This window comes from Panicum virgatum, chromosome 4N (genome assembly GCF_016808335.1).
Source record: "Panicum virgatum strain AP13 chromosome 4N, P.virgatum_v5, whole genome shotgun sequence".
NCBI classification, from domain to species: Eukaryota; Viridiplantae; Streptophyta; class Magnoliopsida; order Poales; family Poaceae; genus Panicum; species Panicum virgatum.
The window spans coordinates 4,059,452-4,130,162 of NC_053148.1; the positions used below are offsets into that span (position 1 = coordinate 4,059,452).

At 44.8% G+C, this 70,711-nt stretch overlaps 4 protein-coding genes across 8 annotated transcripts; 2 read left to right on the forward strand and 2 right to left on the reverse strand.

Annotated features, from left to right (window-relative positions):
* The first annotated feature begins 17,752 nt into the window (after nt 1-17,752).
* LOC120669035 (putative lipase YDR444W) lies at nt 17,753-21,738 on the forward strand. Of its 2 annotated transcripts, XM_039948864.1 has the most exons (11): nt 17,753-18,040; nt 18,611-18,746; nt 18,934-19,001; nt 19,460-19,530; nt 19,688-19,957; nt 20,241-20,404; nt 20,479-20,534; nt 20,695-20,747; nt 20,840-21,008; nt 21,095-21,189; nt 21,310-21,738. In XM_039948864.1, exons 1-11 carry the CDS (start codon nt 17,914-17,916, stop codon nt 21,412-21,414), a joined length of 1,314 nt encoding a protein of 437 aa, XP_039804798.1. In that variant the 5' UTR covers nt 17,753-17,913; the 3' UTR covers nt 21,415-21,738. The 2 variants fall into 2 exon arrangements, 1 of the variants encoding a protein (XP_039804798.1); XR_005672662.1 differs by having other exon boundaries at nt 17,919-18,040; nt 19,460-19,517; nt 20,257-20,747.
* Nucleotides 21,739-21,939: 201 nt separating this feature from the next.
* LOC120669036 (mitogen-activated protein kinase 1-like) lies at nt 21,940-27,407 on the reverse strand. The gene is made up of 6 exons (XM_039948865.1): nt 27,090-27,407; nt 26,864-26,993; nt 25,207-25,344; nt 23,882-24,214; nt 22,941-23,121; nt 21,940-22,536 (listed from the first exon to the last, which is right to left on the reverse strand). The coding sequence occupies exons 1-6, from the start codon at nt 27,323-27,325 to the stop codon at nt 22,367-22,369; spliced, it is 1,188 nt and encodes a 395-aa protein (XP_039804799.1). The 5' UTR covers nt 27,326-27,407; the 3' UTR covers nt 21,940-22,366.
* Nucleotides 27,408-39,287: 11,880 nt separating this feature from the next.
* LOC120669888 (mediator of RNA polymerase II transcription subunit 13-like) lies at nt 39,288-55,269 on the reverse strand. 3 transcript variants are annotated; one of them, XM_039949773.1, is made up of 23 exons: nt 55,108-55,269; nt 54,403-54,523; nt 53,730-53,803; nt 53,473-53,612; nt 53,277-53,363; nt 53,091-53,178; nt 52,913-52,996; nt 52,363-52,440; nt 52,185-52,264; nt 50,600-50,678; nt 49,992-50,300; nt 49,837-49,923; nt 48,636-48,867; nt 47,238-47,444; nt 45,406-46,716; nt 45,043-45,295; nt 44,851-44,935; nt 44,669-44,756; nt 44,271-44,349; nt 43,530-43,828; nt 40,997-42,044; nt 40,546-40,923; nt 39,288-40,229 (listed from the first exon to the last, which is right to left on the reverse strand). In XM_039949773.1, exons 2-23 carry the CDS (start codon nt 54,424-54,426, stop codon nt 39,592-39,594), a joined length of 5,748 nt encoding a protein of 1,915 aa, XP_039805707.1. In that variant the 5' UTR covers nt 54,427-54,523; nt 55,108-55,269; the 3' UTR covers nt 39,288-39,591. The 3 variants fall into 3 exon arrangements, with proteins under 3 accessions (XP_039805707.1, XP_039805708.1, XP_039805709.1); XM_039949774.1 differs by having other exon boundaries at nt 39,592-40,229; nt 54,403-54,519; nt 55,108-55,244; XM_039949775.1 differs by having other exon boundaries at nt 39,592-40,229; nt 54,403-54,526; nt 55,107-55,230.
* Nucleotides 55,270-63,396: 8,127 nt separating this feature from the next.
* On the forward strand, nt 63,397-67,374 carry LOC120669852 (E3 ubiquitin-protein ligase GW2-like). Of its 2 annotated transcripts, XM_039949718.1 has the most exons (9): nt 63,397-63,889; nt 64,015-64,066; nt 64,142-64,187; nt 64,290-64,371; nt 64,461-64,617; nt 64,710-64,809; nt 66,001-66,067; nt 66,472-66,699; nt 66,736-67,374. In XM_039949718.1, exons 1-9 carry the CDS (start codon nt 63,692-63,694, stop codon nt 67,021-67,023), a joined length of 1,218 nt encoding a protein of 405 aa, XP_039805652.1. In that variant the 5' UTR covers nt 63,397-63,691; the 3' UTR covers nt 67,024-67,374. The 2 variants fall into 2 exon arrangements, with proteins under 2 accessions (XP_039805652.1, XP_039805651.1); XM_039949717.1 differs by having other exon boundaries at nt 63,398-63,889; nt 66,472-67,374.
* Nucleotides 67,375-70,711: the final 3,337 nt, after the last annotated feature.

The window sequence follows — 70,711 nt, forward strand, 5'->3', positions numbered from 1 at the left end:
TGGCCTCGCGCCACGTCGCGGCCTGCGGCTCGCATGATTGGGCGGGGTGACAGGGACGGGGCACGCGCATGGACGCGTCCGCCACCCCAACCATTTTCTTTCGGTGCTCGGAGGAGTTCCCGAACACTTTTCTCAGAGAACGTACGTAAATGGTAACTTCAAAAATGTTAAACATTTACCAGTCGTGAGCTCAAGGCAAGACAAGAACAAATTCCGTAAAGCCTTCGTCCAATCCGCAAAGGAGTTAGGAAGAGCCTGATTTGAAGTAGGGGCAAGGGAGAGCTTGGTTGTTTTAAGATAAACATGATGTTGACTCATTTTATAGAAATGCCACATTTCAAACCCCGCATGTTTAAAATAGATACAAACAAGCTACCTACATGTCAATCAGGTCTGAAAAAGCCACATCTATATAGCAGTGAATATTTGTTTCATTCATCTCTAGATCTCTAGGAACGAGATCCCTTCTTTCATTTTGATGAAATGCACTAAGTTGTTTTTTTTCCTACGTCTCTCTCGTCTAGGTACATCTGTAGTGTTTGTTTATGGTAAGTATGAGTTGAAAATACAGACTTGCCGTCTCCTGCATTTGTGCCGTTCCGCCTTGCCGCATCCCTGAATCACCGGCACCTGATGACCTTGGTGTGCTGAATTCTTCTTCTTCTTTTTCCTACCTGCTGATTGATGCAGATCGAGCACCGTGGAAGGTAAGCAGGCGTCAGGAGAGATGTCACGAGCAGGTGCAGACGGGTCCAATCCCTGGGGTCGCGCTTCCGTCTCCGGCGGTTCTCGGCCACCTTCAGTCTTCACGAGGAAGCCGCTCGCGTCGTGCCATGGCGTGGACCTCTACCATTGGCCGGCCTGCTCGGTTCGTACAAGTATTCGGTAAGTATTTTTCTTCGGTTGGCTTGCGTGGAAAGCTGCTCTTTCTTAGGTCAGATGCCAAGTCTCGAGAGCAAGATAATGCCGGATAGAGTGCAAACCTTTAGCTTATCTCGCGTATATAAAACAAAGAGGGTAGGGTAGCTCTCGGTACGGAGGAGCCGGATTGTCAACAAACCCAGCTGCATGCATGATCGATCCAGCGTCTGGATAGGCTGACCCTTGAGCCCGACTGACGAATCCTAAGCTAGCACGGTCACAGTCAGTCGCTCTCTCACTCAATCAGCTCCCGGTTGGAAATGACAGGCCCGTATCTAGCCACGTGCGGGCCGTGCGACCGCACAGGCCCCCAAATTTAAAGGCCCCCCAAAATATTAGATATACATTAGATATAGTCATGTAAAGACTTTAATTTAGTTGATTGTTGATCCAATTTGTGGCAAAATATGGCCCAAATTGCTCCTAAAAGATAAATCGTTATAGGCGTATCACTTGTCACTTCCTTTTACATGGGTGCTACTCGGGGTCACGTGTGTGATCTCGAGTGGACCTATTACAGCACCACAACCTCTCCAGGATTTCATGTTTTAAACCTAAAATCGGCCTAATAAATCAGACCCCTCAATGCTTTGTTGCTAGAACAAACTTTTTTTGGGAATTTTTTTTTGCTCAAACAATAACAATTGTTCCAGCAATAAAAGAAATTATTCCGGAACAAAAAATAGTTATTGGACCTTTTGTGATGATTTAACTGCCAGTCACACATGTGACTTCTAATATTTGTGCTTTCACACAGCACATCGCGCTTGCCGACTGCTATCGTTTGGTATTCGCGATCCTATACTAGACCACTAGGGCCCAGTTCATTGTTTCGCACAGGGCCCTCGAATTTGCCGGTACGGCCCTGGGAAATGGAGAGCACTAGCTGAGCACCGTATCCTAAAGAGTGACGACGAGGCCTTGGCTTGTGTTGCGTGCAGTGTGGCGGCCATCTCTGATCTAGTGGGGGCGTGACGTGGCATTTCTTCGCGCCGTTGCAGCAACAGGTTCCGAAGATGGCGAGTGCTGAAGTTCCGTGTGGTGGCGATTAATTTAACAGCGGCATACAAAAGATGACACAAGACCACGTGTGCTATTGGGTTGGGTACGTCCGGGCTCCGGAGGCGGCTGCTTATTGCGCTCGCAACTTGGCCAAGTGCACGGTTTGTTTATAAAGGGCGTCGTCACCCGTAGTGTCAGCTGTCTTTATCACACCTCCCAACTCCCAAACCCCAACTTTTATTTAGTAATTAGTACGTCCTCTAGGGCTGCATATTCTCTCCATCCTAAAATATAAATCATCTTAGAAATTCTAAGACAACTTAACAAGAAAATAAAATGACCATATTGTTTCACAAAAAAAAGAAGATAAAATGACCATATTTGCTTCTATATATTATCTATATTTAGCACTAATTAATTTTTGTATGCACATGTACTTTCTAAATAAGGAAAGATGATTTTTTAGAATAAATTTTAAATCCTAGAGTGATTTATTTTTTGGGACGAAGGGAGTATATTTCTTTAATGAATTGTTCACTAGTAGATACTTTACCTACTTATACTCGAGCTTCTTTTTTTTAACTCAAGCTTTGGAAGAAAAAAAGACTTCATGTCAAACAGAGATGTTCAGTGTAGATATACTCCTCATCACCATATTCGTATATCAGTTTACCACAGGGAATTTTAGGGAGAGAAAAAAAAAAGGAAAGAAAAGATCCAGAGGAACAGGCTCTTGGTGACCATCGGAGCTGTGGAGCATATTCAGCAGTCACGTGAGCTAAACAAGTGAGCTGGCGACGGCGAAACTCCGGGAACCCTGTGATCTCCAGAGCCGTCGCGCATCGCACTCGCTCACAGCGGGGGTCACTGTACGTGCGTGGGCCCACCACTGACAAGACCAACGAGGCAGCGACCAGCGAGAAGGCGAGAACAGTCGGTGGGGCCACGCCTCGCCAACGGATACATACAACCCCGTACCATACGCTGCAAAAGACAAGCGAGCTGCGAGCGAGCGACCTGCTTCGCAATCCTCCTCTAGCGTGTGTGCGAGGACACGCACGCGTGTGTATGCATGTGGTGTGAGTGGATTTGTGTGGTCCTAGTACTGTACGTTGTACCTTCGCTGCGACCTGTGCACGGCTAAAGATCAAGGGATGGTCGGAGACGCGAGCCGCCGTCGCCGCGTGGGCCGCGGCCGGCGTCAGCGCGGCTGGGGGGCACCTCTCGGCTACGAGTCCGGCGCTCCGCCGCCCGCGTCGGCACCGTGGTCCGTCGATCGACGCCGATCGAGGCATCGAGCCCGACTGGCAGCGGCCTCGGTCTTCTTTGTTTTTTTAGTGCAAACTACTGTAGCAAATTTATTTAATATTTAGAGGTATTAAATGAAGTCAGTTTGCAAAATTAACTCTACAGCCCCTGCGCCATTTCACGAGTCGAATCTAATGAGATATTTGAACGTACGATTAGAGAATGATTACTGTAGTATTACTATAGCCAATTATAGATTAATTACCGTCATTAGATTCGTCGCATAAAGTTACACTTATCTGTGAAAAAAATTTATAAATAAACTTCATTTAATACTATATGCATATAATATTTTTTTGTAGCGCGAGCAGCGCTACTCAAACAAACTGGTGTAGTGGTGTGGCCGCGGCGATGGTGGGCACCGGACCAGACAGCGACGGGGAACTGCGTGCGCGCGGGGACTGGTCACGGACGGTCGGGTTGGTCTTGGTCCTGCCGGTGGCGCGGCCTGCGTGGCTGCGTGCACGAACCTGGCGGCCCATGGCGTCACGGCGCACATCTGTGGTGAGCGGAGACGCGCAGAGCTGGCAGGTACAGGCAGGCGTGCAGGGGAAATTCTATATATCTTCCGGAATATTTTTTCTTTCTCATCTTCCAATATTTGAGATTCGTGTAAATCATCTTATCCGTTAGATCTCCTCAACCCTATGTTCTTTCTTCCGCTGCTCCTTTCATCACCGTGCGCTGCCGCCGCCCTCCGAGCTCGCTGCGCCGTCGCCGCTGCGCGCTGTTGCTGCTGCCGCCCTGTGCTACCGCTGCGGCCGCCGCCGCTGTTGCATGTGGCTGGTGCGCTGCTGGCCGTGCGGCTGCTGCGCTGCACGCGTGGGCCGCCGCTGCTGGCTGCCACCGCCGCTGCTGCGTGTGGCTGCTGCTGCTTATTTTGATATTCTCAATATTTTATGTTTCCAATTTCAACATTTTGTTTTTACAGTTTCACCATTTTGAAAGACAAATATTGAATATATTTAACAAAATGTTGATTTAATTCTACTAAGATGTTGAACATATTTATAATAAATAATTAGATCAAAATGAGCTTTAAAAATAAATATCTTATCTATCTTCCACAAAATAGATAGGAGCCCCCGGCGTGCAGCCCCCTGTTGATCGCTGCACCGGGCCCAGCCCTCCAGGCCTGCTTGCTGTATGGCCCGGCCTAAGCCGGTGGGCCCACACTACGATGCGCCACTCGCTCGAGCAACTGTGCCGAGATCCTCATCCGCGCCGCCGGTCGCCGTCGCCGGCGACGTGGCCGATCACGTCCCCTCCACGCCACCCGTCCGCGCGCGGCCCCACCCGATGACCCGCCAAAACAGACCGCGCCGCCCGCTCCCGTCCGTCTCCGTCTCCCTCTCCCCCGTCGCTCTCATCAGCTCGATCTCATGTGCGTGCCCGCTCCGATCCCTGCTGCTTTCCCGTGGCGCGACGCCGTCCACGGCGGCCAGCGATACAGGCGTACAGCCACCCACCGCCCACTGGCCACACCCACCCCGCGAGGCCGGCTCGACCGCGCGCGCGCGCGCGGCGGCCTCGCGCGTCCTCCTCCGGCGCGGTCGCCGTCGCGCCGTGGACAAGATTGGGGTGCGGCGAGCGCGACGGCCGGCGATGGCGCCCCATCCCACCTCGAGCTTCCCCGTCCGTCGCCAATCACGGCGGCGTTGTTATCCACACCACACGAAGGGAAAAAAAAACCATGCCATGCAATGCATCTGCTGCCGGTGGCTGGTGCACGAGAGCGACGGTGCATGCATGTGTCCCGTCGACGTCGCGTCGGTTGCCGGCGTCGCACGCAGGCAAGAGGACCTCAGATAGCCTACCCTGCCCCTGCCTGCCTTTGGCTTTGGGTTGGGTTGGGTTGCATGGATGCATGCACCTTTGCTTTTGCCAAAGGGTGCCAAAGGCCGAGAGGCCAACGAGATCGTGTGGGAGGGCGAATAACGGCGGCAGTACGAATAATCGTCATCTTGCACATTCTGTTCAACTGTTGTTTGGGAATAGGGGCGTATGAGAACATGTTGCTCCATATGCTGCCGTGTATATGCTAGGAAAAGAGGCAAGTTGCATCAAGCAACTAGTTCGTCCAACCAAGAATGTGACCATGCAAAACTTAACAAAATTAGTGCTAGTTTTAATTTCCTAGATAGTATCCCACTTATTTTGTACCTGTTTCAAGTATATTTGTTTCAACACTTCATCTGATCGAAATGTCCGTCTTTCAAGGAAAAAAAAGAGGCTAACCCTCCAAGGATCCACCTTGTTCAAGGTGCAGACTATAAGAAATTAAGTGCAACCGGGAACGAGTAGCTAGGAGTGTTAATTGGTGATCCTTAGGTACATCACCTCGGAGTGTTAACTGGTGATCTTTAGGTGCGCCTCCAACCCTTTTTAGCTCAAAATTTTATACAATTTCATCAAAATAAGATCTCATTTTTGAAAAAATAGCACAAAACTTTGAATTAAAGAGGGTTGTAGGTGCACCTAAGGGTCACCAATTAATTAACACCACTACAAGTAGTGCACATGTGTGTGTTTTTGTACTTCATCTATTGTTAAGGTACCCCTTTAACAAGCGTGTGAGAGGTTAAGGCTCTGTTTGTTTGAGCTTCTATGCAGATTTAGTGTGAAAAATGAGAAGCTCACACAAACAGCAAACTTCTCATGCAGCTCCCGGAAAACCAAAAACTCAGAAAAATTGAGTTTATATGCTTAAAAGCTATTATTAGTTTTTTAGAAGTAAAAGGTTACCAGTTTTTCAAAAAAAATCCAAAAGCAATAGATCAAACAAATGGACCCTTAACACTCTTTAAGAATCCACCTTACAAACATAGCATATGGTTTCTTTGATTTTTTATGTGGAGTTTTGATCATGCAAAACCTAGATCACCTTGTGGATAAGATCAAGATCAACCTCGCTCTCTTTTCCTCGGCACTTCTGCCCGATCAACCAACCCTAATCTCCACCATGCCCTCGTTATAGGAACCCATCACTTAGTTTGATGATATGTACACGTCTCTCTCATTGCTACTCGTACCATCTTATCTTGCCGTAACCGTAGCTTCTCCACGTACGCCAACGGACGATACATTGTAACGAACATGGCCCCATTTAAACCATTTCGAGTGATTTTGGTGATCGAGTGACAACACAATCAATGGAACTAACGAGTTTGTGAGATCATATTTGTAGGATTTTATAGGTCCCTTGGATGATGTCCAATGCACCGTCGAGACGAGATGTCCAATGCACCGTCGAGACAAGACATCCAATGCACCGTCGAGACGAGATGTCCAACCCATCGTAGAGATATCAAGTGCAACAAGAAAACAGGAAAAACAGAGTGAGCTCGGATAATCCGACACCCAAATGGTCGGACTAACCGACCAATGAAGCCGGATGATCCGACGCAAGAAAAGCACCGTCGGACTAATGGTCGAGTCATCGTCCTTCAGAGCGCTTGTTTGGCAGGGTTCAGAATTTCCTTAAGGGTCGGATTATCCGACGCATGCAAAGGCCCCGTCGGAGCAAGCCTCGGAGTATTCTGCAGAGATTATGTTTGGGGGATCAAGGTGCAGTCTTAAGGATCGGATAATCCGACGCTATCAAAATGGAGCGTCGGACTAATGTGCAGGAGTAATGATCAGAGACGTTGTATTTGAATTGGAAATCAGTCTATCCGATCCGACGCAGAAGGTCGGACAAAGACGTCGGACTAATGATGTCAGCAATTGGTTTGAAATATAACGGCTACCGTGGAAACCACAGTGGGGTCGGATGATCCGACGCCCAATTTTCAGAGCCACGTCAGATTATCTGACGCCCTACGCAGGAAAAGGATTAACGGCTCTAAACGGCTAGTTCAAGTTGGAGGGATATATATATATATATATATATATATATATATATATATATATATATATATATATATATATATATATATATATATATATATATATATATATATATATATATATATATATATTCCCCCCGGTCATTTAAAGTTGGCTGGAGTTCAGAGAGATTCTAGACACATTGAAGAACATCTCCAAGTCAACCAAAGAGCAAATTGATCATATCCTTAGATTTAGCACTAGTTTAGCTCTTGAGTGAGTGAGTGAGCAAGATTGTGTGCCTTGTGCCTTGATTCTAGGAGAGAACCATCTTGTACTCGGTGAGCCGGCCATCCTTGGAGTCTTGGTGACTCGCCGGCACGTCTTCGACCCTCCGGCTTGGTGTGGAGCGGCGACGACAAGCTTTGTGCGGGGGACGTGGAGACCCCCTTCCTTGGAGGAGAAGCTCCTTGGTGGAACCGGGGATTAAGGTGACCGTGGACTCGGTGTCCTTGGAAGAGACTTGGTTGCCGAGAAGCAATACCTTGTGTGAATGCTTTAACAACGTGGATGTATGTGTGCCTTTGTGGCTAACCGAACCACGGGATAAATCCTCATGTCACAAGAGTTTGCGTTCTCTTATCCCTTTTTAAGCTTCCGCATTTATTTATTGCAATCTTTGTATCTTTATTTACATAGAGTAGAATCTTGATATGATTGGCTATAGATTGCATAACTCTTTTGGGATGAGGATTTTCACACTAGAAGAACACTAGTTGCACATCTAGATAGTATGACTTAGTTTATTTTATGTGCAAATAGTTGGAGCTTGAGGTTAAGGTTTTTAGTTTGCCTAATTCATCATCTCCCCCTTTTAGACTACGAACACCCGATTCCTCTCATACATTCACGATACTAGATGGATCACTGCCGTCGGATCCGCAACCACTTTCGATGAGCTATGCAAATTAATTCAGACAATTCTTCCGATCCATTATCCTCAAAGAAAATTCTTGAACAAAATTCTTTTTTTTTTGAAAATTCAAGGATCCCCCCCCCCAAACTCATGCAATATACTATATTATTTTGGATCTTACTCTTGTACATCCACTGTTACAACTTTGACTATTTTGTCAACTTTTGTTTTTAAACGAAACCGGCAAGAGAGCATGCACTTTGTCGACTTTTAGTTTCTCAGTATTTTTTTTTTATAAAACAGGAGGGGTAACCCCTGCTATATTAGAAAAAAATAAAAGAAACAAAAGATTCATACAAAGAATTATGAGACAAAGAAAGAAACAAAAAAAATGAAAAAATTACACAAGAGTTTCTAGCTATAGAGATATCTGAGGTTTCTCCATATGCACGCGGAGAATCCTAGGAGCCGTACGAGTTCGTTCACGAAACCAAGTCTTTTCATATTTTTAAACAAAAAAATGGTGCCATCACTTTTCCTTTTCACACACGCCCTCTTGCTTTCTCTCAGTTTTTTTTTGTGACTTTTGCTTTATCTCAGTTTAGCACTGTTTCAGATAACATGCATGATCGTCGGAGTATCCGCTCGCCTTATCCGCAGCGCGTGGGCCGGACCCCTGGCCTACGGATAGAGATGTTCATGTGATCCATCCACCCACGTAGAAAAACTGGAGTAGCAAGTAAAGGCTAAAGCCGAGCGTGCCGGGCCCCCATGGACGGCGCCGCGCCGGCCGGCACGCGCGTCGCCGCGGCGGCGGACCCGGCGGTTCGTTGCGCATCGCGTTCGCGTGCGGCGTCAGTCACCCGAAGAGAAAAGTCGCCGTCCGTCCGTCCGTCCGATCAGGCCCCGGGGCCCGGAGCCTCTGTTCTGGATAGCGCGGCGGCGCACTGTGCGCCTCCCCCTTTCGACGTCGTCGACACGATCATGCGCGCGCACTCGCCGGCGTCCCCCGGCCGGACCCCGGGGCCGTACGGGCGCCGCGCGGCGTCAGGTCTCGGCGTCGCGCGGTGGTGGCGCTGTGGCGGTGGCATGCTTTTTTTTTTTTAGAAACCGGGCTGTATTTATTATTATAAAATATTACATTCAAAGCTTACAAATACACCTCTCAAGAAAAAAGAACTACAACCAGGTTCTTGTATCACATTCCCGATCGCCTTCGTTGCTGGTCTCCGGAGCGGCCGCCTAACGCCGCACCCTTGGAAGATAACGCCGTCAAGCTTGCGCCTTGAAGCCGAACTCCAGCTCGACGAAGAGACTTCCGAAGAAGTCACAAAGCTTTTCAGACTATCCTTGGCAACATGTGGCGCATCAAAAAAATCGATGCACACCTTGATCGCTGAACGCGCAAGCACTCTACCGTCGAGGAGAAAGAGATCTGGCGCTCCAAGAATTGCTAGCAACTCCAAAGCAACCAACAGCGAACAACTCCAACCCGATTCCTCAAGGAAGGAGTAGATAAACCTCACAGAACCAGCTCCGGCAGTCGCGCCGCCACCGACGCCATCACCGAAGATGCTCTGGAGGGACAAAATCACCAGCAGCCTCAACCGTAAGCCACCGGGAGGAACAACGCCGCCGCTGCCGACGTCGATGACCCTGCAGAACCACGTCCACACACGCCCTTCACGCCGCGAGCTGCAAGACGTCCACCCCCGCAGCGAACGCCAGAGCCAAGGCTGTTGCCGGTCCGCCCCAACGCGCTGAAGCCCGGCCAGCTCGATGCAAGCTGCAGGCCCCTGCGACGAGGTCCGCCAGGCCCGCAAGGAGGACGGCACGCAGAACGTCACCCACAGCGTCGACTCCGAGCACCGCCTTGGAGACCAGCACCGCGGCGCGGAGCCACTGGACGACCCGCACCCGCCGCATCGACGCCGACATGGCCGAGGTCTCCAGGGGAGCAAAAGAACCGACAGCCGTAAGACAAGCACCGTCAGAAAACCTAACCCTATCCTAAGCAACCCTAGACTAATAGCATAGGGTATGTACACCGGACATCGATTCCCCGTCTTCCCTCCAAATCCGACGCCGACATGGCCGTCGGAGGCGGAGAGGAGGCAGTGGAATCGACGCTGGAACCGGAATCGCCCCTCTGCCGCCCTTTTTACTGTAGCAGAAAGGGCGGAGAAGACTCGAGAGAAGACTAGCTAGCGGTGGCATGCATGTGCGGCGCCCGGCCGGCGCGGCGCGGCACGGCGCCTTTAGCCCAGGCCTGGAGCGCGCTCGTCTCGCCGGGAACATGGCAACACGCACGCGGCGGCGCGGGGTGGATCCGACGGGAGGGCCTGGGGCGCCGGACGTGCTGCCAGCTAGCCTCTTGATGTGCCCCGGGCGCGGCCTGCGGCCGGGGTGCGGTGGGGCTGGTTGGCACGTGCGTTGCATGTCTTTGCCGGCCTACCGAGTGCAGGGCGGGTGCGGTTGTCAGTTGACTGGTCGAGACTTGAGCTAGACGGCGGTGGGGCTCGCTTTTTCTCACGCGTGGAGATGTTGGTTTTTGTATACTTGGGGACGGCGTCGGCCGTCGGCCGGGGGACGGTGGTGCTCGGCATAGCAATGGCATTGGCATCCACTCGTGCTTCTTTTCCGGGGCTAGAAAACTTTTTCCATTCAAAACTCTTCCGCATACATATGCTGGTCAGAAACCACTCAGTTGTAATCTGAACCCAACAGAGACAAGTTGAATTTTTGGGTACCATTATACTAAGTACCCGTTTGTTCTTTTTTTTTTACAAAATGAACCTATAAAGTCCTACAATTTGAGATGTGCCAAAAAAAAGAAATGGTTTTGGTTTTACTCAGGTTTCTGGTTCATTAAACCGTAAATCTTAAAGATAAGATCCATTCTTTTCTCACTGCATGTAAGATGTAACCATCACACCTCTAATAACACCGCACTACTATACGGTCGACCGTCCTTGCAGCTATGATAACACTGGTGCTATTATCCCGGCCCATGTAACCATATAGTTGGCTACCGGCTACTCAAACTTTTCCATATTGGATGTAAAGTGGTTGTTAGATGAATTCCCGGAATAAGGCACATCCTTGCAACGGCCATTTCTTTTTATCAACTCTCATTAGAAATACTCACTCTGTATTTATCTAGAGATCGTATTAGATTTATCCTAAGTTAATTAGGCTAATTTTAACCAAATGTAAAGAAAAACATAGCAAATACAACGTATATTTCACGATGGATTCAATGTGATAAATCTGTTGTTGGAAAAGTTATTATTTTTTCTATAAATTTTTGTTAAAGTGTTAGAAAAATAGGCAATTTTGGGCACATTTTAATTCCAAAATTAAACACATAATTCAGCAATATTTCCATGACTATAATGAGTGAAACATAGTATGTGCAAGTGTTTAGGATTAACACAAATTTAGATAAAAACAGAATGAAATACAAGAGTTTTAGTCCGTACCCTGGGGCGGGACTAGTGCCGGAGACATCGGTTGCGCCATGACTAGCTAGAATAGATATGCTATTCGATCGAGTGGTCTTGTTCGATGTAGCCGTACGATGTCGATGCATGAAGATGTTCGTAGTGCAGTCCCTCGAATGGTCACTTGGACATAGACGAAGTAGTCGTTCTAGAGCGAGTAGTCGCGTCAAGACGCTCCCCAAAAATCTGATTGTTCGCTATCCCGAGCAGGATTTTCAATGTGCAGAGGTTCTAGAGGCCTGCTCTCGCTAGTACTGTGCGCGCAGTGCTAGCATGTGCTAGCGATGGGAATGCAAAGAGCAGCTGAGGAAGAAGATAGAGAGGTCTCCTAAGCAGGAGTATCTGAGTCGTGAGAGTTGTGTTGTGTAAGAATGAAAGAAGGCTGGTCTCGTTGATCCTAGAGCAAGAGGGGATAAACCTGAACACCTCTAGGTGCAACAATGACCATCAATTTGCACCATTAATCAGTCATCAATCCTCTAATTTAATCACCAGTTACAACCCAACCATCACTCTCCTCTAAGGATGCAAGTGGGTACCCAAAAGTATTTTTTGGGTCAGCTAATTAATTACGATGGCATGCCACTCTTGTTCATTTGTCCTCTCAAATTTTTTACGTATAATATCATTTTAGTTCATTTTATCGATTTTTTTGGATCGATCCAATGACCCAAAAATTATCTAACTTGCATCTCTACTCTCCTCGTTACCAGTATTAATCCTCATGACTCCCTAGCATTAATAGGAGGTTTTAATTTTTTCCATTGAATTATTGAATAACATAGGCCGCCTATAAATTCTAACATAAAACTGATCAAGTTTGACTTAGAATAAATATATAGAGATATTTAAATAAAAAGAATAGAGCCAGTAGCAGAACCCATGCTTCTCCAGCTTTTTTTTTTACGATAAAGTTGCCTTATTCCGGAGTACGAGTGCATTTGCGCCACCTTGCACGCACCAAGTCGACAACTCGCCGATGCTTTTATTGGCACGTACCCTGTGTATCTCCACAGCAAACTATGGCTTTTGTCCGTTCGTTAGCTTCTCTGTCAGTCGTGCGACATCTTTCACGAAAGTCAAGGTCCTTCGTGTAGTGGCATCAAGGTTAACCTAACCGGTGGTAACCGGTCCGGTTTGACCGGTTACCGGTCAAACCGGTCCGGTCCGGTTCCGGTTCCGACCGGTACCCAACCGACCAAAATTCAAATTTTAAATTTGAATTCAAAAAATGAAAAATTCCCAAAAAATTCCTAAAAATACTTCAAGGTGTGATGAATCTAATGGTGTCAAATTTTCTCAAAAATTCATTCATTTAGTATAGTTTGTGAGAATTTAAAGTTAAATCAAAAAAGAAAAAGAAAAAAAATGGGCCGGCCCATGAAGGCCCACCGATCAAACCGGTCAAACCGGCCGGTAAACCGGTCAAACCGGTCGGTAAACCGGTAAAACCGGCCGGTAAACCGGTTGCACGGGAGCGTTTGAATTTCAAACCGGTAAAACCGGTCAAACCGGCCGGTAAACCGGTCGGAACCGGTTGCACGGGAAAATTTGAATTTATTTGAATTTGGATTTGAATTCAACCGGTTTCCACCGGTTACCGGCCTAACCGGTCCGGTAAACCGGTACCGGAGGGCGGCGGTAACCGGTTTCCGGTTGGGAAATAAAACCCTGAGTGGCATAGGCCTGCTAATGGGTTGGGTTGAAATGGGTTTTATGGGGTGGGTTTTGAAATGCAGTGTGTTTGGATGATTTAAAATGGGGTGGGTCGGGCGGGTTGAGGCGGGTTGGGGTGGGTTGAAATGGATACTTTTTACAAAATAATATAACTATATATAAATGTGGGTCCCACGTGAGAGCTGGACTCTGAAATTAAAACCACGTGTTTATATCAGAAAATTTTATCGAAATTGATTGAATTTTGTTGGAGATGACTCAGTACGACTGGCAGCTATTTTGTGCAAAGCAGTGTGGCTAAAACTACCTGTGGGCCCCACATGAAAAGCCGGATCCTGGAATTAAAACCTCGCGTTCACACTATAAAATTTTATCGAAATTGACTGAAATTTGTTGGAGATGACTCAGTACGACTGGCAGCTACTCTGTGCAAAGCAGCGTGGTTAGAACTACATGTGGGCTCCACATCAAGAGCCGGACCTTAGAATTAAAACCTCACGTTCACACTATAAAATTTTATCGAAATTGACTGAAATTTGTTGGAGATGACTCAGTACGACTGGCTGCTACTCTGTGCAAAGCAGCGTGGCTAGAACTACACGTGGGCTCCACATCAAGAGCCGGACCCTAGAATTAAAATCTCGCGTTCACACTATAAAATTTTATCGAAATTGACTGAAATTTGTTGGAGATGACTCAGTACGACTGGCAGCTACTCTGTGCAAAGTAGCGTGGCTAGACATATATGTGATCCTCACATTAAGTGTAGAACCACTAAATTCATCTGCATAGTAGAACCCATCGGTTTTTATGGGTTACCCGCTTATAATGGGGCGGGTTGGTTAGAGTTGAGAAATTAACTAATTGGGTTGGGTGGAATTGGATATCTAAATATATTAATTTTGGGTGGGGTTAGATATGGTACGAGTTCCAACCCATTAGCAGGGCTATAGTGGCATGCACCATCGTCGCTTCTTCTGCTTTGGTTTTCTTTCCTCTCTCTCTTCCTTCGCCTACTATTGTTGCAGATAATGCGATGGGGTGGCATGGTATCCACTGCTGATCATCTTATCCGGATTGTGGGCCGGACCCGGGGCCGGGGATGCATGTGATCGTCGTCCATCCAATCCGACGACACAGCACGTAGAAAAACGCGACGACGAAAGCCGAGACTTTGGAATAATTGGGATGCGTCGCGTCGGCGGATCGACCGCAGTACGAGGCTAGGGATGGAACGCCCTGCCGGATGCGGCCCGCCGGGTGTGTCGCTGCGTGTGTGGCACGCGTGCACGCCAGAGCGCTTCTGTCCGTCCGCTAGCTCCGGCCCGAGCGCCGAGCGGCTCGTCGGCGAAACCGGTATTTTGTATTTTAGGCATGCTTAGATGTGCTAAAGTTGAATAGTAAATTTTAGCATCTATTAGCACTTGTGCCTCCACTAAATTTTTACTCTTAACTAAAGTTTAGCCCACTCCATTACTACTCATATTTGGATATTGGCTAGTGCTAAAGTTTAGCACTTAAATCCAAACATCTCTATACACTATCCGTTTCAAATTACATGTCGTTTGACTTTTAAATTAATGATATATAATTTGCAATGTAGATAGTAGTTTATTTTAGGAAAAAGCCAGATAACAGCATCTCCAAGAGTCTGTCTGAAATGAATTGGCTAGCTAAAGGTAGCAAAATTGTGGTAACAATAGGATCCAACAGGCTCTCCAAAATCACATCCTCGCTATCCAGCTCACTAACCAGCTCCCTCTGCTCGTTTTGTTTGCCAAGTGAGCTTGGCTCACCATCCCTCCCACGGTCCCCGTGTGCCCTCCGCGCAGCTTCTAGAGCTCGCAGATAAGAGAGGGAGGGTCGTCGGCGCGGCAGAGCGGAGCTGGAAAGGGCGTGCGACGGAGGTGGCGCGCGGCGGCGGAGCGAAGCTCCAGGACGCGACGACGGAGATGGCTCGCGGGGGCAGATATGGCGTGGCAGAAAGACCTCGAGGTCGAGGCGGGGATGGCGTGGCGGAGATGCCTCGGGGCGGCGGAGATGTGGATCGCGGTGGAGAAGAAAGAAGATAAGAGAGGAGTGTATGACATGTGGGGCCTACTGGCACTATAGCATATGGAGAGTCTAGTTTTAGACAGTTTGTGGGAAGTTTGGCAGTTTGGAAAACTTTTTATTGTTTATCTAGCTTCACATCTCTAAATTTAGCTATGTTGCTAGTCTTTTGAAGATGCTCTAATTCTAATATATGATAGGAGAAACATTTCAAATGAAGAATTTGGATATATATGAAATATCTGTAAGGGAATATAGATGCATACCAAACATGCATCAAATATATTAAGAGAATCTTTTAACTAGCACTACTTCTACAAATGTTATATGTATATATATCGATTCTAATCAATAAAAGCATTTCTCCCTCTGTTGTCTCTTCGTCCATTGTAGCTATAGTTTCTTCGATCTTGAAAACCGACTTCCTTTTGCATTTTATTGTTGTGCCCCGATGTATTGCTATGAATGTAGGGTGAGCGCGCTCTAAGTTGAGTTGGATATTTGGTCTCTACATGACATGTTATATTTGGGGTAGCTACATTCAATAGTTTGTATTTACGATTACCAAACTTATAATAACCATAATTTTAAAAAGTAAATTGTATACATTTAATAAATATATTTGATGCAGGTCTGGTTGAAGCTTTTAATTGGTTTTGAAGGCTCGATTATGAGAAAATTCATACAGGAAAACACATGACTTTCAGCTGGATTCTCGATTCTGGAAGTTATTTGACTTTTAAATTTTTTAAACCAACCTTTAAAACCGGCTAGAAACATAAACCACCACACCCATCTGCCAGAGTTATACAGTTTCGATATCATCCAAGTTTTAGCTAGGTAGCACAGAATTGGCCATTGACAGCCAGCCCGTTCGGATGCACTTATTGTTGCTAGCTGAATGAACCGGGATGGCTGAATGAACAGTGCTGGCTGATTTTTGCTGGTTGGGCTGGAAACGGCTGGTTGGCTGATTTTGGCTGGCGCAAGTGACCAGCGGCAATTTTTTTATGCGCCAAAACCCAGTACACATTCAAATTCAAATTTTTGTGCCAATGCAACACATTAAACCAACAAAATTGTGCCATTCGTGCAGATCAAATTACATTATCCATGAACCATAGGTGGTAACCCCATCACTTTAATGTAGTTGCACTTCGTTACATTACAATTGGTTCGAAACTTGCAAACAGTAACAACTTAAAAATCATGATGCAGTCCACACAGCAACAGATACCAACTCCCTAAGAGCTGAGGTACTAGTTGTAGTGTTCATCGCCACCCACTCCGACGGATTGTACATGGATCCATCTCCATACTTACGCAGCCACAAATAATTGTCCATTGCAAAGCAGGATATGATAACCCATGCTTGCTTTTCCCTGCTGAAGAATGGAACCCCTTCTAGGATATGCCACCGCTCTTTGAGATGTCCAAACCTCCGTTCAATGATATTGCGCAACTTCGCATGAATGCAATTAAATTTCTCCTGACGATCTAATGTGCGAACGTCAACGCCCTTAAAATGTGTCTTATGGTACCTAGTATCCCGGAAAGGAGTCATGTATCCTTGCTGGTCCATGTATCCCGAGTCCGCCAGGTAGTACCGTCCTACAACAATTGAACAACTTCTCTACTTTCTATTCTAGCTTTCTCACATATATTTCCCTAGTAGCACCCTATAAATCGAGAATTGGAACTCCGTATGTCCAGCTGCGCGACACCTTAATTTTGATCTGTCCTACGCCACTGGTCGTAGGGCTAAGTAGAGTGGCTAATCGGCGGACAAAAGGCGCACACCGGCTGCAAATGTTGGAAGGGAGACGAGAGCAGCGATGTCATACCGGGGGGCTCGCTAATGTCAGGGGTGGAGCCGTGGCGAGGTGATGCCGAGCTGGGCCGCGACAGTGCAGGCGGAGCTGCTACGTCGTCGTCGTCATCCGGGGCGCCGGCTTGGTGCGCGGGTTGGGCCTCGTGGACGTGCTCGACTTGCAGGCCCCCCTTCTCTCCTTTATGTGCGACGTGGAGGGCGATGGCGACTGCGATCCCCTCCACCGGGGGCGAGGCCGGGCGCCGCGATGGATCTCCAGCAGCCGGGGCGTGCGGATCCCCTGCAGCGGTCGGATGGCGCGCCTACGCGAGCGGCAGAGACATAGGGCGGCCCGGACGGCGCGATCGGCGGCGTATGGGGTCGGATGCGGCGCGGCGGCGGATGGGGTCGGATGCGGCGCGGTCGGCGGCGGTTGGGGGCGGATGCGGCGCAGCGTTCTTAACCCTAGGAGGCGCCAGCGGGGAGAGCGGATAGCCGGATGAGAACGTGCGGCGCAGCACGATTTAAGCGCCAGCCGTTCGGCTGGAGCTAGGCCGCCGAACGGCTGGGCTCAAATTCACCGCAGCCAACCAAATTAAGTGCATCCGAACGGGCCAGCATTTGTCAAAGCCCCTGAAACCTCCTGATCGGGCCATCCCCGCCGAATCCAAGGGCTGCCGTGACGTCGACGCCAACGGGCGGCCAACCTCTCTCCGCAACCCGACCACTCCGTCCGTCCCATGCCATTGCCGCCACGCCTGCGCGGCGCGCGTCAGCTGCCTCGTCCGCCGCGTTCCTCGACCCCACCGTCAATCAGCACCACGCCGCGGCACTGATTTATTTTCGGCGCGGTTTTTGTCCCGTGCCGCCGCCGCCGCTCCACACCGTGCGGAGGGATGGCGTCCACGGCTTGCTGTCTTCCCCATGGCCACTCGCCCCGCGGCTCATATAGCAGCCGCTCCCTCCGGTTCTCGCCCGTCGGCCCCGCCTGTTCTTCTTCCAGCGGAAGCGGCACCCCGTCAGGTTTCTTCTCGACCGCTTCCCCGTTCCTGAGAAATTTGCTTCCGTGATAGATTGGGGGCGCTGAAGCTGTAGGTCGTCGCAGATAATTTCGTAGTGGTACTGTAATCTGATACTTGTTCTAAGTCAGTTCAAATGTCGGGCGGTTTGTTCGATCTGATTGGGTAGTTCGGTATACGAATAAATATTCGATCAGGCAGTTTCAGTGAAGCAGCGAGATCGGGAGGTTTTAGGCTTTCAGCTAAGCTACTGGATCGACTGTCATAGCAATAGGCACGCAGCAGTTACAGTATGATAATTCTGATGGTTCTCGAACCATTTGGCATCCACGCAAAATGCATCCTCAATCGATCCGGGAAGTTAAACTCCATTTTATGAATTTGAATCGTATCAGACATCAAGAGGCTATGGTCTTTGCTCAAAACAAGAAGGTGGCTTCATTTCTGTGATTCTATCTAATTTTTGGCTCGGATTACTATCCAAATTTAAATGAAGTTGCATTGCCTTGTTTAAATATTTTTCACATGCTTTAGTTAAGAGTATTGGAACTCATCACTACATGACTTTTTTCAGGATTGAAATCTGCCAGAAACCTATATTTGCGTCCAGTATCAAGGGGAAGCCCTGTTTCATGTTCATTAATGGATACATCCAAAAGCAAGCAAGGTCCAGATCATCTCCTTGTTCTTGTCCATGGTATCATGGCAAGGTAACCGCTGTAGATCCTAGTTCTCCTGCAGTATGTTGTGAATATAATTTGCAAGAGGCGTAAGGTGTATAAATATTAGTCTGACAGATATTACCTTGTTTTCTTAACCCAAGCTGTACTTGTCTGCATTCTTTATTGGTTGTTACTGTTTTACTGATAAATTTACTTCATTCTACCTTGGTTTCAGCCCCAAAGACTGGACATATGGGGAAGCAGTACTGAAGAGGCGGCTGGGTGATAATTTTTTCATCTATGGTATGGCATGCTAGACTACTTATCACCTTATGAACTACTCCCTCCATCCATTTTTATGACATATTATAATATGGCACGGTCTTCCAAATATCACTGACTTATTCATTTATCATATATTATATTACTTATGGTTATAAACTTATAATCATGATAAAGTATATTTGATTACGAACCCAATCATATAAAGTTTACATGATAAAAATTAAAAATTAATAGTCAAATTATTGGTCAAAGATTGCAAAGTTTGAATCATGATACACCTTATAAAAGTAGGAGGGAGTAGGATTCTACTGGCTTCTGACAATACCAATTTACGAACTAAAAGTGTGTAAAAAAACGTTGCACCTACAAGGTGAATATGGGCGTACACATTGCTACTTAGCTACATAGGTTTACAGTTGAGAAATAGTTTGTTAATTGCAATGAGCCATAAATGTGCAAACATTCTTTCACTGCAGCTAGTTCATCGAACATCTACACCAAAATGTTTGATGGGATTGATATAGCTGGAAGAAGGTTAGCAGATGAAGTACGTTCTTAAAAGTTTATCCTAGCAAAGGGTTTCAATGCATTCACCTTTTTTTGAGGGAATTCAAGCATTCACCTTGTTGGGGACTTTCTATATCTTGTTCCTGGATCCTAATGAATTGCTTAGGAGGTCTGATAATTGTGCCCTATGGAAACAGGTCTTGGATGTGGTTAAGAAAATGTCCAGCTTGAGAAAGATTTCCTTCTTAGCACATTCATTGGGTGGTCTGTTTGCTAGATATGCTATTGCAATACTCTATTCACTGGAAGCAAAGAATGAAGGACAAAGTAGTGCACAAATTGTTCCTGCAGCAAGAGGATCTGCAAAATCACGATTCACTTCAGGATTAGGTGCAGTTGCTGGACTAGAGCCAATAAATTTTATTACCTTGGCTACCCCACATCTTGGGGTTAGAGGGAGAAATCAGGTGGGTCATCAAAATGTGTGATATTATTTTTTTGCAAAATATACTGTTCATTTTCCAGTAAAAAATGGGCTCCTAGGAAGCAAACTCTCTAGTTTGTTCAAATAGAAACTTTATGTAGATTTTGAAGTTGCATAGCGTGAGTTTTATGGGCTGCAATGATATGTCATGTTGTATCATCACTGGAGGAGTCAAAGCCAACTAGTATCTAAACTTTGGATAAAATGGTGAATTTATCGTGAGCAACTCCTTTACTACATGCTTATATGTTTTTCCTAATTACCTGCTTCCGTTTCTTCAAGGGCTATCAATTCTAGAAAAACTTGCTGCCCCTTTGGCTCCTTTAATTGTTGGGCGCACTGGTGCTCAACTCTTTCTCACTGATGGTGATCCTAGCAAGCCACCTCTTCTGTTACAAATGGCATCTGACTGTGAAGAAAAAAAGTTCATGTAAGTGAATAACATAAATTATTTAGATGCTAAGTTGCTCTTGTTGAAAAATATTTTTTTTCATTGTCTTACAGACTAGCATTAGCAGCTTTTAAGAACCGTGTTCTGTATGCCAATGTTTCATATCACCGTATCCTTCCTTGCCAAGTCATTTCTTGAACTTGAACTGTCTTAAAAAAATCATTTCTTGAATTTGATCTGCAGCATACTATCCAATAATGCTTATATCCCCCAAACTATTTCTGCCTCTATTCCTGTTCTATGTTTTCTTGAGCTTATGCTTATCCCAGACATGGTCGGCTGGCGAACATCTTCAGTCAGGAGAGAAAAGGATCTTGTAAAGGTTGCAGTGCTTCCAAAATCGATCGTTGGCAACTTACATGTCGCACTAAATGAATGGCATCTGAATAGATCTTACTGTGCCTCTATTTGCAGCCCTCCCATCGTTCACTGGATGGTTATAAGCACATTGTGAATGTTGAGTACTGTTCGCCTGTATCATCAGAGGGACCCCATTTTCCTTCCAAGGCTGCCAGAGCTAAAGAAGCTGCACAACGAACTCCAAACACAGAAAACACCGAGGAATACCACCAAACGATGGAGGGTAAGTATGAATTTCGGACTGCACACGTATGTGCGCTGAAGTTTCCCGTTTCTGGGATGAATTGTGAACACTGATTCTTGAAACAGAGGAGATGACCCATGGGTTGCAGAAGGTTGGTTGGAAGGTGGACGTCAACTTCCATTCATCGTTCTGGCCTTACCTTGCTCACAACAACATACATGTATGAGCGGCGCAGTTCTTTTGTGAATGCTTTCTTCTGGAGTGATATTTTCTCTCCAGTTTCATCCAAATTCATTTTTCTCTCCAAACGAACAACATCCAAATTCATGCTGTGATGCAGGTCAAGAACAAGTGGCTTCACAACGCTGGTGCTGGTGTTATCGCACACGTCCCAGACAGCATCAAGCAGCAGGAGTCACGGCCATGTCTTCCTGCGAATCTATAGCGTTAGCATTTTAGCACCCCTATTTGCTGGCATTTTCTGTGACTAGTAAACCCACGGCCAGCTTCCGGCTGGCATTTTCTGTGACTAGTAAACCCACGGCTAGCTTCCGATTCACTGAGCAGCGAGATATTTGGTACTGGGAAGATAGAATGAGCCATGTTCTGGTCGCTTCACTGAATCTTACCATGGGTAGCAGATTGTCTGGTGTGATGATATCAGATGCCATGTGCTCATATGTATTGCACACGCCAGTTGTGCTGCAGCAGATCCTCCTGAAACAGTGATGCATTCAAAGTTGGATACGTGATAACCCAAAATTTCATATGATGTCTCGTACAGTGTTCTAAATAGCGGGTCTATATCATTCAAACAAGAGCATAGAGCCGGAAGGGAAAATCCCCGTGAGCAGCTGGTAGGGTAGCCAGCGAGCTCGTTCTGAAATTCCTGGAAGGAAGAGAGATCAAATTCCTGGCTCTCAGGTTTAGCAGCCACCAGCCCGCCAACAGGGTCAGTCTCCCATCGTTCTCGCAGGCAATATGGGAATTACAGTCTCACGAAACAATAGGTAGATGTACAAGAATTCTTAAATCGACCTGAAACGGAAACTTTGATGACAGCCATTGAATTCAGGCAGCCATCGTTCATGAACTACCTCTTCTTACAGATAACATCGAAATGTTTCAAGAAGAAAAAGAAAGGGAAGTCTGATAAAACAACAACATATTGTAAGCACAAGAATGCATAGCTACGCAGAAATTTGACCTCCACAAGCTCGCCCTTTTCTACCCTTGAACGACAGCACCTCCAGCTTTAATCAAATAGGATCCTTCAGGTGAGGCAATTATTTACAGCTAACAACTGGCGGTGGTAAGACTTTTCTGTGGTGACACCAGGACGGGTAAAAAATTTCCATGTCAATGAAGCGAATTGGTGGCTGAATTTAAGTCTCCAGCTACTGGTAATCAGGGTTGAATGCAAGAGCTTCCTGGTAGATCAGATCCTTCATTTGTTCTTCGGACAATGCATGCTGCTCAAAGTCAAAGCTGAATGGCATTGAGCAGACAGGCTCATCACTTATGTCATGAAGTGAAGCCAAGTAAGGGTGTGCCAGTGCGCCTTCAACTGGAAAAAGAAAAGAAAAAAACAAAAGGCAACATTTAGGAACATGGAACTAGACAAGTCAATGAATCAGGCAGAATAATTATTCCAATAGCAGACATATTTTTAACCCTCGAAACAACAACTCTGTCTCCTACTTCAAAGTTCAGACCAATGCTCTGCAGCAATAATGATAAGTAGGTGTGCACACATTCAAACCCACTCGTCACATGCTGCCTATAACTGCTCTTCTACCATTCCTATGTCAAAACATGGTGCTATAACTCCACTTGCTATTTTCAGGGTGGAACATCACTATTTAAGGTAAAAGCAACATATTGTTTATGTAAAAGAAGATAAAAACATCTATACAAACATAAGATGGGCATATACAGAAGAGGAACATATTGTTTAAGTGTAAAACTTACCTGTTATTCTCTGTCTAGGATCAAAAGTCAGCATCTTTTCCACAAGGTCAATTGCTAAAGGTTGAACGTGCGGAAATTTTTCAGGAAAGGATTGCCTAGCATGACGGGGAAGTTGGCGGATATATCTTCTTGCATTTTCATTTACAAAGTCAAGATCGGACTCATTTGGTGTCCCGATAAGCTGCATGGAAGAAATATGATGTGGACATTAAGCATGAAACAGCATGAACAAGAAAAAAGTGATTAAATCCCCTACTGAGCCATGGATTGATAAGAAGCATCGCATATGATATGAATTCACACCAGGGACTTGATTTTCTGAACCCCATCTAGCAGACAGAAAATAGCCAGTTTCTATTGAGTTGTATTTTTTTTTACCTTTTCTGCATCTTCCTACGTTTATGTAAATGGCCTATCACAAGATAATGTCTATGATATTTGTCTAAACTAAAATAACTCAACAACCAAAATATATGTTCACAGTATAACTTGGAACCAGCCATGCAACACTAAGATGAAGAGATTGGGCATTGTCACTCCACAGGCTAGACTATTGCCTAAATCGTCTCATGCTTAAAATAGAGCACTAATGATCTTTTATTGACTGATATATGTACATAACAGTGTAACTTCTACTCACTACTCAGATCATCATTAATAGGATCACTTCTATGGTTCATTTTTCTCTCTCTGGCTAGTATCACCATTTGACAACCCACCTGTTACTGTATTTGCAGGTAGCAAGCCTTCATATAAGTTAACAGATGGGTGGGTGGATTGGTGTATCCAGTATCCAAAACAATAAAGGCCTATTAACAGCTGACTACATTATAATTGGTAAATATCAACAGAAAGCTGCGATAACGCCAAAGAAAGACAAGGTAATAAAATATCATCAATTCAATCATTCAATATGAAAGATTTGAAAGATAAGTACTAACCTCCATTAGTAACCGTAGCTGATGGACATGATCCCTTCCCGGAAACAAGGGCTTCCGGTCCATCAGTTCCATAAATATACAGCCCACAGACCACACATCAATGGCTGCAGTATATTCAGAGGAATTCAACAAAAGCTCTGGTGCTCTATACCATCTTGTGACAACATATTCAGTCATAAAATCAGTTTCTGAGGTAGTGCGAGCAAGCCCAAAATCACAAATCTTGAGGTCACAGTTTGCATTCAAAAGAAGATTGCTAGGCTTCAAGTCACGGTGAAGGACATTTGCTGAATGTATATACTTCAAACCACGAAGAATTTGATAAAGAAAATACTGCACAGGAGAAAACAGAACAGTCACACAAACATGTATAATTTCTCAGAACACAATAAAAGTTAGCAAAAAGAGCAGGTGACGTCTGATCTGGTAGCTTGGGCAAAAAGGAATAGGTTAGTGTGCTACAAATCCACTCATACTAAGGAATGTCTGTCAGTTAAAACGGATAATAAAAGCCTGGAAGGCTACAGCATGACTTCTCTTCTCGAGCACGATCCAGAATCAAACTTTCTAGGCAAGAAATTCACATGAATATGTTTAGTGTTTAGCAGGAAACCACATGTTTATCTTCACTGAAATTTTCACCAAAATAGGAACGTTTGTGTAGTTTGAAACAGGAGTCACTCTAAGCAAGATACAAACTTGTGATGCCAGATACGACTTTGATATCAGAAATAAACTTGTCATATTTAGTAGCGCCAATGCATCTGTAGCTTACAAGCATGAGAAAGAGATGGCTAGACCATCTTCCAAAAATTATTAGCTTTAACACACCTCTTTAACAGTTCTATTTGCATGAGACCACAAGGTTAATTGTATAATTATGTTGCACGTCATGCCATTTTGCCAATTGGCTATAAAAGATTCTCTTGAGGTCACACATAAAATAATCCTCGGTATCTTGAATATCTGGGCTCTAACATTGATGCCTACTTGTGGTATTTTCAAAGCACTCAACACTGAGCAATAGGAGAGACTCCACCGAATACATTAGATATGATTTGTACAAAACAAATTCTCAACAATAACTCTATGTATCAACAGTCGTCGCTTCTAAGTCAATACTGAATATCCTCAAATTTTGGGATAAATTTAATTTTAAACACAGTCCTAGGTAAATAAGGAAGTCACAGAAACACAACCTGAAAAGTGACCAACCAAAAACAGAAGAACATAATAGATTTTGAGCTAATATCAAACAATAGCTAAAGAAGCATCAAGAGAAATAATAGGCAGTATGCATTTCTTAGATTGAACTAAACAAGCACCTGGCAGTGCTCCTCTGATAAAGCTTGATTTGAACGAATAATTTGATGCAGATCAGTATCCATCAATTCATACGCAATATAAACATCATTGAATGCCTCCCTCTGTGGAGGAGGAATGATATCCCTTATTGCAACAATCTGCACAAAAAGAATGAACTTGCATCAGAAATACTAACTTTATAGCTGGAAGCCATACTCAAAACTGCTCTAAGAACTTTAACTATTGTAATAAGAGGCAACAATTCTAATGGTTTAACTTCAGTGCAGAATAAAGCTGGACCACAAGAAATGGTTTCCATGAAACTTTGTTGAGTGCTCCAAACAAATCTCAGCTTGAGTTACTTGAAATAAATCAACAGCTCAGAGCAAAACTTAAAAGCACATATTTTATTAAGCAATCCTGTAGGACAGCTAAAGGCTTACAGCTAAACCAAGTGGGTACATCTGCGACGCGGTAAAAGCTTGTATCAAGCATAAACCAGTGCCTTCTATGCCTATTCTTAGCCTGTAATGCCGTACGTTACCATATGGAAAGTAGAGAAAAATCTGCAACTATCCATTTTTAAGTAGTTTTAGCATGCTTTGTATATCATTATACTCTTTGGCCTTTTGTAGTTAGGTAGGATATTCCCCACGTGCCACAGAATGCTATTCCAGGGGACTGGCATGCAGAAGAGTACAAATAATATGGTTAAGCTACCATTATGGAAAGTAGAGGTACAAGTAGCTGACCAAGAATGCACACGGTCTAAATCAAGACAATACTTAGTCACTGACCGAACCTTGCCTAACTGAAGATATGCTTCTACACGCATAACTGCCGAAGAGCAGAAAGGAACAGGAAGGCACAACATTCATGCATACGGCTTATGTCATGTTACTTAATTTACCAGGATAATACTCTAGCAGTTACATCATCTTAATTCAGCTTACTTCTGAGCGTGCAACAGGTTTCAAGCTGTAACGGCAGGTCATTCCCATAACTGTCTTTTGCATCGTGAAAATTTGTTCATTCTCACAAAACTAAAATGATTCTTTCAACCGTGTTCTGCTTCTGTCCAGATCCAGTAAAACTTGGTATCCTGTTTCTCAGTCTTTCAAATTAAAGGTCCAAGTAGATATCTATACAGAAAGTATACAGAGGTCTTTCCGATACTAGTAGCAGAAGCTCCTAGTCCCCTACCAACTGGGGAGCATTCACTTCCTCAGAAGTTTCATCAGATTGGGATGATCTAGCCAAAAGGCCAGCACTAGGTTGGTCCTGAAGTGACACTTTTGACATCAGCAGGCAGAAGCATCATGCACTGCTGCTCCAGGTTGCTTCACATCATTTTTTGCCCTCGTGTTCTTCAAGAACACAATGAATAGCATCTCAAAAGGTGGTTGGCTCCCTTAAAGGCATGGCTACAATTGCTATTCCTGAACTACTACTCCCCGTCACGAGGAGGAAGGAAAAGTTTCTTAGGCTAGGCATGCTGTCGTGAACTTAATCATTTGAAGTAACTAACCCCAACCTCCCCCAACTTTAATGCGACCAACAAACAAGCATTAAACAAGAATCTCCTATGTGCTTCCCGCGGAGAATAAAGTAAACAGAATTTCTGGGATCGTCCGGGAGCAGAGCTGGACGGATCGAGGGGTGGCTCGGGCGACTGACATTCTCGTGGTCCATGTGGCGGAGCAGCTTGATCTCGCGGAGCGTGCGCTTGGCGTCGATCTTGTTGTCGAAGGCGTTGGCGATCTTCTTGATCGCCACCTGCTCCCCCGTCTCGGAGTTGAGCGCCGAGCTGGCCATTAAATCACAAATCAGAAACCCGCTCGCACGGCGGCACGCGAATCAGACAAGGCGAATCGGACGAGGCGGGGGGAGGGGGCGGGCGGACCAGACGATGCCGTAGGCGCCCTTGCCGATGGGGAGGATGGGGGGCTTGTACTTGGCGATGACCTCGAACACGTTGCCGAAGATGTTGTACTGGATGAAGCGCCCGCCGTGGCTCAGCGTCGCCTGGATGTTATCCATCATCCCGCCGCCTCCGCCCGCCCGCTGCTGCGGCGGCTGCCCGCCGCCCGCGCCGGCGTCCGTCATCTCCGTGTCCGGCGGCTGCGCCCCGCCGTCCATCGCCGGATTTGGATCGCGCCGAGGAAGGGGGCGGAAGGGAAAGTGGGGTGGTGGTGGGCGAAATGGGAATTCGTTGCTGCGAGATTTTGGTCGCTTTCGAGGCCTCCCTCTTTTTTAGTAGCAGTTTTTTTTTTTTTGTTTTTTTTCCTCTTGGCCTGCTTCGCCTAGCTGAGTTGCTGTGGCCTCCGTGGAGCCTCCACGGTAGAGGGGAAATGGTTGGGATGGTGGGATTGCTGCTACGAGGGCTCAAGCGCCTGCTAGCTAGCAGGGTTTACAAATCTGACAAGTCCGGTCAAACCAACGGGTCCGGGTCCGGTATACCGACCCGGTTTGGTCGGAAATCGGTCTGTCGGTACCTTGTAGCAGGTATACCCAATTCTACTGCAGCAAGACAGGATTCGCGTAGTCATCCATAACTACGCCCTAAGGGGCGGAGCAGCCGGGCCCCAGGAGGTCAGCCCCTTACCTCACCAGGCCAACGGCCCCGGATCCGTTCCCCGCTCTGGGACGGGTCCGGTGACGCCACGTGTCCCTGAGGAGGGGAAGCTTCGCGCCAACAGCCGAGGGCTCGGACCCCCCATATGGGTCCAAGACCTCCCCGCGTCCGTCCGGACCTCCCACGCGCGCAGAACCAATATACCGCCGGGGCGGGGTCCGGGGGCGCCACGTGTCCCGCAGGCGCAGGCGCGGACGCGAGTCTTCCGCTGGAAGACTCGCCCACCCACCGCATTCAATGCGGGTGGTTGAGGCGTGCTCTGCCGCCACAGCACGCGGGGCAGCTTTTATCAGGCCTCACTGTAGACCACATATTACTGAGGTACACAGTGCAGCCGCATGTGCCGCATCCGCGCAGAGCCCGTCTGCCGCATTGAATGGATACGACGCCACGACATCTTTTCATCAAACCGCCTACGCCGCAAGCTACACGGCCCGTTCAGCTACTCAGCAAGCAACACCGCAAGCTATGCCCTGGCGCCGTTTCGACAAGACAGGGCATGGCTATGCCGGATGGAAGATTCCCACGAGCAGAGCAAGGAAATCCAGGAATAAGATCTCCGTCGCCTGCAACGCCATAATGTCTGTACAATATGTTATTTTATACTACATCATTGGGCCCACCTGTCAGGGACTCAACGGCCATGTACGCGCCTCCCTTGAAATATAAAAGGGAGGCGCTCGCAGCACACTCTAGACTCTCCAAGGCTCTCAAAGGCCAGGACAGAGGAAGGCAGACACAACACAAGCTCGGATTCACTCTGAACAATCCCGTTCTCAACCTCTTGAGAGCACAAGCAATACAACACACAGTGGACGTAGTGTATTACGCTCAGGCGGCCCGAACCACTCTAAACCTGCTGTGTTCATTGTGTTCTTGTATCTAAATTGGACTAATCCTAGCTAACCCATGAGTACTCACCCTCTGGGTTTAGGCGGGTGCACTACACCACCCAGCTGTGGGTTTGCACACCACGACACGTCCAAACCGGTTGAATTCAAATTTGAATTCAAAAACCGCAGTGCAACCGGTATACCGGCCGGTTAGACCGGTTTACCAGCCGGTTTGGCCGGTTTACCATTGATTTAATGATATTTTTCGACGGTTAAAAGTGGTTCTCCGGTGTGAAATAAAAAGAAATTTCGGCATAAGCTATGCACATATTAATGTAAATGACCACACCAAAACAATAATTTATAATTATGCATACAAATACAATAGTAATAAGCGTGCATACAAATACCGAGTCATACAACTACCACCACCACCAACAACAACATCAGCACCGTCACTATCATCACCATCATCGGCCGAGCTGCTATCCTTGGACTCCTGATACAGAGGACTACAGTCATCTTCGCCATCATCAGTCTCGGTGTCGCTGCTCATTGGTTTTGCTGTTCCTTTTCCTTTTCGACGTTTCGGGTCACCCTTCGTAGGCCCCTTCTGCAACTTTCTCTTCCCAAGGTGAGTGTCACCCACATTTTTACGTGCCCAATCGCTGATGGAATCATTCTCCGTAGCCTCACATAGATCTGACAGGTTTATTTGATCTCTGACAATATGGGACGGGAGAGGGATGTCGACGTCATCATCATGCTCGTCCAGAACCGGAGCCCGGTTAGATCTACCATATTTCATCCATTCCCGCACCGGATTATTCTCATCATAGAAAGAAAGATGGGCCAGCTGGTCAATGAAATCACCTTCTTCACGCATCGGTGGGCCAGAGACCTTCTCAAGTCGGAGACGAAGGTTGTAATTGACATAGACAAGCTTGTTAAGTTTCTTGTGCGACAACCGATTGCGAACCTTTATATGCAGCAAGGCAAAAGTATTCCAGTTTCGCTCGCATCCACTGGACGAACAACATTGTGAAACAAGCCTCATGGCAAGGGTACTGCAGCTTTGGAGTGCTTGATCCGAACATCACCCACCAGAACGCTGCATGTGCAACCAAGTATGTAAGCAATATATTCGAATAGAGAAAATAACAATGTCGTACGAAGTAACTCTTACATGGGGATGTCTTTGAGTCTATCGCCATCCGCATTGCCATTTCACTGCCAAACTCGTCAATCTTCTGCCGAAACACGTCAAACTCCTGCAATGCTATGCCGATCCAGAGGAGATGAGACGGACAACCCATATAGACAGATCAAGTGATTCACAATGCTATGCAACACGGTACAACAAGACGGAGTTCTGCTAGCTTGGCTTAGATGGAATCTTTTCCCATACTCACTTGCGGAAGAAGCGAGAAGATGATTTGCACTTGCATCCTTCGAGGTAAAAGGAAATTGGGATGAGTTGATGAAGAAATTTTGCGAGCGGTTCTTTCTGTTAAGCAAGGTTCAACATATTCGAAAGCAAGTGATCAACTTCGCTCAAGGAGAAGAAGATGGGATAGATCAAGCATGGGATAGATTCAATGGATTGATTGAACAAGGACCGAAGCTCGGATTTTCCAGTGATGTACTCTTGCATACCTTTTATTTTTCCCTAACCCCCGAGTGCATGCAATTTGTTCAAATGTGTGCAGGAGGAGATCTCATGGAGAAAACACTCACGGAAGCCGCCCAACTCCTACAAAAAATCAGTAAGGGTGCGTCCATACGAAGAGATTGGGAAAAACGATGTTCAGCAAGCTCCGAGGAAGAATCTCAAGTGCGGGTGCTTGCTGAAATTTTCAGAAAAAAGACATCGGAAGTGAGGGAAGAACAACCGAAGCATGAGAAAGTCATAGAGACAAACCACGATGAAGAAGCATCGATCCGGAGTGCAACGAAAGACGACCCGGAAAAGAAAGGAAGAACCTTGGGCACCGCCAAATCGCTAAGGGAATTCGAGCAAATGGATTGGATACCAATTGACTTCGGAAGATTATTTGACAAAGCAAGACCGCATCCAAATCAGCGAGGAATGGCAAAGGTGATAGCGGAAGACTTTCCGCCGGATAATCACACGGGATATACATTTGGCAAGAAATCGGCCGGTGATATTATTCGAAAACTTTTTGAAGAAAAAGAGGAAGAGATTGACTTGGACGAAGTGTTGGAGGTCAAAAGGATCATGGGAGTGAAATCGGAATCATCACCCTGCGCGCACATAGCCCAAGTATATGCGATTGGAAGCGATCAAGGTGAAGTTAATCCATCACCCACACCTCGTGTTGATTGCATGATAGACGGAATAAAATGTTGCAATATTTTATATGACGATGGCGCCCATGTTAGTGTGATGAGTTCCAAGGTTTATGCTATGCTTTTTAACGAAACACTGAATCTAGATGCCACAATCATTAAATTGATCATGGGAGATGGTAGATTAATCAAACCGCTAGGAGTGCTTAGAAATTTAAAAGTTACTATAGTGGGTAAAGATATTCCTACCGACTTTTTTGTGATTAATGCTAGTGATGATGAACATGAAAGCATAATACTTGGAAAACCCTTTCTCAAATTAGTAAATGCTATTCTAGATGTTGGAAAAGGGACTGTTACTTTTGATCTAGATGGAGAGAAGCGCACTTTCGAATTTCATTCAAAACCGTCTCGTCCTTCAACTCTACCCCTTGATAACGAAGGGGTAGAGAGCATTCATTTCATTGATTCTTTTAGGGATCCTCTCCAATGCGCTTTGGAGAATGGGGACACTCAAGATGATCAAGATGGAGAACTAGTAGAAACAATAGAAGAGTTGAAGCCGCAACACGGGGATTTGGAGGAAGAAAAATTTGAAGACATTGGAGAATTAGATCAAGAAGAGGATGGTGCGCCCGATGTTGAGATGAATCCGCTCCCCAAGGGATTGAAATATGAATTTTTGGGAGATGGCAAGACTTTTCCGGTGATTGTTTGTGACGAATTAAGCCCGGAAGAGACGGAGAAGTTGCTGAATTTATTGAAGAAGCACAAAAAGGTGATCGGCTACTGGATTAATGACTTGAAAGGTATTAGATCCGCTTTTTGCACACATCGTATACAACTCGAGGAGTAATACAAGCCGGTCGTAGAGCATCAAAGAAGGTTGAGCCATGCTATGTGTGATGTGGTGAAGAAGGAGGTTATCAAATTGTTGAATGCCAGAATAATATACCCCGTGCCACATAGTGAATGGGTAAGCCCCGTGCATTGCGTTCCAAAGAAAGGAGGACTCACGGTTGTGAAAAATGAGAAGGAGCAATTGATACCGCAAAGAACCATCACGGGATGGAGGATGTGCATCGATTATAGAAAATTGAATAAGGCAATGAGGAAGGATCATTTTCCACTACCATTCATTGACGAGATGCTAGAAAGGTTGGCAAAGCATTCACACTTTTGTTACCTTGATGGATACTCGGGATTCATTCAAATACCTATTCATCCGGATGATCAACATAAGACCACATTTACTTGCCCGTATGGAACTTTTGCATATCGGAGGATGCCTTTTGGATTGTGCAATGCGCCCGCTTCTTTTCAAAGGTGCATGATGGCTATATTTTCAGATTTCATAGAAGAGATTATGGAGGTATTCATGGATGATTTCTCGGTGCATGGTACTAGCTTTGAAAATTGCTTGGCAAATTTGGAGAAAGTTCTTAAAAGATGTGGAGAGGTTGATCTTGTGCTTAACTGGGAGAAGTGTCATTTCATGGTGAAAGAAGGAATTGTTCTCGGTTATGTTATATCCGAGAGAGGGATAGAGGTGGACAAAGCAAAGATAGAAACCGTGGAGAAATTGCCACCACCTACGGACATCAAATCTTTGAGGAGCTTCCTCGGTCATGCCGGATTCTATAGGAGGTTCATAAAGGATTTTTCAAAAAATCATCAAGCCATTGACACAACTTCTCCAAAAAGATGTGGAATACACCTTCGATAGTGATTGTCTTCACGCCTTTCGAACACTCAAGCAATCTCTCATAAGTGCTCATATCATGCAACCTCCGGATTGGAATCTACCTTTTGAAATCATGTGTGATGCAAGCGACTACGCCGTAGGAGCCGTTCTTGGACAAAGGAAAGAGGGGAAGGTAAATGCTATCTACTATGCAAGCAAGACTCTCAATGAAGCCCAAGTTAATTATGCAACTACGGAGAAAGAATTGCTTGCCGTGGTATTCGCCTTCGAAAAATTCAGATCCTACATAGTAAATTCAAAGGTGATAGTTTATACCGACCATGCGGCAATCAAGTATCTCTTGTCCAAGAAAGATGCTAAGCCACGCTTGATTCGATGGATCCTATTGCTACAAGAATTCGATGTGGAGATAACGGACAAGAAAGGGGCAGAGAACGTTGTGGCCGACCACCTATTAAGGATGAACCATGGAGACGATGGAAAAGAACCTATCGAGGACCAAATGAGAGATGATCACCTATATAGAATTCTCGACCAAGATAGTTGGATGGATGATATAATAAGGGCAATAAAAGGGTTGCCCTTGGATCACTTGGACAAGAATGCAAAGAAAAGAGTGAGCGCGGAAAGAAGAAAATACTATTGGGATCCACCATACTTATATAGATATGGAGAAGATGGAGTCCTAAGAAGATGCATACCGAGGGTGGAACGTGAAGAAGTTCTAAGAAAGTGTCACTCGTCGGGATATGGAGGACATTATGGGCACTTTAGAACTCAAGCTAAGGTATGGGCTAGTGGATTTTATTGGCCCGAGATGCATGAAGACGCGAAAAGATTTATTTGGACTTGTCCGAAATGCCAAAGGACGGGGAATATCTCGCAAAGGAATGTCATGCCGTTGAACTACAACTTGCAAATAGATCTATTTGATGTCTGGGGAATCGATTTCATGGGACCATTCGTGAACTTACATGGGTTTGAGCATATATTGGTGATGGTGGACTATGTTTCAAAGTGGGTTGAAGCTATGCCATGTCGGAAGGCATCAACGGAGGAGTCCACACACATGATTAAATTGGTTATCTTCCCTCGATATGGCATCCCGAGAATCTTGATAAGTGATGGAGGAACACACTTCACGGGCAAAGATTTTGGTAAATGCTTGAAGAAATTGGGAATTGAACATAGAGTGTCCACGGCTTATCACCCCCAAACAAACGGACAAGCGGAAACTTCGAACAAGCAATTGAAGGATATTTTAAAGAAGACCATGATAAAAGGAGGAAAAGATTGGTCGAAGAGACTAGATGATGCACTATGGGCATATCGTACGACACACAAAACCCCGATTGGTATGACTCCTTATCAATTTGTTTATGGAAAAACATGCCACTTGCCGGTTGAGCTAGAATATAAGGCGTATTGGGCGATGAAGGAGATGAACTTTTATGCGGAAGCCGCTGGAATTAAAAGGAGAATCCAAATAAGCGAATTGGAGGAGTTAAGATTGAAAGCGTACAATAGTGCAACAATTTACAAAGAAAGGATGAAGAGATGGTACGACAAGCGATTACAAAACAAGGAATTCAAAGAAGGAGACAATGTCCTACTCTACAATTCAAGATTCAAACTCTTTGCCAAAGGAAAATTGCAAAGCAAATGGGATGGACCATACGTCGTACATTCGGTTTCACCCACGGGAGCGGTGACAATCATGGATGTGAAAGGCGACCAATATGTGGTGAACGGACAGCGACTAAAGGTATTCTTGGAGCCCGACGTCGTGCCCCTTCATTACATCGACATATATACCATGGATGAGGAACCGGAACGTCAAGCCTAACGACGTTAAGCAAGGTAAGTTTGTAAATATTCTCTTTTAGATTTTATTTTCGTAGTTTTATTTTTATTCTGGACGAACTTTGAGTAAAACATAGGCTCATAATTTGTTGGTGGGCACCTCGGAAAAAGTTGGAGTCCAGGGGGCCGAAAAACCCGCTGGGCCGGCCGGCCCAACACCCCTAGGCCGGCCGGCCTGAGCCTCCTCGTGCGCGTCTCGGTCTCGATTTTTGGTAGGTACGAGATAAGGAAATTTTAAACCCGTGTCTTATAGATTTCGCATGCCAAAAACGCAGAGATATTGGACTTCTCATCCAAGTCTTTTCAGGACTTAAATAGAGGCGCGATTTAGATCTATTCTCTCATACTTTTCAATCTACACCACCACCTCGTGAGAGACATCAACAATGGCCGTTCCAGCGAGTGCAAGAGTCATGATTGCAGCAATGGAGATCAAGGAGAGGGGCATGGCACCCGACACCCCCACGCCAAACCAACGGATGCCTAGCCCCATCTCGGCAACTGGTGCGCCGCCCCTCCTTGTCGAAGCAAAGCGATGTGAAGCGAAGGCCCCTCCGAAGAAATTTAATACCCAAGCACGGATGAGCGTCGGAGGGAAGGGCCCTCTGTGGTGCAAGGAGAAGCTAGCTCAAGCCCAAAGGGTGGTCGTCGTCATCAGCGACGAAGACGAGGGTGAGAAGCGACAAGACAAAGAGCCACCCGCACCTAGGTGTTCCTTGCGCCTTCTCGGAGTTAAAAGGAAAAACTACATCGAGCACACCCCGGAGCCGAAGGACTATGCGGGGGACAGCGATTGGGAGAGCTACATGAGCCCCGGTTCATGGGGCGCCACCGGTCGTGACTACGATGATGATTGGCCGGGGTGGGCCGAAGAGGAGAGAAGGGAGGATGACGACCCTTCCGGAGGTGACAGCGGCAAGGAGAAGAAGAAGGATGACGACGAACCCGAGGACGACGACCCCAACCACGGCGGCCATCACTTCGGATGCTGTTTCAAGTGCCGCAATGAAATCGCGGATCTCCACGCCACCATCGATAGGTGTCACAATCAAATCGTGGCAATGGATCGAAGGATGGACGACATCGAGCGCTTGGTCGAAAGAGATTACAACTTTCTTCTCCGTAACATAAGGAAGTTATTCGGGATGATCGGAAATCTACAAAAGCAAGGAGGAGGAGGGCGCCCTAGATGCAATTGCCCTAGGTGCCGTTGAGAACACCGACGAGCGTCACACCCATCTTTTATATCATTGCGACGAGGACGCCGCATAATCTAAGCATGGGGGGAGAGGTGTGATGGCTCGTAGATTGAATTTTGTTAGTCTTTGTTTAGTCGAAAGTTCGTCGTGTGCATGTCTTTAATTTCTTTTGTGTGAGAGTCATAGTCTAGCGTTGTGTGCTTCATTTTTCGCATGTGTGAGAGTGAGTCTTAAATTAGTGTTGAGTCATGAAAACAAAAAACAAAGACTCTTTTTATTTTGTTTTCATGACTCAACACTAATTTAAGACTCACTCTCACACATGCGAAAAATAAAGCACACAACGCTAGACTATGACTCTCACACAAACGAAATTAAAGACATGCACACGATGAACTTTCGACTAAACAAAGACTAACAAAATTCAATCTACGAGCCATCACACCTCTCCCCCCATGCTTAGATTATGCGGCGTCCTCGTCGCAATGATATAAAAGACGGGTGTGACGCTCGTCGGTGTTCTCAACGGCACCTAGGGCAATTGCATCTAGGGCGCCCTCCTCCTCCTTGTTTTTGTAGATTTCCGATCATCCCGAATAACTTTCTTATGTTGCGGAGAAGGAAGTTGTAATCTCTTTCGACCAAGCGCTCGATGTCGTCCATCCTTCGATCCATTGCCACGATTTGATCGTGACACCTATCGATGGTGGCGTGGAGATCCGCGATTTCATTGCGGCACTTGAAACAGCACCCGAAGTGATGGCCGCCGTGGTTGGGGTCGTCGTCCTCGGGTTCGTCGTCATCCTTCTTCTTCTCCTTGCCGCTGTCACCTCCGGAAGGGTCGTCATCCTCCCTTCTCTCCTCTTCGGCCCACCCCGGCCAATCATCATCGTAGTCACGACCGGTGGCGCCCCATGAACCGGGGCTCATGTAGCTCTCCCAATCGCTGTCCCCCGCATAGTCCTTCGGCTCCGGGGTGTGCTCGATGTAGTTTTTCCTTTTAACTCTGAGAAGGCGCAAGGAACGCCTAGGTGCGGGTGGCTCTTTGTCTTGTCGCTTCTCGCCCTCGTCTTCGTCGCTGACGACGACGACCACCCTTTGGGCTTGAGCTAGCTTCTCCTTGCACCACAGAGGGCCCTTCCCTCCGACGCTCATCCGTGCTTGGGTATTAAATTTCTTCGGAGGGGCCTTCGCTTCACATCGCTTTGCTTTGACAAGGAGGGGCGGCGCACCGGTTGCCGAGATGGGGCTAGGCATCCGCTGGTTTGGCGTGGGGGTGTCGGGTGCCATGCCCCTCTCCTTGATCTCCATTGCTGCAATCATGGCTCTTCTGCTCGCTGGAACGGTCATTGTTGATGTCTCTCACGAGGTGGTGGTGTAGATTGAAAAGTATGAGAGAATAGATCTAAACCGCGCCTCTATTTAAGTCCTGAAAAGACTTGGACGAGAAGTCCAATATCTCTGCGTCTTTGGCATGCGAAATCTATAAGACATGGGTTTAAAATTTCCTTATATCGTAATCGGTCAAACCGGATCAGTTCCCACCGGTTTCGTTAACCCTGCTAGCTAGTACCCGGACAGGGGCCACTAGGCAAGATGGCGATAGACCGGGTGCAATGGCTCTCGAAAATACGATGCATGATCATAATCTAGGCGATCAAAACATTAAATAAATACGATGGAATTAAGTGAAAAACACTAAAAATTGCAAGAGGTGAAACTGCAAGGTGTTTTAGTTTTGCCCCAAGTCAAACTTCTTTCACCTTAACACCCTAACTAAATGCACTATTAAAACATACTTTATGGTAGAATTAGAAAAAACTAAATTTGATTCTTCGGATGTTGGTGTATTTCTTATAAACTTGGTTAAGTTAAAGAACTCTTTTCCTCACAAAAAAAAAGTTAAAGAACTCTTATTCGGAAGAGAACTAAATAATTTATATTTTAGAACGGATGGAGTACTAACAACCAATTGTGATAATGCACAAAAATCGTCAACCTTAGCTACCAAACAAGGCATTGGTGCAAGTAGTTCGATCGATGATATCAAAGTATAATTTCTCGAGCAATGTTATTATTAGATTGAGCATAGACTGACTCTGGGCCTTATAGTCCAACCTTGTGATTATTAGTTGAATCGGGCCTATGGTATTTTTCGAGATGGGTCAGATTTTGACAGCGTTATTTGGTTCGAGCCCACCCCAATTTTATACACATTGCATGCATGACTAAAATCTTAGCTCGACCTGCATAGTGCACTAATCAGATTGGGCTACTTTAAAAAGTCAACTTTGGTTCATCAATCAGGTAGCCTGCCATGCGATGGGATCTACTCTTGTTGTGCTTGAACCAAACGTTTTAATGCAATCATCATAATAACTATTACAGGTTGTGTGTAGTGGCGAATCTAGCTCAAAAATGTAGGGAGGGCTCATATTCACTCTCTTCTTCTTCCTCTCCTTCTCTTCTTCTTCCTCTCCTCTTCCTCTTCATTGTTTCTTCCAAAAAATTAAAAGAGGGCTTAGGGGGGGTATCCATGGGTCTTAGGGAGGTAGGGGGGCTTAATCCCCCCTAGCCCCCCTTTAGATCCGCCCCTGGTTGTGTGTGATAGATGAAAATAGTATAAAGGATGTGTTACAATAGTAAGCTTTCATGTTATAAAACATAGTTAACGTCCCTAGTGAATAGTGATCAAGTAAACTAATATAAAATGTGATGGCCAAGGATTGTTTTTAGTCGTGATGAATGGTCGCTAAAGAGACCACCGTGCGTGATTCAGGGGTTTCTAAACAAGACAAGTACCAAAGATTTACTGGCAAGGAAATGCCCCATTATAGAGTTTTTGGCTGCCAGATATATTTTATTTTTATAGAAATACTTGACTGGTCTTTTAATTTGCAAAACGAGGAATCCATGGGACAGGAAGAAGAAAAAAGAAGAGCAGATCTGCTAGACCAGGACATGAGAATGTATCAACCTCATTTGAGTAATAGAAGTGGCCACTATTGACTAGTACAACCGCAGCAAATATCGAACTTGCAGGTTTATCTAGAGGGTGGGCATGTCATTCTAAGCTTTAGTTACAAGTAACTTTTTATGTGCTAAACTTAGATATTAAAAATGTTACGAGCGGTTTTTGTCTTAAAATGTAGTTTTATCAATGTTTTCCTTTTTCTTACAAATAATTTATATTAAATGATAGTTTTTCGAACAAATAATAGTTAATATTGTATTTTGAAGAAGTCTATGTCCGAGTCAAAGAACCATGAACTTGCATGATTGCATCCGCCAATTCCTGGTCCCACAAGAACAAACCATGAACAAGAATTTACTAGCACGATCTGCAACAGGACAAACCAAATCGACTTCTTAGTACTATGTGTATAAGATGTGAAATTAGAAAATGAGCTATTAATGTGAAGTGAAAAGGAGCTTTAACAGATCGATTTCCCCTCGAAATTGGACTCAAAATTGAATGCGCCTTTTGCATGGCAACCCGGCTGGCAAAATACCAGGGGAAATTAAGGGAAAGAAATGACAGCAGCAACCGTTAACAAGAGATGAAGATTTACAAACTAATAGCTCCGCATACCAAGGGCACAATCTATCAAACAAAAAAGATGTTACAAACAAAATTACATTTAATCAAGGGAGAGGTATCAGCCCGTTCCACACACTTAATTACATCCTCAACCCAACAAATTAGAGTTATCACCCACTATCAACGCAAAATCGGGCCAGAGAGCTCGTCGGTGTGCCCTCACCTACCTACCTAAATACATACACGCAGACACTTGGATTTGAGCACCATCTAGCCCTAATTTTCCTGTGTGACATCTACACCCCAATTAGTCACTCCTCTAAGCCCTCTCTCCCTTCTCTGCTGGTTGAGTTAGATGCCGATCAGCATAGTGCAGAAGCCGCCTCAACCTTAGGACCATGTCACAGTGGAAGGGCAGAGCAGTGCGCCTTTCCGTGTAGACCGGGCTTACTGTCAACCAGGAAAGGGAGTAAAGCTCGGCGGCTACAGTTTCCAGCACATTATGCATCTCCATCTCATAGTCTCTAGTCGATGTCTCCTGAGTGAAGTTTCTTGCCTGCTTGCTCATGTTGCTGCCACCAGAGCCTCGACTCATCTTTTCTTGAACTGTGCCAATGCTGCCCCCATAGTGATCAATGATGCTAACCGAGAGAACAGAGGGCCGATCCTCCCTGGTAACCTGTGCAGAGTCCCTTCTTATGGGTGGGATGGCTTTGGAGATGATGTAGCCCATTGCCAAAGGAATTGCAGTCCCTTTGCTGTGCAATAGATGGGCAAGCGGTGGAGATTCTGATGTCAGGCATGTCGGGAGCTGTAATGTTGCCGGAGAAAGGTATCTCATACTTGGAGAAGGAACTAGGAGATATGAATGTGATGCTGGCATTGACCCAATGGACTTAACTGGAGTGAAACCTTCCAAGTAACTTGAAGTACCACTGCCACCTTGATTGCCTTCACCTGTAAAAGATGTCATAATTTGACAGCTTAATAAATGTGATTCTCTCTTTTATTATTGATTTCCTTACAGACACAGGAGGAGTTTGCTAATTCATTTATACCATGCAGCACAGCAATACATTGTTGTAGGTTAAAACTATTTTTAAGCAACTAATCTTAAAAAAGTGATGTTATGGACAAGATATGGTCAATAAGTTACTAGTAATTATTCAGTGTTGAAAGAAAATGCCTCATTGAATAAATTCCAACATCAAATAGGCACAAAGTGTTATCTTGTATATTCATGTATGAAGGTATATACACAGGTGGTGCTTACCAGAAGCAGGCCGGGTCAACAGATCTGCTTGACATGTGAGATGCAATGAATGATCTTGGGAAACTGCAACCAAACTGATGCTCCGAACTAAGTGCAGTGAACCCCTTGAACTGTCCATCCCAGTTTGTTCCACTAGGATCTGCTTTTTGTTGCCTGATTGTCCAAGTCCACCTTTCATGTAACTTGCTTTTGAATGAGGACTATACAAAGGATTTGGTGAGGAAGGCATGTTTCTATCTTGAATCAATGTCATGTCTTGCTGCTGGAGTGTAGGACCATTAGAATTAGATGAAATACCCTCAGGTATGGATCGCCGTAACTGCACAGGCCACTTCTTGACCTCATTACCACCAAAAGAATATATTGCCTTTTGCCATTCTGCATACAAATATATTAGATAATCACACATTGTTTTCTTAAAAAATGAGTTTATGACAAAAACAGTAAGTACCTTGAATTTCCAGTTCAAGAAAACCTCCAGTACGAGTTATTATGACATCTCTTGGTCGCATATTGCTAGCCTCAGGTGAAGACGACATTATTTGACAACCTTGCTGCAGAATTTGAATGAAAAGACTTTGGAGAACTTTAGTGTCTTGGCGGCTACTAATACCACCAAAAGGAAATATTAGGCTATCCAATAACTCTCCTCTAGCATCTGTCCAGATGCATACTAACCATCGCCAGTCCTCAGTCCAACCATAGCAGCAATGGAGACTTGCTGCTCTGTCACTCTCAGATCCATCGAGTAGAGGGCTCACACCACTATCAGAGGTGCTTCCTGAGATTGATCCATAAACCCCGCTGCCACCAGCATCTGCTCCAGATTTTGACGATTCCATTGAAGCATTAGGATCAACAGACCCAGGGTCTGCTAGTATGAAAAGTGGCTCAAAAGCATACTTCCTATCATCTTGAGCAAATAAATCTGGGATCTTACTTGGGTCCAGCAGTCCTCCAGCACGAGCAGGCTGCCATGAGTTATCCCATGTTGCTGACCTCATGGGTGCATCAAAATCTGTCTCTCGAGGGAGAGTTGGTCCAGACATCCGAGGAACTAAGCATTCTTTCCAAAGTGTAGGAGCAGGCGATGTAACATGCATCATCATAGACTGAGATCTACCCAAATAAGTAGGTGACTGAAACATGTCGTTTGTGGAAACAGCTCGTGGGATTCGCCGGGCCTTGTTATACACTGTGAATGCTATGTCCTTCAAAACAGCAAGCTCATTGCTTGACTTATCAATTCTCAGTAACGTTTCAATAGTAACAATCTGCAACACGAGCTTAGGTATACTGAACCCAGATAGCATTACAACATTTGATGCCGATGCTTCATCTGCAGAAGCACTGCTGTTTTGTGCTTTGGCAACCTGGAAATACAGTGACTTCCTTTCCCTCTCCGGGGATGAAATAACATATCCAAGAGCAACAGAAGATTCTACTAGTGTCTGTAGAATTGCGCAGGGATCTGGAAATGGGCAGACCACATAAATTACCTGCACAGATAAAGGATTGCTGGTGTCAAAAAAAAGTGAATAATTACCACGTGAGAATAGCATTGCATCCATTATGAGGGCTCTAGAACCAAATGCATACTGTGTGAAATATACACAAAACCCCTTACACATCTGGGAATGTAGAAATACAAGACATGAATATATGACCTAACAAGATGATATTGACTGCAATGCCGGCACCTTGGTTGGATGGTCTCAGATGGAACCAAATCCATCCATGTGGAAATCGAATAAAGTTCCACATGGATAATTCGGGTTCCTGGGTCATCCCAGACCTTCGAAACAAGACCTAGCCCTTTTAGTCCACAACACTACCAGGTAAAACATGTATCACATCAAAACCATGATGAGGCAAGAATTGCATGGAACATGATGTTAAAAGTAAAATAAAGAGTTTAATCATTTCCATGTCCAGGAAAAACATGATCATTAGGTTCAAATTTACATTGCCCGTTAACATATCGTGAGGAATATGTCGTGGCCTCGTGGGTCTGCTTTGCTACAAAGAATGTCGAACCAGCAAGCATTGACACCACTGTCCAGCACCTAGGTTAGGTGCCTTGGTATGTAATTAGACGAGGGTAGTAAGGATAGAGATAGATCAGAAAAACAACGATGAGTTGGGGAATGGCAGTTCAAAAGGAGAAGTTATTTGATCAAATTTATTACATAGACAACTCTTATATGACTTTAGATCACTAAGTCCTCCTCACACTGAAATCACACTATCTTGGCCTTCTGAATTTTCTTAAATTGAACTCAGCTTAACTTGGACTCAACTTTAACTTAATTCTGCTCCTCTTTTCTAGTTAGCTGGAATCCTCATTCTTGATCCAGCTTTCCAAACCAACTTTACTCCATCTGTGCCAACTCATACCAAAGATTGCACAGCATATTTCTCTAGAAAACTAGAGTTTCTATCTGTGTTAAGTGAATTATTGACAATAGATGCATAATATATTGTGCGCTGCCTAATTTCTAGGGAGTGAATATTAGAACACTGGCACTTATCCATTAAACCGGATGAGCCCTTCCCTGGTCTTCCCTGGTCATAGTAGGACCAAAAGAGTAGATAAGTTATGTTTACACAGATGAAAGTAACAAAATCTACAGTCAATGTAAGGAGCATATTGTAACATAAAACAAAAACATCTCAAAATGTTTATACCTAATAGTACAGATGAAAATCATTATAGAGCATCCAAAAGAAGATTAATATTACCAAACAAAGACAACTGAAACCTATTATATCTGATTAAAGGAACACTTAAACTAAATATAGCTAGTTCTCTTTTCCATTTGGCAAATTCCTGACGTTAAATTATTTTGAAAAAGGAAAAGGACAAAGGCAGCGCAAAGTTGCAAAACATTAGCCAATTAGTCAAGATGGAGCAAAAGGAAAACATGAACATAAGAATGTGAATCAAATCGATGGAAAAGGAACAAAATGAAAAAGGGACTTACAGTGCAAGGTCCACTACTGCTCTCTTTTTGATTTGTAGAGATGCTTGAAGTGAGTTTTATATCCCTGAGTATCCTCGACACAGATGTCACAAAGCTTTTCACACTCCAATGTTTCGAAAAAGCTAGAAGATAGTCACTTATCGAACTGATGGGACTTAAGTAGTTGTTGCCAACCTTCTTCAACTGATCAGGACACTCAACTAGAACAAGTCCTGAAGGCAAATATTTTCCCGGAGACAGTTCCATTTGTCCTCCACTGTTTTGTGGTGAATGAGTTCCCAGTTTGCAAACTTCATAAACTACAACAACTCAAAATTAATACAAGCCACAATCAAAAGCATGCTGCATCATAATGAACTAGAATGAAGGTTTGGAGATTTAAAACTTGCTTAAGATGAGAATCTGCTGGAGTGACAATTATCTCTTTACATCAGTTGTGTTGTCACAGGGAAGGGATCAGCATTTCGTGTTCGTGATGGCATCTGTTTTTTATGCTAACGATAACTTTACGTGCATAGAAAAGAATCAGTTAAATGAGTGCCCTCTTTGAGTTTTAAGTATCAATTATTTCCATGTAAAAAGCATACACACTTAAAGCACTCAAAATTTTACTTTTAGGGTGCATATATTCTTAAGTGACAGCTATTTAGGAATGGACTCAACAGGAGTAACTTCTATCGGCGATATATTCTTGAACCATAACTAATGAAATTCTGAAGCAAGAAGAAAAATGGCACTTACCTGTTCCAAGCTGCAAGAAAAAATCAGTGGCTGCTGAAGTAAGCATATCAATATCGGGGCAAAGTGCATAGTAAGTAACCTATACGAGAGAACAAATGAGAAATTTATGAGCCACCAAAACAATGGGCAAATATAATAATCTAGAGCCACTAACTGTAATTGGGGAATGTAATGTTGCATGTTGCCATGTTGTGCCACTTGCACTATGAGAAAAATATTTACCAATCTGGCAATGCTATGGCTCAGAAACAGTGTTAAATAGAATGGTGTTTTTTTAAGTAGCTAGGCCCTATTAGCAGAAGCTTCTGTTTCCCCAAAAGCAGATAAGGGGAGTGGAGGGAGGGAAGGGGAGTGGAGGGAGGGAAGGGGGTGGTAGAACATCACCAAGCTAATCTTACAGGCTTGGGCGAGGCATAAGGCTCAAAAGGAGCTTTCTCCCAAGTCTTAAGACCATTCACCGAGGCTTTCAACCAATCATCCTGGTAACTGCAGTTTCAATACTTGCATCAGTAACTCATGCAGATATATATACATGCTTATATCAGAGAAAAAAAAAATCATGGAAGAAAAGGTACACAACCCGACAAGCACAGAAGGTGAAGGGAGGACAGCAATGGTTGGTCTGACACGGTGATATCCCTTCTGGTGCTCCAGCTCTGAAGTGCCTGCATTGACACCCAGTCTCCTGTGAAATCATGGTCTCTTCCCCTTATGGCAATATTATATTTGAACAGAATTATCAAGTTCATAGAACAAGCCACAGCAGGCATACCTCGGTTGCTACTGGTTGGCTGAGGTGGGCTCATTGAATCTCCACCAATGGACGTAGTGCTTGATGACTCCCGGATATCACCAGTGGAGTACTGAAAAGAGTAGGCATCTCCCGAAGCTGCTGACTCAGCTGGATTGCTTCGACCTCTGCACCAATCAATCACTGATAATGGGCCATCCATGTTTCCAAAGGCAGATTTGAGAGCTGTCCTTATATCTGACTGCAACAAGCTAAACATGGATGACTCTGAAACCTGTACCAGAAAGAGATTGAACATTAATATTGGAACATGGAGAAACAATGTACAGCACAACTATCAGACTCAGAGATTATGAAAAGAAATGGGTGAGTACAAGATTTTACCTCAGCACAAAGTGGATCAACTAAATCAACACCAGCACAATCCTTCGAATGGCATGTTCCTAATAGACCACCACAGCCAGCATGAACCATTGAAGGATCACAAGAAAACCCACGTCTCTTTTGCTCATCCAGGGAAAGCCAGAAAAAGGAACCATCCCCATCATCCATATCAAGTGAAATATCAACAAATGAAGTAGATTGTTGAACAAGTAATGCCATGGCAAAGAGAAGATCCACAACAGGCTGCCTTTGCATAGACAGACTTGGGCTTGCACCAGTTAATGTTTTAGCAGACAAAGGCTCAAGGGAGTTTGACCCTTTAGGAGTAACAACCGGCCTCCAAACTCCCACACTTTCCATCAAGGATCTGTCATGAGTTTCATGCTCAACATCACTGGACAACCTTATGGGCATCATTTCTTTCTTTCTTATGTCATACTTGGGGGTGAGGTCTGATTTATTGCTGACATCTGTCTGCATAAAACTAGACATTGTGCTGCTAAACTCAGCAGACGCCTTGCTTCTCAAAGACAATAGGGTATGCCTAATTCTGCACAAGGCAGCCTGGAAGGTGATGCATTCAATTTCAGTTGCAAGAGCAGTCTTCATAGATAGCAGAAAATACCCGGCATTAAACATGCTGTCACTCTTCTTTTGTGAAACAAGAGAAGAACTAAATGAAGTCACACCAGAAATAGGTGGTGATGTTTCTCCCTTACTTGGCTGTATGTCGGTACTGTTTAAGCTCTTCTCACTCTCTTTCTTCCTACCTTCGACAAGTGTGTATAAGTTTGATGAATCAACATCACGTAAAGGATTACCAGATGTTAGTTTAGAAGGCTTCTCAGGCTTGTCTCCTGCAGGCTCGATTTGAGAACTCTGTGTGACATCATATGAATAAACTCTTGAACTAAAACTAGAACTGCCTGGTTTCTTTGATCTGGGCAAGTACGGATTTGTAAACAAAGATGCTGGCATCTCAGCAACAGAAACTTCAACAGCTGCATATTCTGGAGCAAATGTGAGCATTGCTTCAGCCTTGGTAAGATAATCAAATCTTCCAGATGATAAAACTAACGACTGGGACTGTGCAGGTGTTGCAATATCTTTCTGAGGTTCTTGAACTTTAGAAACAGCATCCTGAGCAGGGGCCATAATTTGGTGGTCAAACGCATCCAAAGATGTGAAACCAACAGGAGAAAGTCTTTGTTCAGGGATATCCATTGCTGTGGATGGACTATCTGTGAATGTGACATCTCCACAGTTGGAAGCAGGAATCACTAGAGCTTGTGATTCAGCAGTACCTGGAGGCTATATGAAATGGAATTTTAGTTACATGGATCAATGCTACTTTGCAGGTCAATCAGAAATATGGTAATCTAAACAGCCATAAATGTCATCATAGGGCACTCAGGCAGCGTATTTCCCCTCACCACAGGTAACATGCTAAATCCTTATAGAATACTTATGTGATATGCTTCTAATTTTATGACATGACAACTACATGCTTCAACTTCAACGCATCTAAGTTATGACACACACATATAACCCATTGGTTATAACTTCAACAGAGGCCATTAGTTATAACCCACACACTTATAAAAGCAGTAGTGAAGTTGTTGGTTACAATCTAGACAGGGTAGCAATAGTAAACTTCCTTCATAAAATTAGTGCACCAGCACGGCAGCATAAAATGCAAATGCAGGAGCCAATACAGTTTATTGCAGTTAGCAGATTGAGATTAATAACATATTTACCAGAATTAAAATGGACTGGGCATCTGAAATGTTGTGTAGAATCAACATACTACATGAAGAATATAGAATGCCTACCTCACCAAAATCTAACTCCTCTTCTTGAAAGAAGTCGCTAAAATCTCCAAACTCTGAGAGAAGTATATTGATGTCCATCACAACACCCTCATCATCCCAGCCCCAAGGGCGCCCAACTTGACCATTTGTGCCTTGTACATTTTCACTGACATCTTTGCCAGCATGAGAAGAAACCTCCATTATTTCAGAATGGGAACGCTTGGATACCTGCTTACACAAAGCATCACGATTACTATGATGTCCTTACATCCATGTACAGAGTACCACAACACTATGATTGTGCAGTACTGCCTATAAGGCCAGTATTAAGAAAAGGTTAAGATATCAACAGTGTCAATAGTGCAACATGCAAAACAGAGATTTGTTCAGGTATCAATGGAACAAATAAATGGGGGAAGTCAGTGTTTTATCTAAACAGAGGTCCAGGCAGATCTATAGTTGCATGCATATTATAGTAAAACAAAACATTTATATGCAGGAATCTGGCCTAGTTCGAAGGGAGGGCCTGGTGCAGCGGTAGAGCCTAACGTCTGTAACTGGAAGGCCTCTGCACATTTGTGTGGGAAAGGCTTGGTGCTTAAAACAACCCTTCCCCAGACCCCGCGCAGTGCAAGAAGCCTACGGCACTGGATACGCCCGTTTTAATCTGGTCTGGTTCAGAACAGTCGAGAAGTGGGTGTACAACATCATCATCCAAATTCAAGTCATCTTCAGCTCAAATTTGGGTGCCTATCTTTTCTAAATACAAAGTGGCCAAGCTGCTCCTAGATGGTTCTGGCTCTTTTTTAGAGGAAAAAAAATGTAAGGTTCTATGTGAGTAGATATGTAGGCTTCTATGAACTGCATTCTGTCATGTAGTGAAATATAAAATATGTAAAAGGACTCCATTTATCTGTTACTATCCTGCTTTGTTTTTCGTTTTAACTGCCACCAATATTTATTAGATCATCTATTACTCAAAGGTCATGTACTTTCAAAACAAAATTATGAATATATTAAGTAGGTCACATCTTTCTCACATTATTGTGCACAGTTAAAGAATACTTCAGAAAATAATCATGCGATGGCGTAAATAGCTCAGCAGAAATAAAAAGAAGAATGTGTACTCACACTAACTATTTATTAGTTAAAGAATTATGTATTTACAAGAAGTAGAAAAACTGTTGACATGTTATATCTTTTGCATTTGTGCTTCATTCAAAGATGCTTGACAAATAGTGACAATGTTTACTTGGATAGTCTTCTGTCAACAAGTATGTAGCTACAAAAATCTCAATACTATACCTTATCAAAAAAGAAATAAAAAGAAAACCAACACCAGTTCGCTAGCACAAAAACAGAAAAAAGGTCAACTCAGTATACTAAAATATTAAGTGAAGAAAGAAACGAATACAGTACCATCTTGCTACCGGCATTATCGTTGTTGGAAGGCATATCAGACTGACGGCATGCCATAGAGTCAGCATCAGCTAAAAGATCGCCTTCAGTAGTAACTGCACGTTCACTTCCATCAGAAGTGCTACTCACACTACTAATACTACTAGCCGTGCCGTTGCACTTGTTCTTTTTTCTTCTTAGTCTCAGAAAATTAGAATTCACTCCAAGTCCACGAGAAGATCCGAGGAAAGAGCTGTTAACATAACACACCAATTCAAGTAGGAGAAATCATAGACAGAACAGAGGTTACAACCAGAACATATTAAAAGAAACAAAGGAGATGTCATATAGAACAGCTTTTAGTACTATTTCTTGGGTTGATGATCAATGGGAAAAATAAATTCAAATTATAGAATTATATTATTTTTTGCAAAAACATTAGGGTATATAAACGATGTTATATTGGCAAAAAGTATATACAGCTGTAAAGAGATCTCGGATGTACTTGGTAACTGATGATCCGTGCACAAAGGATACCATAAATATAATAACAAGTTCACACCCTGCCCGTGCAAAACTTAATAAGAACATCGTGTTTACATTGCAAATTTTCATCTTTGTATTGAGTTTTCACCAAAGACTAAATTAAACGCTGACTGTTTCAGGATCTGGGGAGAATGTAGACCAAGCTGGGCCATCTTCTAGCTGATAGCTCAACTTACAGGAAAAAAACAGAAAAGTATGTGGTGATCCTAATACTGATTCAGTCGATTATCCCTAGTTTAGATTCTTTTTGAATCAGGAGCACACAGCAAAAGACAGTTAGAAAGAGAGGGTAAAGGTTAGCAAAGGCTCATCGGTAGCTTCTCCAAAATATACAACAATATGAGGGAATAGAAGTATTGCACAAGATCAAAATGCAAGTTTTTGATTGGGCTCCAGATAAAATGCTACGGTCAACGATTTCAAACAGAGGTTTTAGAAAGAAAAACTAATCCAGCCAAACAAAAAATTGTTTAAAGAGGATCTGGAATGCGTACAACACATGATTAGGGTGCATGTGCAACAAGTGCAATAAATTTCTTTGTAAGTGCTTGATTTTCATAAAGCTCCTCAACTTATAGACAACATCATGACTGGACAAACATGCTCAAAAGTCACAACCAATAATTAATTCTCGCTTTAGTATCAAAGAGAACCCAAAGAGAGAAATAATTCTTACCTGTTCTGAAAGTAAGAAGATGGAGAAAAATTCCAGAATGGCCATGCCTCCCATAATGAACCTCCCAGCAGGCCCTGTAAACACATTCTGCAAAGAACAGGATATAACCCATCCATTCTACAGTCATAGCAAGAAAATTAGAGTAAGCCTAGTACCTTTTGCTAGAAAAACGAACGAATGCTTGATGGACCATAGGTACCAAAACAGCCTCAGGTGGGTAAATGAATGTCCTCTCAAGAACTGGAAGGCTATCAGGTGATTCTACCTTTCGCTGTCCATCAACACCCAACTGAGAGTCCTTCGCTGAATCCATTTCTTTTTTAATCTGAATATGTTCTGATTCAGAAACTTTGTCAGCTGAAGCAGCAGGAAAGCCAAGTGCAACTTCAACATAATAACTTTGGCCTCTCAGCTGACATACAGTAGGTTGGGTAAAACCTGGCAAACTAGCTGCCGAGGATTTGCTGAAATTGTTAAAGAAACTTAACGTGAGACAACAGGGTCGAAATGAACTGTCTGTTGATATGGTATCTTCAAAGAAAAATCATAATGAAATACCCTTCATAGGAAAATCTAACAAAACTTATACAAGTGCTTGTTTGTAGATAAAATTACAATCATCCAAAAGGCGCACCAAACAAGTCTCACTCACCAGTAGGGATTTAAATATTTTCATTTTCATGAGAATATTGTGGCACATTTAGAATGCAGAATGCAGCTTAATGTGATAAAATCACAAAAAAATAGGTTTCTTCTGAAATACCTTGGATATACTTGTCTCACAAGATCACTTGGACAACAGCCGACAAGCCTGCCCAGCATTCCACTAGGAGCAACAACAACTGCAACATTTCAACCATAAATGATGAAAACAACTGAGAAAAGTGAAATTACACATCAACCAAATTTTCAAATCTCTTGATAACTTGAGCAAACAGAAAATCTAGTAAAACCATCTATACTCTAAAGAATTATTTAGAATTAAATGGCCTATTTGAAGACAAAATCCAAAGATAACTAGTCCTGCTTAGACAACCAATATTCTTCACAGAATGGTGGGCAAAAGCTGAGAGGAAGCTTCAGAAACAACACAGGGATTTAACTCCTTTTGCATTCTTGGAGCCTGGACCCTATGGAAACATAGGAATGCATGTGTTTTTGAGGGGGTGTCTCCAAACCTGCAGGCGGCGGTGCAAGCCTTTAAAGATGAATCTCACCTTTGTCAATTCTCGGGGGCTAAGAGCCTTGCTGCCTTAGAGCAAGTATACTAGTCGGCGGGGAGCCGGCGAGATCCGACGGGGAGCAGAGAGAAAAGAACGAGCGACTCGTGAGACGGCGGCACTGTAGCAGGCGAAATGCACTGTGCAGACCTCTTTCCCACTCCCATCCTTCCACGTCGCAGCTGAGCACCAAAAATCGGTGGGGTCCGCCACCCACGAGCTCGGCAGCTCGGGTGAGCTGGAGCTCGATACGCCGGCAAACAGGTGTAGTTATTAGGCTTGCTCTTAAGCCGCGAGATGGGCATGGTGCAGGACTAGTACCTGGTCGTGTTTGTGGTCTGGTCCTAAAAGGGGGGTTTTCATGTAATAGTCTTTTCCTACAACTGTAGGTTCCTCACTCTGGTCCAAGGTGTGGAATGTTCATGTAAGTGGACCGCTCTTTCTCTCTTAATACAAAGGTGCGCAGCTCTCCTGCGTGTTCGAGAAAAAAAAAAGACAACCAATATTTCCAATGACAACTTCTCCGATCACGATAGTATGAACATGAAGGGATATATCCTTGTAAGTCGAGTGGTGGGTACATTAGATAACTATCTCTGTCCTTTTCCGGTGGTTGTTTTAGCTTGCCAAAAGTGTTCTTTTTTGTTTGCTGATATAGGATTTCAAGAAGAGACAAACCTACATACGCTTACCTTATTAAATGTTTGCTATATTTTTCAATACCCAATTCCTTTGTCCATCGGTCACCATAGGTGGTTGATGAGGCAAGTTAATTTAAGACGCCAGACTATAGTACAGAGTACATGCTATAGGTTTTCTTAATATCTGTGCAAGGAATAACTATACATATTAGAATTGAGGGAATACATGTACGTTGTAAGCTTCTTGGTTACCACCTGTTACATATGTCACGGCCCCAATCGGGGAGCCGTGCAGAACTAGGGGAATTGGGGAATTGCAAGGGATAAACGGACGCTGAACCGGACACTTCAATAGTCAAACGACAAACATATAAATCGAACCTAAAGAACTTTTGTTATGCCCAAAAAAAAAAGAAGTCTTTCAAAGCACTGCAATGATATGAAAGAAGCAAGAGAATAAAATTGACTTACGAGAATAGAACAGTACCTGGAAGACCTTCACCAACAGAGCGAGGAGAATGAGTGAGAACTTTCTCTATGTCATCACTACAAAGGTTCCGCATGTACCTTGTAGAATATATTTTTTCAAGTAAGGGTCATCAGTACATATATAAAGTAAAGAAGATCAGCAATATAATAGAAAGTCATGGGCATTGAGTACTAACCGAGCAGATATTACCACGTGCACAAATATTGCTTCCTCAGTGGCAGCAAAGACAAACTCTACTGTAGGCTGCGCTTGCCTAAAACAATGATAATGAGAACAAAGAAATCAGGAAAAGGTAAGAAGAATCCTTGAATACTACCAGCTGCAGCTACATGCATTTACACAGGATAAGGTAATCAAACAATCACTCCAATACATTCTCCAATAAAGTTAACAAAATGGCACAAAATAATTGGCAAACACTACAGTGAAAGGAAAACAGCTGACTGTAAAAGTCAAGTTGCAATGTCGTCAGTTGATCCAATAAGGACTGCTCAAACAAAGTGCAAACAAAGCCTATTTAAATACAAGAGTAGCAGACTCCATTACTATTTATACTATTATTCCAACGAAAGACTTTTGCTGACGTTTGTGATAAAAGGTGCCAGCATATCTCCCAAACCCCAACAAATAATGCATGGAACTCTAATTGACAACTTATCATCCTGTGATCAGTGAGCAAAAAAAGGAAAAAGCAAATAAAAGTATAGGAATCTTAGATAACAAACCTAAAGCTGTTCTGATTTCTTGTAGGGGGGTTGTATTTTGTAAAAACATCGCCAAATCTTGCATAGGAAAGACCTCTTAGTGATCTGCAACAACAACAAAAAATCCAATGGGAATATCATAATCCAAAGCAGACAACCTGTAATTTCTTGCTACAACAATAACTAAATACAAGAATACCTTTCTAAAGAATTTCTTAAGGCCTGAGACAGTGCAGTTGCTACCTCTTCTGAGTTGCCTGGGGCTACCCATAAACCATTTGACGCAACTACAGATCAAAATAAGCAGCAGGAAGAGGCAAATTCATAAGCACTGGAACATTGCACTAAGATGCCACAATAAAAAGAAACATCAGCCAGAATCAACCTCTTAGTTTGTTTACAGCAGTTTGGGCCATTTCAGATACCGCTGAGTGGCGGCCAGGAAGAAACAACCAGAGCTTGATCTTCTCGTCTGTAAGTATAACAAAGTTGTGTGGTATGCATCATCTTAGCCCAAACTTAAGGGGGAAGGAAAAAAGAAAATATATACACATTTAACAGGCACGACATATAATTATTACCAGGGTTATGCTCTCCTTGAGATGGATCCCATGGACCAACAAAGGAATTCGTCCAGGTACTTAGGAAGCCTTCACTTTGTAAGTTAAGATATGCCGAAAGCACAATGTTATTAAGAGCATCTTTCTGCTCAGCCTTTGAACTGAAATGGGAACAGGTGATCCACAAAAGTAGCAAACAATTCAAAACATAAATAACAAGTGCCCAGAAACGATTAAGATACAACACAAAAGGCCATAACAGGGGTATATTACAGCACCTTCTCTCTTTAGTTGTACTTGCATCCGGTTCGATAGGAAGAAACTGAAACCATGAAACTGTTTGGAGCTCCGCCTGTTAGGACAAAACATAAAAACAAGAATAAAGCATAAGCAACTCATTCATGGTATCAAAGCATGGGTGGTTAATTTTTTTCATTTTGCAAATGACCAACGAGAAGAAGAAAAAAGGAAAACTATTTGGGTTGCAACTTTTGGGGTTGACAGTGTAAATGTTGGTCTGAGTTGCAGAATACTCTGGTCGCAAACTCATGGCATTTCCTACTTTCCAAGGTCTCAAGATGTGGCTATTACTTTCTGTCACAGCATATTTGTATAACTTAAAGGAAGTACAGAATCATGCAAGTATTCCAAATGGTGAGTGTATATAATTCCCACACAATGAAACTAGATATTATGAATGATTTATGTTGCTCAAAAAAATTCAAAAAAAAAAGAAAGAGAGAGAGAGTAAGCACAGCTGGCTAAGTTGCAAGACTTTCTAACCATATTAAGTGAATCTGTTAGCAAGAAGTTACAGCAACAAACACTGGAAATTAAGCATTTTCACAGCATGATGAAACAGGGAACAAATTAACAAGTTTTGGTGTTGTGTAAAAGGATATTGAACAGAACAGAAAGGGGGAAAAAACAGGAGCATTGGATATGGCTTACTATTTTGAAAATGTTGGTCCACATGTTCAGTGTACAAGACAAGGCTGCTGCTTTATAAAATCACCACCGGTCCTGCCTTGAAAGTACAAGGTGAAACCAGAAGCATGTCCTGCCTGCCTGCCTGTGAAATAGAAATTTCAGTTATAGTATCCGCAGAACAAAAAAAAGGAACTACATGGAAGAAAGAACCAGATCGTTCAAATATGATGTGCAGACAGTGGGAGCAAGTCACTATAAACTGTTCACACCAGATCAAATAAACTGGGACAAGCTATAACTGAGAGTGCATCACCACTTAATATGCCGGAGATGGCGCAAATAAGAGCTATACAAAACAGAACATTCAACGTCGCTGACAGAATCCTACTTCAAATCCCCCCAGCTGCCACAGCAGCTGCTGTGCAATTTGCCAATTTCCATGGCCATGGAAAATCCCTACGCTAACATTCCCCGCACACAATAAGTCAATAACCAAAGAGGTTCGCAAACTAAACTGCCCCCTGCACCTCGGGTAAATTGGTGCTGCGCTGAAGCAGGGGCGGACCCAGTTTAGGACATGGGTGCACACAAAACCCAATAATTTTGCAAAAAAATCGAAGTTAGTAGGTAAAATCCATGCTCAGATCCGAATACAAATAGCACACGTTAGGGGGTTTGGGTGTTCAATTTCCCACAGCAGGAAAGGAAGGGGAAGGGCGGACATACCTTGTCGGCCGGCGAAGCGCCCGACGAAGAACTGGCAAGGGCGGCGCCACTCCCCTGTCGTCGCCGCTTGGAAAGAAGGCGGCCGACCGAGCGAGCTAGCGAGAGAGAAGAGAAAGGGGGCGAGAGAGAGAGAGAGAGAAGGCCGCGGCCGAGCGAGCGCTGCACGTCGGGAGGGCCCAGGAGAAGCCCACAAACGCAGCAGGAAAAGCCCACAAACGCAGGTGTGCTTCGCTTCTCTGTTTTTTATTCGTAAAATAAACATCTTGATCTCTCAACTTTACTCTTAGGGTCAAGTTGATCCCTCAATATTTAAATTGACCAATCTAATTCCTCAACTTTTACTTTTAGATCAAACTTATTCTTGTGCTAATGCGGCTCTTCTTACTAACATGAGACTGACAAGTCATTTTTACCCTTAGCTTCTTCTCATAATACTGTATTGATGTAATTAATTAACCAATGATACGACATAATATGTCAGCGGTTGTTTCTCCTAGCTTGTTATGTCTCATATTTATTAAAATACCCTTTCATATTTAATTTAATCTAGATCATATAAGAACATCATGCATATGTTGATCAGCATTCCGCAACATTGCTCAGCATGCAAATTGTGAAGGAGAGAAAATGACCAAGGGTAAAGAGAACTTTTCATGTTAGTTGTATAGTATTATGGAGCATCACATTAATATAAGGATGAATTTGATCTTAAAACAAAAATTGAGAGATTAAATTGACCTTTTAAAGAGTTAAAGAATAAACTTGACCCTTGGAGTAAAGTTGAGGGACCAAAACCTATAGTTTAGGTTTGGTGGTGGTTTCTTTAATGACTTTCTATGGAGATGCTTGTAGAATATCAAAGAAGTGTTGTGCTCAGTTTTAGAGCTCGGCAATCCAAAAACGATGAAAAGACTACTCATAGAAAATGTGTCCGTGTCCCGACCCGGGGGGCCGGATCCCAACTAGTAAATGCTGTGTGTTCCCTCGTCCCAGATGATGATGCAAGAGACAACACAGTAACGCACAGTTTATCTTAGTTCCGGCCGCGGGGCCGTACGTCCAGCAAAGGGGGTGTGCGAGGGCACTATATTATCTTGCACCCGGAGTGGTTGTAGTAGGGGTACAAGCAAGGCGAGAGAGGGAGGAAGGCTCCCAAGTCTCTGCTAGAAGAGGGGTTGAACGTGGCGAATAGGGATGCCGGAGTGTAAGTGATGATGGATCTCGTCTGGAAGCGTCCCGTCTAAAGGAGTGTGGCAGAACCGCCCGACATAAACCGGCTTAAGTGCGCTAACCATCGTTGCAAAGGCAATTAGATTTATCTCGCACAGCAGACGGAGCACATCGGAGGTCTGTCGGGTAAATTCCCGATAAAACCACTTAAACCTGGATCGAACAAAGCAGCATAACTCACGCGAAGGCGAGTCCAGAGATTACAACAATACACCATATATTACAACACAAAGTTTAACTTAACAGTAGAATTACAAACCAAGTTCTAAATTTAACAAAGTACTTTTCAAAGCCAACATATAATAAGTTCACCAGAGTCCTTTATTTTAGCGGAAAGTAAACACGAGAGCTAACGACGATATGGATGTCTCGAGAAAGCCCGATACAAGACATCACTCGTTCTTGTCATCATTGGCCGGGGACGCATCCCACTCCACGGACCAACCAGGCGGGAGAGTGCAAGGCCAGGTCAAACTGGCAATCATGTCTTCAAAAGTATTTCCTGAAACAAAATGAGCCACAAGCAAGGCTGAGTATTCTAATACTCAGCAAGGCTTACCCGACTGAGGGTATACTTAGCCCTTTATCTAGACATGCAAGGCTTTTGGCTTGAGGGGTTTGTTTTGCCGAAAAGCAGTAAAGAGTGGATCCTTAATTGCATGTTATAGTTTTCAGGTTCTAGTTTAATTAACTATTCTAGGTGAGCATCTATCCAATAGCATACATGGTGAAAATAATTATCTTTTACCATCCAACCAACCAAATTCATCATCATCATCTTCTTCCACTTCTTACTCTATGTGGAAAAAGGGTTAAGCAGTCCCATTATCCGTGAGAGGCGGACGATTCGAATCGAATTTGTTAACCTGGCCAGGCAGACCTAAACACACGTCACGTGGTTACTCCCAGAGTCACACGTGCAACTTTTCCCTTCAATTCCCGCTTCACGGAACAGGCCCACCGCCCTCGACTACAGAGCCCGGCCCTGCACCCGTCATTAGCTAGATGAGAACGACGTCAAGACGGTGGGAAGGTATGTTCCGGCCACGGTTCAATCCATTACTTAAGCTTACCGATTACCATATTCTCGGCATGTGATTAGTACGTTCAAACGCTTAACCACCACTACCACACACTGCGGCCTTATCACTTTTCACTAAACAGACGGGGCATCTCGAGTATCACGACCCCGCCCGTAGACCTTATAGTTGTAGCAAGTAGTAGACAACCAACTCCTATAATTTCTCGCGAGTGACAGGAAATCACTCGACTTCTACCGAACCATTAGCATAGCTAACTAACGACCTACACATACTAGTATTCAATCATTGGTATCTAGGATCATGCAACTAAGGGTCCAGTCAACTCCTGTAACTTAAATGCACAAGTAGGTAGGAACAATAATAAGTTGCATAATTTAAAATAGAGGGACATGCTCCGGGGCTTGCCTTCCTGGGCGTAACTGGATCTGGGCTCTTCCGAAATCGGGTTCGGGTCTTCAGTAACTTCAGTTAGATTCACCTGAGCTTCACGCTGCTCACTCTCGGACTCAGGCACCAGCTCGTAGGTTCCGTCAGCGAGAGTGGTAGTATCTATATGAGATGCACATGGGTGAGATGTTGTGATGATAACAACTTATACTCGCTTCACTATAAAGTTGTAATTCAAACAAAACCCAAAGTTTAAAGAGTGAAACACTTCCATTCATATTTTATTGGGCAATCGTTTATAGAGCAGTAACTCAACATATCTAACTACACAAGACATCATGATCAACAGCACAAGAAAGCTATACTAACTTCCTAACCAGATGGGAGTAGTTTCCTATAGCAATTAAAACATGGTTGGTTAATAAATCAACAACTAAGCACACATACAGTAGTAAATTCAACAAAAAATTACATCAAACAGAAGGTAAACAGAACTAGCTATCCTGCAAAATTCATCCCAAAACTTGTTGCCATTTATCCCGAACAATTCATGTAATCAGACAACTCCTAGAACAAGATTGAATTATACAGGTTAGACTAGAGTATAAAACAATCTCAAACTTTAACAATAGGTGTAAAAAGGTATGAATTAGCTACTGTGAATTTTTCAAGATTTATTATGCACATAATTAAATAGGAGAAAATAAACAAAACATACATCAACTTAACAAGATTAATTTTTAGATCCTGTTCTAGTCATGAACTAGGGCTCAAACTCCATGGACAAGCTAAACTATTCAAAAAAACACTCAGAAATATTTTCATGATTTATTAACAACATAAACTATTTATCATAATTAACATCTACTAAACAAGCATTAAATCAAAGAAATAGCTACACAAATCTAAAAATATTGAAACTTGGACAGTGGTGTTCATTTAGTATTGGAAATTCACAAAAAAAGTTTCACACACATATCCATAACAGAACATCTAGAAATAAAAAGTAAGCTACTCTACTAGATCTAGCCAAAACTAGGGTTTCATCTAGTTACAGGTGTTATCTGGTGCTCAAATTTTTACACAAAACTAAGAATGCCATGTATTACCTACCAGACAAAAATCAGACTTAGATACTGAGTAGAACTCCTAGAATAATTATAGTCTATATAATCTAATGTTTTTCCTAGATTAAAATACAGACAGAAAATAAATATGTAAATGTAATGAAAGTTGTAGATCTTGTTGCAAGGATTCCAGAACATTTAGATTTGCATTTTTCTGATTTTTCTATGAATTTCTAGGAATTTTCAAATTTTGCTGTTTTGGAAAACAAAAGAAAAAGAAAGAACTTTTTGCGCAGAGGCCCCTGGAAGAAGTTATCTTCTCGCAGATAGGCCCCTGGCCGGACGTCAGAGCAGGGGAGGCGGCTGGCGGCCAGATTCCGGCGCCTGCGGCGGCCGGCGGCGAGGGGGAACATGGGGAAAAGCAAGAGGGCGTCGAGAGCAACCTTGGGGTGGACTCGGTTAGGGTTGGGGTGGCCGGAGCGGGCGGCGCCGCGGAGAGCAGCGGCGGCGGTGAGCGGTGGCGGCGGCGGTTCGGTGGTCTTGGGCGGCGGCGAGTGGGTTGGGGAGCACCGGTGGAGGGCAAGGAAGGTGGCTGCGGGGATTGTTGGGCACGAGGAAAGGCGGAGGAGGGGCTCCGCGGGAGCCTAGGGCGCGGCGGCGGGCATGGCTGGCGGCGGTGGCCGTTCCAGGCGAAAGGGGCGCGCTGAGTGTGGCTCTCGTGCTCAGGAGGAGAGAAGGACGGGTTGGGAACGTCTCTGAGCTTCAAGGGAAGACTCTAGGCGAGTCAAGGGCGCGAGAAGGGGCGAGGAGCGGTCGGCCGGCTCGACACGGCGTCGCCGTGGTGCCTCGGCGACCATTCTCGGCGTGCGCGCAAGGAGGCAGTGCCGCGTGGCGAGGCCGAGCGGTTTGGGTGGGTCCGGTTTGGGCGAACCTAGGTGTGGGGAGGCGGTCTGGCCGGGGAAGGCGGCGCCGGCGCGAGGCCGACGGCCTCTGCTCGGCCGGGCGGGAACAGGGGAGGGGAGAGAGAAGAGAGAGAGAGTAGAGAGAGAGAAAGGAATTTGACTGGTTCAAACTCGAATTTTTCTCAAAAACTTCTTTTGAAACATGGAAAACTTCGAATACGAAAGTTGTAGAGAACTTAAGAGCCTACAACTTTTATTTCAGGAAAAAGTTTATTCGAGCAACGGTTTAAAAGTTATTTTAAATTTTCGAAAACTACAAAACAAAACACTTATCATTACATGTAATTTTTGTCACTTTTACCCCTAAGGTTCAACTAGACATTGATTAATCTTTTCATGGTGAACATGTCTATTCATTTTCATAAGCCTATTTGCATTGGTTTGAAAGTTATTTGAGGTTCCTGACCTAGGCACACATACACATATACACATGCATTTGTTTCGATGTTTCTTGGTTAAGGTACAAGATTTGGTACTAAAGACCCTAGTTTATCTAATGAAACACCTGGGGTGTTACAAGGAGGCCCGCCTCCTCCTTTTATAGTCACAAGGAGGGGCGGCGCACATGAGTGGGGCGTGGAAGTCGTCGTTTTCCTCCGAATCGCGGGGTACAGTGGTCGGATACTGTAGAAAGTACACTGTGGGGCATGGCGTTGGGCGTGGCAGCTGTCGTGGATATCGTCCTTGGTCTTGCGGAGATCGTGCCGGCGTCCTGCCAGTCCTTGCGGGCGGCGTGGTCGTCGCTGTTGGAGGTACGGTCTTCCGTATGTGGCGCGGTGGCGTTTGGTGGGCCCTGCAGGTCAAACTCTTTGCGTGCACCAGCGGGGGGTGGGGCACGCGGCGGTCCTAAACCCCCTGGACGGAGTGCAGGCGCGCGCACCAGGAAGTCTGGGAGACACGTGGAGGTCCCGAACCCCTCGAGGGAGGTCCGGGACTCCGGCTGCGGGTGATGGGCATCCCTCTTCGAGGGGCCCGTGGCGACACCGGACCCCCTCCCGAGCAAGAGGTGGGCCCGGGGCCATGCGTATGATGAGATAGAGTCCGGACGGCCGGAGTTGGCAGAATAGTGACGGGAACAGTGCTGAGCCTATCTTGTCCCGCGTCGCAGGTTCCACAGTGCCGCCACAGTGTCTGGGATGGCGGAGCAGTGACCGGAGGTGATGGATGGGATTCCGGTCACTGCTACTGTGGGGATGGCGGACTGACGCCGCCTGTCCTGAGCACTGTGGAAGAAGCGATGGGCATTCAATGCCTTCGTACGGCGAGCGGTTGGGCGGCGGGGCCATTCGTCACTTGTGCCGAGGGGTAGCCTCGAGCGAGGTGGAGATGAGCTTCCCGCTCGAGGGTAGTTCGCTACCCTCGAGCGAGGCGGAGATGCGTTGCGCGATCGAGGGTCCCGAGGGGAGCCCTCGAGCGAGGCGGAGATTGTCCGGCGGGCCTGAGGGGGGGGTGCGAATGATCCACATGCTGGGCTTCTTTGAGTCCTTTTCTTTTCTTCCAGATTTGGAAGGAGGCCGTGGGCCTTCGTGGGCCCAGTTGCCTAACGTGTGTTTGCGTTTTGAAGCGGCCTGAGTTCCCCAATTAGGGTGTCGCTAATTGTGTTACCCGACAAAATGCTTGACTCGATCCTAAGAGGATCGACAAGGAGTGAATTGTTCGAATCGAAGACGTAGGCTGAAGTTTCTCTCTCTATCTCTCTCTTGGCCATTGATATCCTAACATATCGTTTTTAGACCCATATCAATGTATAGTCGAAGCAATTTACAAAAGGCAAAATAAACGATCTCATCCTTAAACTTGTGCTCTAGAGTTAAGTTCGTTCCTGTACTTTTGAGAAAATCAATTTAGCTCTCAAAATCTTGTTTTTGGATCAATTTCGTCTTTCATCCGAGCTGGACGTCCACGTAGGCATCCAACTCAGCCAGTTGCAACCCGTGTGGTTTGAAGATCCGCTCTATTGGCGAGAAAGCTGATAATCTTTTTGTTGCGGAGTTTGGAGACAGTTTTGCCATGGAGCGTGCCCTAGATGGATCGCCATGGCTTATTGGCAAGCATGCAGTTATCTTACGTAACTATGATGACAGATTGATTCCTTCAGAGATTATCTTCGACAAGATTGATCTTTGGGTGCGTATTCTGAATCTCCCTTTGGTGCAACTGGTCAATAGAGAAGCTATCTTGTATTGGTTAATAGAGAAACATGCATTTACGTAATTGTTCAGCTTATATGAGATTGTGAACAGTGCTGCACGATCATATCTACATAGGATACCTGAGACTTGCCAATATCTACAGGAGCATATCTTGTGTCCAAGATCAATTGTGAACCTCCATTTCTTGTTCCTAACTTCAGCAGGAGCTAACTTATCCTCCAGTTCTAAATAAAAATGGGCTAGTTGGTGAGCTAAATGGAATGAGGGGTACATACGATATTGTACATGCGTCCGGATGAGTTGGACGTCTACATGGATGTTCATCTCAGATGGAGGACGAAGTCGATCCCCAATACCAGAGTTCGAAGGACTAATTTGATCTTCTCAAAATTATAGAGACGAACTTGACCTTAGAGCAAAAATTTAAGGACGAGATTGTCTATTTTGTCTTCAAAAATAGTACCAAGCGCGCACACCAGTGCTCGCGCTGTCATGGAGCATCGTCTCCCCACCACGCAATCCCTCTTCTTCACCAATCCTAACCATAACCTCATTCTTTGTTTTAATAAAAGTGAATGTATCAACATCTTAGACTCAAAACATAGCTTTCACGTCACCTTTTGTTAACAAAGACCACATACGGTTGGCACAGACCTCCTAGCGTACGCCTCGTCAATGTATAGGCACCCCGCTCGCCAAAAACGACCATTTCCGCGCTATTGTCAAGGATTAAGGGAAAAGGAATGACATTTCTACATTGCCCGCACAATGAGGCCGAACCAAGAGGCAAGAGCGCGCAGGGGAAAAGGAAGACGTTTGAAGCAAGCCTTGGGTCGCACGCGTTCCCGTTCCGCACGGGAACTAATCAAACCGTCTCAAGTCTTAACCCGGATCAACCCAACCGCCGCGCGCTCCAACAGGTCCAGCCGGTTGCTTGTCAGGCTCCCCCTCCCCGTCGCTTGCAAGCAGCCCCAACCCCCCGTGCTACCGGCTCCCGCCACACCATCCCCGAATCCCCCGTCACATCAGCCGATCCCAGTGCGACGCCGTCCCCGGCCCCACCCGGCAGCGACCGCGGGGCGGGCCCCGCGGTGGCGCGTGCACGGACGGCAAAGACAACCGCGGTGGCGCGTGCACGGACGGCAAAGACAACCGCGGCGGCGCTGTGGCAGCGACGGAGTCTCGCAAGACAAGCAGACAGCGAGAGAGATACTGGAAGTGGTAGTAACAGAGGTGCGGTCGGAGCCGGACGAAGAGATTAAATTAAGCGAGCCCGCCGGGCGATCACAGAGGGAGAACTGCAGGGGAGGGTCGAAGAGGGGGCGTGGAGGAATCTGCTTTTGGCCGCGTGCATATGCGCGCGGGCGCGGCGGGCTCTGGCCGCGACGGCGACACGCGCGGCCCGAGCCACGGAGGGGGCCGAAACAAAAGCGAGCGCGATAGATTTTTTTCCCTATCCAAGTTTCCATTTCGTCTCGTCTCTGCTGGGCTCTCCGAGGGGGGAGAGAGAAGAGGGGGAAGGAAATCTTCCACTGACTTCTCCCTTCGCATGCGCCTGCCTGCCTGCCTCCGTCGCTGGCTCTGGCTCTCTCTGGCTCGCCGGCGTCTCCCCTCGCCTGCTGGCCCCGCCCGCGCGAGAGCGGGTGGTTGCGGCGGTGGTTGAGGTTTAGTAGAGGGGGAAGGCGGCGGCCGCGGGTTGGCGGAGCGGGGACCGGGCCAGTGCGCTGCGGTGCCGTCGCGGGATGGGCAACCGGGTCGGCGGGAGGCGGCGGCGGCCGGCGGTGGAGGAGCGGTACACGCGGCCGCAGGGCTTGTACCCGCACCCGGACATCGACCTGCGGAAGCTGCGCCGCCTCATCCTCGAGGCCAAGCTCGCGCCGTGCCACCCGGGCGCCGACGACCCGCGCGCCGACCTCGACGAGTGCCCCATCTGCTTCCTGGTACGGCGACCCCCGTCCTCCTCCTCCTCCCGCCGTCTCGGCTCCGTCGGCGGACGCGCCGAGAGATTTTTTGTTTCTGATGCCGTTGGTTTCCTTTCCTCTGTCAATTTTGGCGGCGCTTGCAGTTCTACCCCAGCCTCAACCGCTCCAAGTGCTGCGCCAAGGGGATTTGCACGGGTGAGCACTCGGACTCGAGGCTGTTGTGTTCTTCTGTTGTTTGGTTTGTGGTTTGACCTTTTCTCCTGCGTGCAGAGTGCTTCCTCCAGATGAAGTCGCCCACCTCGTGCCGGCCGACACAGTATCCTGACCCAATTCACTTCAATTTGATTCCAGTCTGGTGTTTGTAAACTGTCCCGCTTATGGTTCAGTTACCTGGTTGCCCCTTAACTTAGCTTGTTAGATGCCCGTACTGCAAAACACTGAATTATGCTGTAGAGTACCGTGGCATCAAGACCAAGGAAGAGAAGGGCATAGAGCAGCTTGTGAGTGCCCGTTGAAACCGTGTTTTAGTTCAGAGTTGGGTGCTTTGGTTTATGTTTGCCAATTGGTTGGGACTGGGAATTGTGGGTAGGAGGAGCAGAGGGTGATCGAGGCGCAGATCAGGATGCGGCAGCAGGAGCTCCAGGAAGATGCAGAGCGGATGAAGAACAAGCAGACCGCTGCTTCCGCTGATGCAGTACCAACTGCACAAGTTGAATCTTGTGTTACTGATGGCACAACGACACTAGGTGTGTATAACTGTAGATTTTAAGTGTATTACTTTTCATCCATTATTTGCTTGTCGTTGTTCAATTGCTGACCCTGCTTGTTCTGTTCATAGTTGCAAGCAGTGCTCAAGGCAATGGTAGTGATGCTCTGTTGTCCCAAGTGCAGCACTCGGAGTTGCTATTGAGGAATTCCGAAGCCTTCAAACAGATGCGGTTTGTACTGATTAACTTCTTCATGCATTTCTAGTAGATACAGTTGTGTTTCTATGCATTAGGTTGAAGCATTGTGTGCTCTTTCTAGATTCAATTATGTTGAAGCAGTGTGTATACTGTTGCATCAATGCATTGGGGATCAGCAGTTTTGTAGGCAAATTACTAATCCTTACTTGCCTTTTTTGGGAATTACCCATTTGACAACTTATACTGTACTTTCTACTCTAGTAGTTTGTACTTGGATTTGTATTGTCCCATGCTGTCATGTACAGCAGCATGGCAATGTACTGCCATATCAAATAATTAACTACATGTTGTCATGTTGGTCCACATATTGGGTTGTGGCTGTACCGTGCTGAATATACCGATGTAGATTTTAAGATTTTTGTTTGTCTCTTATCTGTCTGTTAACCAAACATGTTGGAGATTCCCTTGAAACCTTGATGTTGCTGCACAAAATTTTTGAGATAAATGGTTGTTGAATGATCAATTTGGTACACCAAATGCTTGACTTTTTGAGATGACCTTCTATTCAGGTGTATTAAAGATAATACGGAGAGTTGCACCCCATGTATTTTCACTCCATTATTATGTATAATAAAGTGCCGTTCCATATACAATCTGATAGTTGGGTACCTTATATTGGTGCGGAGTGAAGGGATTTCAAGTAGGAATGCAATTTTTTTAAGGGTTATATAGAGTATAGATATGGCTTAAAAGGAAGAATTATTTATTTGTTCACCTATTCAAACCTACTCCCTCTGTCCCAAATTATTAGTTGTTTTGGCTTTTCTAGATACATCGATTTTGCTATGCACCTAGACATGATATATATATCTAAATACATAGCAAAAATTATGTACCTAGAAAAGCTAAAACGATAATAATTTGGGTCGGAGGGAGTATTAGATAAGGATGTTTAACTGGTAAACATGTACAGTTAAAAGCTTCTGGCCACAGCAAAGGCTTATAATATGAAGTCAGTTGTTGGGTACATAAGATTGTGTGTTTGACCGTTTCTGCAGTCTACATCAGCTCTGTGACATTTGGAGCAGAGTAAGAGGCCCAGTTGCGTATAGCATCATACCATAGAAGAGGATGAAGTAGTCAATACAAACTTGCCAAATGCAATTGCCCCTTTCCTCGCATATTAACTGAGTTCCTTTTTACTAACAAATTCCTTGAATGCAGGGGCAATAATTTTGATATGGATCTTGAAGAAGTTATGCTTATGGAAGCAATTTGGCTCTCTGTACAAGTACGTCGAAACAAAAACTCACCCATTAATTTAAAGTTATTATGCTCTAAATGGGTCACATTGTTTTTGCCATAATATGACGGTAATGAGCTTTTTCTAACGATGATACTTCTGCGGTCTTCATTCGTATGATATCCCTGTTTCATTTATTGATCGGTGCCTCTTCATGCTGTATTAATACCAAATGATGCTATTTCCTTTTTAGGCATGTTCTACGTGAATCTAATTAGAACTTAGTTTCTTACTTAAACCTGCATTGGTTCCTATTTTCTTGTAGCACACACACTTTCGTTTATGTAAATTTTGTAATTACTGCTGTGTGAATGGGTAAAGACAGGGTTAGTCGTCTAGTCAATATTATCAGGCCACTTAAGACATTTTGTGATCTTTGTTTCTTTCAACAGGATCAGGAAGCTTTGGGAAATCCAGGATGTGCCGGCGCGACTCCACCATCAATTCCTTCAAGACCTTATGATGGTTCTATGACAACGATGGCTGAAGCAGCTTCTTCCGGTGGATTGGCTTGTGCAGTCGCAGCTTTAGCTGAAAAACAGCATATGCACGGAGAGTCTTCTAGCACAACCACTTGCCAGAAAACAAGGTTTGACATCATCAGCAGATCAGACAGATCCTCTATGGAGGATCTGAGCATAGTTGGAAGCAGTTCTTCAGACTCCAGGGTTGAGGAACCATCAAGCAGCCGAACACACCGAACGATAGAGGGTACCGAGTATTCTAATGATCGGTGGTCAGAGATCGCTGAGGCTGGTACTAGTCATGCTGGATCTGATGTCACAGTGGAGGCTGCTGCTGCCAATTCAGCAGCCTCAGTTGGATCTATCATTGCACCTGGCAGTGTTCCTGATAGCTTTGAGGAACAGATGATGCTGGCCATGGCTCTTTCGTTGGTCGACGCCCGTGCTAGGGCAAATTCTCCGGGCATAGCTTGGCGGTAGCATTTGCTGGTAGTCTCTTTCACCCCTTTATTTATTCTTTCAGTTGCGTGTGTTTTGTCCCTAGAGATCCTTTTGCCACATAAAACACAGGATTAGATTGGGAATATGTCGAGCCTTGAAGAACTGGCCGTGGTAGTTGTGAATAGTGGGGTAAATCTGCAGATTTAAATTCAGAGCTTGGCTAATTTTATCTCTTCTTTTGTTTCTTTGGGGGAAGAAATTTGGATTCTTTTAGGTCCAGGCAGACTTCTGCTGCCTACAAAAATTGTGGCTGTTGATGTTGCAGACACTGTGTAAATATGGAAATTCACTCTCTTTTTTCATATTGCCGACAGCCGTTGGATTTCCTGATTGCTATGTAGAACATAACATCCTATATTTGGCGCGGGAACTGTGCTTTTGTACGAGTACCCATTTTTTTTCAGGACGTTCACATCCCATGCTCCTATTCTGGTAATCTGGTTCTCTCGGTTGTGAATTGTGATCAATCGAGAAAAGGCTGAGGTTCACTTTTCAAAAAAAATAAGAAAAGGCTGAGGTTCCTCCACAGGCGCAGCAGTACTTGCGCCTTTTGTCTTGCTTTGTACTAGCTTTCTGGGACCGTGGGACGACATGGCTGGAGGACACGCGTCGTGAGAATCGCTTGCGGCAGCTGGCCAGCAGCGGGTGCAAGACTGGCCAGCAGCAACATAATATCAGCTAGCCCTGTTTAGTTCTCAAAAATTAAATTTTCCTAATGTACCCATCTCATCAAATCTTCATACACATATATGGAATATTAAATGCAGTTGGAAAAATAACTAACTACACAGTTCAACTGGAAATGATGAGATGAATTTTTTGAGCCTAATTAGTCCATAATTAGATATTAATTATCAAATAATAATGAAAGTGCTACATTACACAAATCCAAAAAAATTCATGAACTAAACAAAAGTTATCTAGTGGCATCAAATGAAAGGTTAAATTTTCAATCGCGCGCACACAAGGGCTGAGAAATCCACTTGTTCGAATAACAGTTTGTATAGTGCTTCCTTTAACGGTTGATCCACAACCACAAGACTAGCGACGAAACAACATACTTTTCTCCCTTCCCAGTCGAAGGAGATGTTCGTACGTGTGTGTGGGTGTGCGTGGGGGTGGGGGGGGGGGGGGGGTTGGGAGTAGGGCCTCTATTTATTGCTTTAAGCGGTTTTGCTAGATTCAATCGCAGAAGCTGGTGCTTGAGGTGGAAGATGAACAGTATCGCTGTAGGGACGACGCTTCCTCTTCTGTGATGCACTTTGACTACAGTCAGTTCGGAGTTTGAAGTGACTCCAGCGAGTCGCGTGGAGCCAGGAGTGGCGCGGACAACCGCACAGATTGATGATTGGTAGTCTGGTACCGCAACGTGCCAGCATTCGGCTAAGCTAACTATGATCAGGATCATCAGCCCCCTACCTCAATGATGTTCTCGAACAATTTCCACGCACATTTCGCGCACCATGATTCCAGTCTCGAATTAATTAATTCAGCTAATATTTCGCTACACATTTCGTTTCAAAAAAAATATTTCGCTACACACGGGAATGGTTCCATGATCACAAAGAAACAGGTGCAGGAAGGGGAAGCCGCGGGAGAGCCTGACGCGGTGGGCGGCGAAGAGCGCCACGACGCCGCCGGCCGCGGCGAGGCCGAAGAGCTGGTACGTCACAAAAAAACAGCAAGGCGGAGGCGAGGAACAGCGGGATGAGGACCCGGTTCTCGTAGCCGTCATCCCGGCGGCCCGCCGCCGGGCCGGGCGGGTCGCCGCCGGGCCGGGCGGGTCGCCGCGGAACGCGACGCCGGAAGGAACCATGCCGCGCGGCAGCAAGTGGGAGCGCTGGCGTCTAGCGAGCCAGTGGCATTGTACATTTGTACCATCGCACGCGCGACGTGGCTACGGGGGTATGGGGGCGTGGATGGCAGAACAAACAAAGAAGAGGCTATAGCCTGCTCGCACATGCGTATCGGAACTCGTGTAATCTTCCATTCAAGGCTGTTTAGTTCTTTACATGTAAACGCAAAAACACCGTAAACGCATTATTTTACAACGGAATCTTGCTAATTTGAAGTACTAAATAAAGTCTATTTACAAAACTTTTTGCATGGATGGGCTGTAAATCGCGAGACGAATCTAATGAGCTTACTTAATCCATGATTTGCAACAGTGATGCTACAGTAGCTATCCGCTAATTATTGATTAAACATGGATTAATTAGCATCATTAGATTCGTCTCGCGATTTACAACCCATCTATGCAAAAAGTTTTGCAAATAAACTTCATTTAGTACTTCAAATGACTAAAATTCCTTTGAATTTTTTTTTTGCAAAATGAACTAAACGGACCCCAAGTTTGCTATTTTGGAAATAATAATCTTCCCGGGCAATTTTGCGAAATAATGAGTTTATGATCTCACCTAGTGTGAAATGAAATAGCCATTTTGTGAGCAGACTAGCGTATATATGTACGGTTGTAACTAATTTGACGGTCAAATCATAATTTCTCTTTCTCTTAATGTAATACGCGCCTTGTACTTTTTGAATGGTATCATGTAGGATGAATATCGTAATGAGTGGATCGAAACGGAATGCATTTTATTTTTAGTGTGAAAATGAAATAGCCATTTCTCTTTCTCTTAGTGTAATACGTGCCTTGTACTTTATGAATGGTACCATGTAGGATGAATATCGATATATCGTAATGAGTGGATCGAAGCGAAATGCATTTTATTTTTGGTCAAAGGTTGAAAAGCCTGAATGATGCATGCAGAGTAGTCTGCTTATAATTCTAAGAGCATCTTCTGCTTTAGATTTAATGCATATCGAGTTGGATTTAGCTAACTCATTGGTGGTTGAACAGCCTGGATTTTTCCACATACATCCCATGCCTATCCAGGTTCATGTATTAGGCACAACAAAGTATCATACTAACACATTTCTAGAAGATAATCTTTTTTAGCAAGTTAATTTCAAGCATTGCAATTATAACTTATTCGAGAACCGAAAACTTTGAAAGTGGATACGCTTATGAAACTCCCATTCTATCCATGTATAGAGGATTGACGTTTAGGCTAGAATTTTGCTTTAGTTTGGAGTTACCGAAGCAAGACAGCCGAGTCTACGTAATTGTTTGAGATGGAAGCCAAGTTCTCAAAACTAATTAAACAGAATGAAAAATATCACAACCTGTTTCATTGGAACAGCAACTGAATTCAACAACCGTTTTCAGTAGCTGCTGCATACGTTCTAAGTGCATTCAACTGAATTTGTCCATTTCGAAGAACACTGTGCCTGGAAAACCGATTGTGTCCAGACGTGTACGACCAATCGATCAGTATGCATGGATCCTATGCTTCTGATGCGTGGGGTCTACAGCAGGCAACGTGGGCCCAGGGAGTCTCCAAAGTCACATACTACTCCCTATGCAATCAAAGGTCTCTTTAAAATTTTAGATATTTATCAACAGCAATAGGCTATCAAAATAGAATTATCAATAGTGGTATAGTATAGGTAGTAGCTGCTGCTGCCATGTACTCTGAATCTGCTGGACTGGCCGCTGCATCTGCATGTGAAAGATTCAGTCTCTTGGATAGTTGGATGGGCATAAAATGGTGGTCGATTTTCCTGGCGGGAAAGGACAATTCGAAGACCAAGCAGCGGATGCAAT

Coding starts and splice junctions, on each gene's coding strand:
- LOC120669888 (XM_039949773.1), bottom strand. CDS start 54,426: ATGTGGACCAACATTTTCAAAATA. Junction 52,997..53,090: donor TTAAGAAATTCTTTAGAAAG/GTATTCTTGTAT, acceptor TTGTTGTTGCAG/ATCACTAAGAGGTCTTTCCT. Junction 40,924..40,996: donor TCTTGAACTGGAAATTCAAG/GTACTTACTGTT, acceptor ATTTGTATGCAG/AATGGCAAAAGGCAATATAT.
- LOC120669852 (XM_039949717.1), top strand. CDS start 63,692: ATGGGCAACCGGGTCGGCGGGAGGCGGCGGCGGCCGGCGGTGGAGGAG. Junction 64,188..64,289: donor ACCTCGTGCCGGCCGACACA/GTATCCTGACCC, acceptor TTAGCTTGTTAG/ATGCCCGTACTGCAAAACAC. Junction 64,618..64,709: donor TGATGGCACAACGACACTAG/GTGTGTATAACT, acceptor TTCTGTTCATAG/TTGCAAGCAGTGCTCAAGGC.
- LOC120669036 (XM_039948865.1), bottom strand. CDS start 27,325: ATGGACGGCGGGGCGCAGCCGCCGGACACGGAGATGACGGACGCCGGC. Junction 26,994..27,089: donor GGCGCCTACGGCATCGTCTG/GTCCGCCCGCCC, acceptor TTTAATGGCCAG/CTCGGCGCTCAACTCCGAGA. Junction 25,345..26,863: donor GCCACATGGACCACGAGAAT/GTCAGTCGCCCG, acceptor CTTTTTGTGCAG/ATTGTTGCAATAAGGGATAT.
- LOC120669035 (XM_039948864.1), top strand. CDS start 17,914: ATGGCGTCCACGGCTTGCTGTCTTCCCCATGGCCACTCGCCCCGCGGC. Junction 19,002..19,459: donor TGATAATTTTTTCATCTATG/GTATGGCATGCT, acceptor CTTTCACTGCAG/CTAGTTCATCGAACATCTAC. Junction 21,190..21,309: donor TTGCTCACAACAACATACAT/GTATGAGCGGCG, acceptor GCTGTGATGCAG/GTCAAGAACAAGTGGCTTCA.